Consider the following 60,959-nt stretch of genomic DNA (forward strand, 5'->3'; position numbering starts at 1 on the left):
AAAATTCTTCCAAGAAGGTGGCAGCTTAGCGATTATACCGCCGACCACAAACTTTTCAGGCAACACACAAGGGAATTGTTCTAGTTCCTTAGCTAGTGCCTATATCTCATGTGCTTGTTCAATCACAGAACGGCTATCAACCATCTTGTAATCAAACGATTGTTCCATGAGGTACAACTCGCTACCAGCATCAGAAACCCCAAACTTGGCCTCAAGCGCATCCCATAATTCCTTAGCAGTGGTGCAAATGATATAGTTGTCAACGTACTTTTTATCGAGCGCACTAATCACGGCGCCTCTGAAGAGGTTATCAGCAGCCATGAACATTTTCTCCTCCTCAGGAGTAAACTATTCTGGCTTCCCCTCCGCGGCGTGATAGCAACTCATAGCAGTTAACCACAATATCATTCTCGCGCGCCACCGCTTATAGTTTGAACCATCAAATAGATCCGGTTTTAACACAGCAGCAAAACCACTAACAGAAAAATGTCTAATATCAGGTTTTTGGATTATTAGAAATTTAGACATTTTAATGTTTGATTTAATCCAGAAAATTATGCATAATATTATGGTGGCATATATGTGCACGTGTGCAAGTTTATCACTACTCAGATTAGAGATAAACATTGCAAATACTACTGCAACAATAGCAGACATACTGAAAGTAAAAAACAATCGTTTGAGATTGTACCCAGAGGAGGGACCAGTGCCGAAGGCACCGGCGGCTCCATTCGCACTAGTCGACATAGTGCGTTGCTCGAAGTAGCGGACCACAGTCGGTGTAGGAAGATGTTCGTAGTGCAGTCCCGCGAACGTCCACTAGGAAGAAGACGAAGACGCAGTAGTCGATCTCGATCCGCGCGAACGTCCACCAGGAAGAAGACGAAGTAGTCGATCACGATCCGCCGGACGTCCACCAGGAAGAAGACAACGAACTCGCCGGTGAGCAGAAAGCAACTCGATAGGAGAGGACTGAGTGTGTCTCGCAGGTTTGGAAGGTGTCTCTGCGTATGGAATATATAGGCTGTAAGGTCCAAATGGCTAGAGGGGGGTGAATAGCCTATTTAAAAATTCTACAAACTTCAACTAGACAAGTTGATTAGTAAAACAAAAGACGAAGCTATTCTAGCACTAGCACAACTAAGCTATGCAAGCCACCTACACAAGTCTAGCAAGAAAGCTAAACATTAGTTACAACAAGAAAGCACAACTAGAAGCTTGCTACACTCCTAAACAAGAAAGCTAAGCTAAACAAGCTACACAACTAGCAAGGTATACACAAAGGTAAAGGAGAGGGGAGTGATTGTTATACCGACGTTGTAGAGTAGAAATATATGCAATCAATCACGTGCACAATCACAAGAGAAACCTCGGCAAGAGATGACACAAGATTTTTACCGAGGTTCACTTGCTTCCCGGCAAGCTACTCCTCGTTGTGGCGATACACCCACTTGATGGATCACGAGCTAATTGGCAATCCAAAGCCAAACCCTCTGCGGGTGCCGCACATCCACTCACAAGATGGGGATCCTCCAAGCCACGAGCAATCCACTAGAGTAGCCAATTGTGATCTCCCGCGGGGAAGGCTCAAGAACCCCTCACAAGTCACTTGGTGAGGCTCGAAACAATCTCCAATCACGAGCTCAACACCACCGCTGCTCCAAGCCGTCTAGGGCGTCGGGAAACACCCAAGAGTAACAAGAAATCCGCAGCAAACTCAAGAATCAAGTGCCACTAAGTGCAACTCTCAAAGCAATGCACTTGAATCTCACTCAATCTCACTAGGATTAGCAATCAAGCAAGGAGATGAGTGGAGGGAGTGTTTTCTAGCTCAATGTATGTCTCAAGTAATCAAATGTACAAGAGAGAACCTCCCAAAGTCGGCCACCTTCTATTTATAAGCCCCTCAAAGAAACTAGCCGTTGGCTGTTTTTTCACTGGGCTGAAAACGGGGGCACCGGACGCTACTAAGTGAGCACCGGACGCTCGACTCCCTGCGTCCGGTGCACTGGAGTTGGCCACGTGTCCGTCCTGAATCTCGTGTGTCAGATCCTAACGGTCACCTGCGGATCACCGGACGCTCTGCAGGTCCACACCGGACGCGTCCGGTGCACACCGGACTCATGCGCAGAGAGTTTGTCAAACTCGCGACCTCACCGGACTCGTGCGTAGAGAGGGTTGCAAAAACCCTTCACACCGGACGCTACCAGAGTGCGTCCGGTGCTCAACCCTAACAGAGTCAAGCTCTGACAGCACACCGGACGCTCGGGCCAGCGTCCGGTGCCTCCGCACTGAGCGTCCGGTGAGTGTTTCCAACTGAGAAACACTCCCGCGACTTCTCCAAAATTTCCCACCGGCGCAATAGAAAATATACACTTATTTTTCTCAAAAGCGTCCGGAGAGAGGAACCCAAACCCCTCTCGACCCTAGGAACTCCACCTCCTTTGCAAATGTGCTAACACCAACAAGTGTCCACCACCAAGGTGCATGTGTGTTAGCTTTTCACAAACATTTTCACCAAAGGAGTTAAGTTAGCACTTTACTAGATCCTAATGCATATGCTCAAGACATGGACCTAGTAGCACTTGATTCGAGAGATGACCGTGATTTTCCCTCTTGATAGTCCGCTATCTATCCTAAACCCGGTCAATCACTTCTCTACTCATCTTAAACCGGCAAAAGTAAAACCCTATGTTTATACCTTTGCCTTGATAACTTTGCTCCTTGTCTATCATCATGATCTCTACTTCATCTTCTTCCCTTTGTGATCATGTGGCCACCTTTCCATGTCACCATGCACCTTCATCACTGTGTTGCTATGCCTAACTCAAATCACTTAAACGCAAGGCATTAGCAACTTGGTGTCATTAATTACCAAAACCAAACTTGGGCTTTCATAGGCCCCAGGAGGAAACATCTGGTTAATGCACAACGGTCAGATCCCGTTTTCCTCCCTTTCCTTATTCACCACGCATGTGCCACGTCACGTCTGGTCCTCGTGTGCCACGTCACGCTCGCTCGTCTCGACCTCGACCTCAACAACAAGACAAGACTCGACAAGACCAAGACTCGGCTCGGCGGCGGCGCGCGCGTGTGGCACCCCTTCACCCTCCCTCAACTTCTCCATAGGGGCTAACAAAGACCACTTATTTAAGTTGAGTTAACACATGGTCAATCATCAATATGGTACTAAACCGTTTTTATTATAGCATTAATTATGGGCCCTTGAATAAACCATCAAATATAATTATGGGCTAATGGCCCATTATATTTAACATTCTCTTTGCCGGTCACTACAGTAGACAAGTTCTGGCTCGAGGCGCCTGGTCAAGATTTATTCTAAAATAGGGGTTTGATGCGGTAGCAGACGGTTGTGATTACTTGTTACCTCCTACGAGGTAATAAGTGAAATATAAATTTATTTGAACTATTACCTCCTGTTAGGTAATAGGTGTACCACAGCATTGCCCTCTACAATCAAGTATGACCACACAGCAAGCTAGAATTGTTGCTTTATGATTTGTTCAAAAGTATTATCTTTTTTTACCATGTGGACTCATAGAACAACATAAGAAGGTTTCAATCGCCTAGGTTGCTAGAGATGACCTCTTAGTTACAATTCCCAATTTAAATGTTACAGACGAAGCTCAAATGAGTAGTTGTGTGCGAGACGGTCTTCGTGCAGGACACAACCTATATCCTAGGCCAAACAAGCAAGATGAAAAGGCCACATCAACAGTGAAGACGATCATCCTTCTCTACTATCATTCTGAAACTCCAGTCAATACCACAATACCAGAACAGTTGGACAGAATTGCAGAAAGGACCCAGTAAAGAACAACTTTTGATATAGGGTTTAGAAGTTTACAGATTCTGAAGTAACAATGTGTATAAAAGTTCAGTGGATCAGTGATCAAAACCAAATCATATGGCGTGACAATACGCACGGTAATTTTTCAACACTTACATCTTGCAACTCAAGGAGCGCCTCGGGAGTCCAGCGCTTCACTTGGCCTGCACCACAAATCTTTCGTTCAGGAGAGGGTAAGCGAGTAGTGTAGGCTGCAGTGCACCCACCAGACGGAAAAAGGGAGCAAAGGGAGTGTACAGCTCGGTGGCGTTCTGGAGCACCTACCACAAGACTCGACGATGCAGCTTCTTCCGTTCTTTGGCTTCTGCCTTTGGCGCCTCGTAGCCCCTGGCCGGCTGGCCCTGCTTCTCCCAAGAACACAACCCAGAGTGAACAGCAGATGCAACGAATAGCACCCCTACTTGTTCTTGTTCATGAACACAACCTTGCTGCGTCTCGAACCTATCGCACCAAGAAGTCACAGGAAAGCTTCCAGACACGACCGAATGTGCAAAAACAGCGTGTAATCCACGTTTTGGACAACATTTCTGACCCAATGCTCCAAACTACAGTATTTGCGCTCAGGTTGACAAATTCGACAAGTAAGATCAAGCGGTACATCGGCATTTAGTAGTCAAATGCTTGATATTTCTCGCATCCAACAAGGAATCTCTTATCACTACATCGGTCGGCCAAAGCTTTCGTCTAACAAAAAAATGAGTGTCTTGTACCCTAAAAAATAACTAAGTATATTTTTTTGTTTAAAACATAATTGTATATCTCTTTAATTTTATAAGACCATAGTTTTACGATACTGTGGTTTTTAAAAACTATGATATCCAAACATGTCCTAAATAGTTTGTGATTAATAAAATTCTTTCCGTGCTTTCTAACAAGAAAAAAACTATAAAACACTACCAAACAAGGTCTAAATGTCAGAAAACAACTCAAACAAAACTTAAGCCCTTATCTCACTCCCTCTAATCTACCGTTGCGAATTTCATCCTTATTGATCCAACCTTTGACCTAAATGGTTACGTTAGTGTTATGCTCGACCTTCTAAATCCCTCATTTGTACTTCATAAAGAAAGCAAAATACCAAGTTTGAAACAAGCATTGTCGTATGTTGAAAACAACGATAATAGAGATGTTTATGAACATGAATAGTTGATCTCATAAGCTTAGTGACTATTGCCTCTGTTCTAAATTATAAACCGCTTTAAATTTTTTTGATACATTTATTTAATTAAAAAATTCAAACAGCTTATAATTTGAAACAAAGAGAGTGATTAATTTGCACTTCATCTTTTTTTTTGAGGCTTGCTTTCCAGAGGGTAAAATTATAAAATTGAAATGTTTACGTGCATAATTCATGCATTGACCTGAATGGTTGAATAAAATCTACTCCTTTCATCCCAGAATAGATGACGTTATAGGATGTATGCAGGTAAATTTTTTTTAACTTATACTATATTTATAAAAAAAATACATGCAACATTTATATCTCTAAATAAATTTATTATGATAGTGTATTTAATAATCTACCTAATGATACTAGTTATGTATTATAAATATTAATATTTTTTTATATATAGCTACTTAAAGTTAAGAAAAGCTGACTTCTCGAGAAGCGAGAATGACTTATATTCCTGGAGGAGTAAGTTTGTAAAAAAAGTTGCTTACGTGGCAAATGGCAGGCCCAGGGGCGCACGCTATTGGTTATGTGTGGACTGGGCTGGAAACCACGGGTTGAGAGGAAGGTTTGGGACGAAATCGTTGATGGGCTGGATTGGCTTCGGGTGGACTGGTGGTGTGGGTCGGGTAGAACTGTTTTACTGCGGGCCTTGTATTGTTCATGGCCCATTAACATGTCTATATACAGCCTCTGGTGCTAAACCCTAACGAGCCGCCCATTTGCGCCGCCGCTTGCTCGCCGCAGCTCTTCGCACCGCCGCCCCTTCCCCGTCGCCGCCAGCGGCTGCTCGATCCGATGGCTCCCACGAAGAAGTCGGTATGAACCCCAAGCAACCTCCGCCTGTTCCCTGTTCCTTTCATTCCGAGGTGAATTTTCCTTTGATGGTGATTGGTTCCCCGATGGTTTCGATCTGTGCAGAAGAAGAGCACAGAGAGCATCAACAACAAGCTGCAGCTGGTGATGAAGAGCGGCAAGTACACCCTGGGGTACAAGACCGTCCTCAAGACGCTGCGCAACTCCAAGGGTATCGATCCCATTTCTTCTCTAAGCGTTGCCTTTCCCTTTCCTTTCGATAGATCCGAATGGCTTGTTGGGAAGTATGGATTTCTAGGAGTGTGGGTGTCTGCCTATAGAATTTTATATCTGCCGTGCTGTGAAACGAATTGGCTTATCTATGGTCCTTTTTGCGACCTGTAAAGGTCATGACCACTATGGTTAGTAGCAACTGATAGTTTCTTGCAGCTAAATATGTTAAAGAATGTGCTTTATTTTTGGTCTGTGTAGGAATTAACTTGTAGATGTACACTGTGGCCTTAGAGTTTGGACTAAAGTTTGTATAATGGGACTGAAGTTTGCCTCTTTGGCTTCCTTTTATGCCTGCCTTAGAGATGAATACAGTACCCTAGAACAATGCCAGCTTTCCATGATAGAGTTCTCTTTGATTTCTTCACATCTGGAGGACAACTGGAGGCTGCAACAATGCTGTTTTCACGTTTTTTAAGGGTTATTTCCTTTTGTTAATTGGCTGTTTTGGTCTGTTCTGTTATGTCTGAATGAATAGCGAACGTGGTTCAGTTTGCAAAATATTAGTGAGGTTTTAACTTTAGCATATGCAACTGTTGTATTGTTGCATAGTTTATGAATGGGGCTGGAGTTTGGCTCTTTGGCTTTATTTTTCTGTGCCTTTGAGATGAATGCAGTGCCCAAGAACAAAGCCAACCTCCAGATTAAGTTTCTTGATTTATTCTAAACCTGGAATACAATTGGAGGTTGAAATATTTGCTAACTTAATTCACCAAAATAAGTGGTTCAAGTATAGTTGAGTGATGGGGTCGTCTCAGCATGCAGAATACCGATGAAATGTTTAATGTTGTGTTAATAATATGCAGAATACTGATGAAATGTTTAATGTTGTGTTAATAATAATTAGTATATATTCGCTGTGTCCTGCATCATCATGGTTCCCATTTTTATGGAACTTTCAATGTTGTTGAATCTTTCAGATTTGCTTGCTAATTATAACGTGGCTTCCTTTAATGCTGTGTTAACATTGTGCAAACATTATTGTTTTGACACCTGGGAACACTTGAGAAAAGGTGGTGTTTGCTTTCGAGTACATATGATTTTGAGCTCTTACAGTCTGATGTCTCTGTTCAGGAAAGCTCATCATCATCGCGAACAACTGCCCTCCACTTAGGAAGTCTGAGATTGAGTACTATGCTATGCTGGCCAAAGTTAGCGTGCACCATTTCCATGGAAGTAAGACCACCTTCATCCTTTCAGGATTATCTATTCCAAGTTCTGTTTGTTTTAGTTATTTTTAGCTGCACTTTGGACCACTCATTTAACTGACTAAGGTGGGCATTGTAGATCTGCTATAGTATGTGTTAACCCATTGTTTTGTTGACATTTCAGACAATGTTGATCTTGGCACTGCCTGCGGCAAGTACTATAGGGTGTGCTGCCTCAGTATCATTGACCCAGGTTCGTTTATGTTAAATTGTCATTATTGTCTTCTGCTTGTAGCCGTCACTGAGCAATTGCCTGTAATGTCTGCACCAGGTGACTCGGACATCATCAGCACCACCCCTGGCACCCAGTGAGTGAAGAAGAGCCAGGAGCTTCGCCTGTCACTAGTTTGAGATGAGATGTAGGGCTCAGACTTCCCGCTGCAAGCTCTATGACCATCTCTTTTTTATCTTTTAGTTATATGTAATTTGGCTATCATGTCTGCATCTACCATACTGATAATACCTCGTATGGCTGCTATGTGAGGAGTATCCATGGTTTTGTTTGATGAGATCGTTATATTTATTCCTCTGGCTCATGTTGATGTCGATGAGATATTCAGATCAGATCAGTAGTATATGCGTTGATGAGCTGCTTGGTGATGATGGTTGTCTGGATGCGTTGCTTGCTGAGGTTGGAATGATTCGTTGGTCGCCTCGACTGGTTTTGCATCTGGAGGTGTTTCGTTATGACCTGTTCTCCGTTGGATTGCTGTAACTGCCTCATGATTCGTTGCTTCCTAGCTATGTCTTATTAATACGATTTTACCATTCTCTACTACGTTGTGCGCTAAGTACGCTATGCTACGTTTTCGTACAGTACATACTTGAGTGGTTATGCTACGGTTTCGTACGGTACAAACTTGTAGTTATGCTACGTTTTCGTACAGTACAAACTTAGGAGTAGATCGGCTGACGCTGTATGTGTCATGTGTCTATGAATGGCACGTGCGCACAGCGCACATGCCGTCTGGCCTCTTAGACTATCTTCAACAATCGTCACCCAAAATACAAGACCTATTTGTCCTTTGGGTAGGTCTTTTGGGTAGCGCTACAGGTAAAAGGTTCCATACCTATTTTTAGTCTTCTCCAACAACAAGATCTAAAAGACAACACTCTCTGCAAATAGGTCTCGAGGATAGAGGATACCCAAATTTGGGTTATGCCTGATACCCAAAATGGGTCTTCTGGGTATTCTGTTGGAGGCTATAGGTATTATGTTGGAAACCTATTTTGGGTTTGGGTTCCCATATGGATTTCTTATTGGAGACAGCCTTATATGACTAGCCAATGCCCGTTGCTACGGATGACAAAAATATATTAATCTAATTTGTTGCTCTCATAAAAAAGGTTTTTGAAACAATATTAGCACCAATAATGAAGTTAAAGAAACACAGAATGTATTGATTTGCATCACTGGTATAAATGGAAATGAAATGTTAAATGCACCTGGTTGAAATCCACCAAAAGGATTAGGCTCAAAAGATTTGTCTCGCAAATTACATATAAACTGTACAATTAGCTATTTTTATATATATATATATATATATATAATGCTTTATACATGTGTGGCAAAATTCAATGTGGTAGAGAATCTGAAAAGTGTTGCAATATTTTTTAGGAAGTAAACACCAAAACTAAAAAAATTGGTGTTAGAATTTGATGAGCTGCTCAAGGTTTTGGATTTTTGGTTTTTTTTTTTTGCAAAATACCATACCTAGATTTTCTTACCTAGGATTGACGATGTGGGAAGTCTAGGGATGGGCATGCCCAAGACGTTGTTTAGTCACTCGGGGAGAGGAAGCCATGCAACGCCAGGGGCCCATGTGCCCGTCAATCGAGCGCGCCGGCCGCCCAGGGGCCGCCATGCCCATGGGTTGGCAGCGCCGCCACCAGGAGCCGCCATGGCCATGGGTCTGTCACACCGCTGTCATGGCCACCACAGCCATCAAGGAGGAAGGGGAGGGGGCATTGCCGCCAAAGGTCGTCGTGCGCGCTAGCCTAGCAGCATCATAGCCAAGGGCAGCGTCTTATTAGGGGAGATGGCTCGCCGCTAGTCGGCTGGGGAGGGGCGGTGTGGAGGAGCTGTCAGGAGTAGACCGTAGCAGAAGCCTCTGTTTGTTTTAAGAGGCTTACTGGCTGAGGGAGTTGGGTGGAGAGGCATGGGGAGCCAGAGGAGGTATGTTGAAGACTGTTGACGTCTCCACTTTCATCTTTGTAGGAGTAGAGACTGATGATGATGATGATGCACGAGAAGTCGAGAACAGGGCAAAACCGTCGTGCACGCAGGTGCGCTCTCTCTAAAAGCCTTTTGAGTTTTGACACGCTGTGGACTGGGAAGTGGGAGAAGTTGACCTTTTCGAAAGCTCTAGCAGCCAGCACAGATCCACACCTCCCACGCCACAAATTGCTACGCGGACCTGGTTAGCTCACCTACAAATTCTTCTCTTAATCAATCAACACTCAGGTAGGAGTATATACAACAAAAATAACACACGACTAGTATTTTACATCCGAAAGAAAACATCACGAAAATATAACGCACGAAACCAAAGAACTCCATCCTTGTTAGGTTGGTCTCTCCATAAACCAGCCTCCCAACCGAACCGGACCTGCCACGTAGGCGGGCTCCAACGCATTCCCGCTGCCGCCAGCCAGTCACGTCCCGCCGCGTGGCGCGCGTGCGTGGAATTTTCGTCCTAAAATCCCACCATTACCGCGTCCACGCTAATATCACCTCGCCCTCGCCTCGTAATCAATCTCTCTCTCTCTCCGCCCGCCTGCCTGCAGCCTGCTTACCCCGACCGGGCCCCGACCCCGCCGGCATCTCGCGGAATCGCGGCGGTCAAAGCCCAGCCCCACCTCGCGCCGCGTCGCCGCGGTTTCCGCGGATTAGTGCTCTTGGGAGCTTGGATCAAGGGGGGAACGAGCTAGCCTAGCTGCCTAGGTGCTGCCGTCGTCGGGCGCCCGCCGGCGGCTGAGTAGCGAGAGGAGAGATGGACGCGTTCCTGCAGAGGCTCAAGCGGCTGGATGCGTACCCCAAGGTGAACGAGGACTTCTACAAGCGGACGCTCTCCGGCGGCATCGTCACGCTCGTCGCCGCCGTCGTCATGCTGCTCCTCTTCATCTCCGAGACCAGTAAGTCGATCTCCGGCGGCCGGTCGGCAGTGGCCTGATTTGTTTTTTTTTCGTTTTCGATTTTGCGGCCTGGCTTTGTTGGCCCGGCATGGTTGTGGAATCCGAGGTGCAAGCTTGTCAAAATCAAAATAAAAAAGAAAGAAGAGGCTGAATTCTGAGCCCCTTTGGGGGACTGATTGCTGCTGCTTTCCTGCCTGTGATTATGTGGAGAAAAGAGATGGAATTTCGAGAAGCTACTGTGCGTTCGCATGGTGCCGTCCAGATTAATGCAGCTCTAGTGCTGTTGGCGGTGTGTGGAGGGAGGAGATCCGTGTTTTGGTATGCCGAAATTACCGTTGGGCATGGACGCGAATCCTAATAATGCATAATGCGAACGATTATTTTTACACTCTATTTGGGCGTCAAACTCTGAGCTGCTCGAATATTTCAAAGAAGCTTGGATTTTCAGTTGCTGCGGTTGTCCCAATTTGCGGTGGTGGTGGTGGGGGTAGGGGGGGGGGGGGGGGGTAGGTGGAGGGGACAATACTCTGTTTATCCGGTAGACACCTGGATTTATGTGCTGACGTTTCTGTTTGATCTGCTTGAGTAGCTCTACTTTGCACTTACTATTTGTGTCTCAGTATTCAGTAAACTCTAGTTGAGGGAAAGCTTCTATTTTTAGTCTGCAAGTATGGATTGACACGGTATCACTTTTTCCGGAACCTGATGTGCTAGTACCTGTGTCTCTTGTTTTGCATGTATAGACATTTTGGGTAAAAATTCTTTTTTCTCAAGTATTTCCTTCAGAGTACTGGATAATTTGTAGCCGTCGCTTGTGGCACATGATTCATTTTCCCTGTGGCAAGCTCACGTGTATCCACCTAACATTTGTTCTGAATGAGCTGCAACGTTTAGGCTGAAATGCCTATAGAAATGAGGAATATGTACATTATCCCAAAATAAATACAGTTTACCTTAGCGCGTGTTTGTCCAAAGAAAAATGGGCTAAATAAGGTTGATGCCCAGTGCTACAACAGATGCAGTTTGGAAAGTATTATGCCTTGTAGTTTTCTGTCATTGGCAAATTTTAATGTCGTGTTTTTTAGTGTCCTGTCATGAAATCCATGGCATTTGTCATCTCTCTCTTTTTGCACTTTTTTATTGCTCTTTGAAAAACTTAACCTCGTCTTGTTTATGCCTCTAAAATCTATGATCTACTGATGTTGTTCCTCTTACCAACATGCCATTATTGTCAAGGAAATGCTGTTATATTACATACTGTGCTTAAATAAGTAGAATGAAGCATCTCCTAATGACTTTTCTGTGTACATAATTTTTTCAGGGTCATATTTTTATTCAGCAACAGAGACTAAATTAGTTGTGGACACATCAAGAGGAGAAAGGCTACGAGTAAATGTTAGTACTTTTTTTACCAATTAAACTGTCTATAGGTTGTTTGTTATACTTCTATTCTTTCTGCCTAACAAGTGTCTTTTGTAATGGTAACTCCAATTTACAGTTTGATATTACTTTTCCGAGCATTCCTTGCACCCTCCTCAGCGTTGATACAATGGATATTAGTGGAGAGCAGCATCATGACATTGTACGTTCTGAAGTTATCTTACTTTGTGATACTTTGTTAATTTATTTTTTTGCCTTTTCATATAACGATTCCATTGTTTCCTTTTCCCTGTAGAGGCATGACATCGAGAAGAGAAGATTAGATTCACATGGTAATGTTATTGAAGCAAGAAAAGAAGGCATTGGCGGAGCAAAGGTTAGTGGCCTATGACAGTTGTAGTACACCAGCTCATAAAAAAAAGTGTTCATGTTTTTATGACAGTTGTAGCAACTGTGGTGGATGAAGTATGAGTAGAATTTCCACCCTTTTCTCAAAAGTTGAACAAACCAACAGATACGACTGTCCACATTTTTGGGTTCGCTTGGCTGATAAGCCATGGCTGAAAGTACTTTTCACTAATTTGTTGTGAGAGAAAAATAGGCAGATTCGGCAGATAATCTCAAGTGAACAATATATTACAAACAGAAGGTTGAAATTTTGATAGCCATCTGTGGTTCATTTAAAAAAATAGAAGACTAGGCAGAAGAAACTGATAAGTGATGGATCTTTGTAACCATGCAGTATTATGAGCATACGAGTAAATTCTTAGTTTCTTCTGTCCTTAGCCCATGTATTTTTGCCTAGTTCACTGCTGAATTGTTGCTCCTTAAAGAGCTTCTAGAACTCATGGAGAAAACTACCTAACTGTGACATGACATACAAGAAGCTATAAGTTTAAAGTTGGCATTCGTACATGTTTTTAATGACATGGGTAGTTCATTATTGTTATATTTGAGTCTGGTATAGAAGTGTTTTCCATCCGTGTTATCTTGAAACTGCTCTATGTGACTATGTCAGATCTTTTGTTTTCATGTTTCCTCCAATATGTACCACAACCACAACAAAACCTCGTCAACTGAAGATATGTCTTGGTTGTACCTTTAGCAATTTCACATGCATATCCTTGATAGAAAAAAATGTTCTTTGTATAGATCGAGAGACCATTGCAAAAACATGGAGGAAGGCTTGACAAAGGCGAACAATATTGTGGCACGTGTTATGGTGCCGAGGAGGTATGCACGCTATTTTTTCCTTTTTTGGTTCACTTTGTTTTGTCATTACTTTTTTTTTCAACATTCCTTATCCATGTTATGCGTTGGTTCTCAACATTGGATATTGCTTGGACCTACTTGGAGTTCAGTCGGATGAGCAATGCTGTAATTCTTGCGAAGAAGTCAGGGAGGCATATAAGAAGAAAGGATGGGCTCTGACAAATCCTGACCTAATTGACCAGGTATATCAGCTATTTTACCTGGATTTATTCATCATGAAGGTTTACATTTAGCTTTTCTTTGGGGAAATCTTACTTTTTAACTTATAGTGGACAATTAATCCACTGCTTGAAATCACAATCACTTGGAGGCCCCTAGCCTGTATGCTTGGTTACTTGATCCATCATCTGCCTTGATTAACGGAAATTGCCATCTGCAATGTAGTGACATCTTTTATACTTAGTATTTTTTTATGTCATTTGCCTGACATTAGCTCTGGTTCAGAATGTGCCCTTAGAGTTATATGCTTCATGTGTTGGTTTCTAATTAGCAAGTAACTTTTTCTGGTGAACTTTTTAGAGGTTTCCTGCACACTTTGTTTATTCCTGAGATCCACTGGTGTTTGTTTTTAGTGCGCTAGAGAGGATTTTGTTGAGAGAGTTAAAACTCAGCAAGATGAAGGCTGCAACGTCCATGGCTTTTTAGATGTCAGTAAAGTTGCTGGAAATTTTCACTTTGCCCCAGGCAAAGGATTTTATGAATCAAACATAGATGTGCCTGAGCTGTCAGTACTTGAAGGTGGTTTCAATGTAAGTAGATCATGTTAAGTTTTTTCCCCTTAGATTATTTTGAATGTTCATGTTCAATATTTCTAATATGTTGACCTGTAATTTTACCAGATTACCCACAAAATAAACAAACTGTCCTTTGGGACAGAATTCCCTGGTGTTGTTAATCCACTTGATGGGTAACTATCTATGTTTCGCTCAGTGAACATAAAATGGTGCCAATTGTTTTTCAGGCACTCCAATTAACCTAAATATGTATTTTCTTACTCTAAAACACTTCACCATTTATGAACACAGTGCTCAGTGGATACAGCCAGCTTCAGATGGGACATACCAGTATTTCATAAAAGTGAGTCTTTCTTCATACATGTATGCTACAGTTCTATGGCTTAATGGTGCATAAAGAACTTACCGAGTTTCCTGTCCAGGTTGTCCCTACAATATACACTGATATAAGAGGACACAATATTCATTCGAACCAGGTTCGTGGAACTATTGAAATATGTGCAACGTTTTATATTCCGTCAACATTAATATCTTTCTGTTATTTTCATTTGCAGTTCTCGGTAACGGAACATTTTAGAGATGGAAATATTCTTCCGAAACCCCAACCTGGAGTATTTTTCTTCTATGATTTCTCACCTATAAAGGTAATAATGGAGTATGTGTTTATATTAATTAATTCCCAGTTAATTTTTTTATTAGTGCAGTTATCATTGTTGTAATCCTCTCAGATTGAAAGTTACTCATTTCAGTTCTTGAGGTCAGCGATCCCTATAAAATTGAACTGTCTATTGTTTTGCAGGTGATATTCACAGAAGAAAATAGATCTCTACTCCACTACCTGACAAACCTTTGTGCTATAGTGGGAGGTATGAGCATCAAGTTAGTTTATGTGTAGTTATCATTTGTCAAAAGATTGCTACATCTACTATCTTCACTCTTCTGTTAAGGAAACCTTTTATTAACATTCTTTGACATTCTTTTTGTTAAACCTCAAATGTCTTGCTGAGTGCTCCAGTAATTCTTTGACATTCTTTTTGTTAAACGGCTGACTTTTTGTCGAATTGACTCCCCACGTTCTTTTTCAGTTCTGTATAAACTACTGATGAAACAGTTTAATCTGTGCATTGTTCATACTAAAGCGGAGCTTTTGTGGCAATAGATGTCCGCAATAAGTTGCATTTCTGTAATTTTTTAATAAAAATAAAAATAGCTTCTTCTACGATTTCAATGAGTGCAACTAATAAATTTGATCTGCATGATCCTCAGGTGTGTTCACAGTCTCTGGTATCATTGACTCGTTCATATACCATGGACAGAAGGCGCTCAAGAAGAAAATGGAGTTAGGCAAATACAGATGATCAACTTCAACCTTGTACTGGCCCCATTGTTTCCAAATTTTGTGGCATGTAAGGAGGGTATATGCCAGCTAAATATGACGAGATGCCACTTACGTTGCTGAGGTTGCAAGGCCATCAAACTGATGTTATTGCACGTTAGCTGATCAGATAACCTGTAAAAAGACAATGAGTATAGCCTGGTCTGGGGAAGTCCTTTGATGTTTATCATTGTTGACTGTCGTTGAATGGCCTGAACTGGTGCGGAGGTGGATAGATCATAGATCACAGAATGTTTCTCATGAAAGTTTGTTCAAAGAAACAGCTTCACTCATGGTGTCACTCATCTTTATAACTTTGTTCATTGGTTAGTGCTGCTCTTCAGGAAGAACTAGAACGATTCGATTGATTATATTGCTTTCCACCTAATGGCCTTAGAGGATTCCGTTATCTCGTTTTATTTACAGCTGAGCTATTCAGTGAATATCTCTAAATAATAGTGACTGTTGATTCTACCTCCAATTCATTAGGTCTGTGCTGGTGCAAAGATGTACTCCCTCCATTTTATGTCTGTACACAGTAAAACAATGAGATAGGTTATGATTGATTTCATTGGATTATATAAGCTAAGCTGTTTGGCAACCTATATTATTGGATGTGTTAAAAAGAAATTTTAAAATAAACTTAAATAAGCTGTGGTCCTGGGCACCTTGTGGGATTATCGTAAGCTGGGATGTGGATCATATAATTTGACTTATAAGATCTGGGATGTTAATAAACAACGCTGGCTTGTATAAGCCCGATTATGTGAGCTAGGTGTAAACAACCGTGCCCTAATTAAAGAGGGATTGCCTATACATGCTCCATCAGTTTAAGTACAGAATCAACTCAGGATAAGATGAATAAAATACTACTGATTTTTGATCGGATTTGCTTTGCACAGCTGCTCTCGGATGGAATCATATATATCCATATGAAGAGCCGAGTGGATATGAACAAACAAAAGCAGTTTAGATGGAGGGCGTCGTTTACTTGTCAGAACTGTTTTTTTTATAAAAAAAATAACTGATCTGCACATGAGCGGTGAGCCTGTATTATGCGGGTCAACCGATATCATCCCGTACAGATTTCACTGCAAGTGGCTACGTTTTTAACGTCACAATGCATGCTCAGCATACTCAACCCCAGAAAAGGTTCCTCAGGAGAGTAAAACCAACTTAATCTGCCAAAAATTGGCCTGCAAAATTCTTCACTGCCTTACCAAGTGACATCTCCCAGACTAATGTTCTTAATCTGCCAAAAATTGGCCTGCAAAATTCCTCACTGCCTTACCAAGTGACATCTCCCATACTACTGCAGAATAGAAAGGCAATAGGATACAAACAAATGAGCAATAAGGGTGTATGTGTCTTTTAGGTCAGGGCTTCTGAAATCACCACTTCAGTCCTAAGAAGAGAGAAACCTTTGGAAGCCCTTTCTTGCGGTAGGTTGCCCTGCAAAATGAAATCTGCAAGATGATGCCATCAGGCTAACAAAACCAGTTCCACCTCGTGAGCAGTTTTTTCTGGAAGCTCACAGATTTGCAGGAAGAACATTCTAAAGAAGAGAAGATAGTAACAAACTAGCAACACAACTCCCTTTATGCAAAGGTAACTTTGGAAAAGAAGTAAGCCATATAAAATCATGCATTAGCTGTCCATTTTTATATTTAAAATAAAATCTCTCTTAATCCATACATGTCGACCAGTATTAGCAACAGAATATTGCAACTTGATAAGTTGACGCATGAATGTACGATCCATTTTCTTTTCAAGGAATCTGCACTCCAGACATGCTCTATTGAAATATTTTCAAAACTCTCGACTAGTTTACCTCAAGAAAGTACTCATGCCAGCTAAATTCTGATACTAGTAATGCAGAGAGTAATAGAATTCTTTAGTGGCCAGTTTTATGAGTGACCCTTGGAAAGATCTGAAAGGAAATTATTCATGAAAAGACATTTGTGTAATCTTATTAGAATGGATGAGACATAAGAGACGTGGACACCCTCTAAAAGCACTTCAGTAAGAAATCCCAATCGCGAAATTGTCAATCTGTCTTAATGAACTATATCGTGATCAGAATCACATGCCAATGGTATTAATTAACTAATTTATTGGATCCTCACAATAAAAAAAACTAATTTATTGGGATGAAGTCTTTAACATGTCATTAACATCAAGGATAGAGATCATTGACCGATGATAACTACATTTGGAATCTCAGGTTGTTTTACTAGCAGAGGATAGATGAGATAACCCATATGCTAAGTCAACTACAGGAAAGCAGTCCCATAAAGTCATAACTGTAACCTGCAATCCTTAATCATTAGAAACATTCTACGAAAAGCAGGAATCAAAATCAAGTAGAAACTGTTCTCCAGGAATTGTCAGCATCAGATCAGTCATTATCATTTCACAATCCCAAAATGAATGTCATGTACCTTAAGGCATAGAGCCTGTTCGCTTGCCTGAAAAGCCATGGTTGAACATACTGTTCACTGATTTATTGTGAGAGAATGACCGGCAGATTCGGCACATCTGGCTCTCCTTTTCTAAGGCTACTTTCAACTTTCGCCTATGAAAGTGAAAGATGAGAAAGATGTACACTTGGATATATCAACTTATGTCCAATGGTGCGAGCATCTGAATAACTCCCTGTGCTGACACATTAGATGATCACAAGGCTATTTCACTTGAAAAGAGTCAATAGTAGATGCTTCACAGTTTTCAGTATGCTACAGGGCACAAGGGACCAGAATGGTGAGCTATAGAGAGATTCACTATTACACTAGAGAACTTGATATGATTTTTATATAACCAAATGTCAACACTGTACAAAGAACTAAAACAGGAGACAGCAAGCACCAACTAGAGATGGTGCCTTCTTGGATATTACACAGATGAAAAGCTCAGCTAAATGTGCCATGCATAGCACCAACAAGCTCAATGTCACGTCGAACCCAAGATTCCTAGAAGCCATTCATCTCCAGAAGGTAAGTACGTCTCTTCATCAGTGCCTTCACAGCAGCCTTAAATGGCCCATCAAATGCTCCAAACACAAACCCGTCGGCTTCCTTACGGTTAGGATGGCCTCCATTGCTTCCCTCAGGTGAGGGTTTGATAGCCACCAAAGTAGCGCCTTGCAACGCCATACCACCAGGCAGCTCAAGATATGGAGCATACTTGAGCTTCATGTTGCAGGCTGGGACCTGAGTCCTGTTAGAACACGCTGAGGCAGACAACTGGTTCTCTCTGAACTCCTTCAGCTGCTCTGCCCCCATGCACAATGTGCCTTGGCCATCGGCATCTGTTAGTACCAAGCTCCGAAGTGTGGGATGGTCATTGATGATTGAGCGGAGAAGATAGTGCCTCGTTGATGCCGCAATTAGAGAGCTGATTGTCCAGACAACACGAAGTTTCAGCCCACCATTGGTATAGAAAGACTCTGGCATGCTCCCATTATCCTCCAAAGATGGCTCATGCTCTCCACCAACAGGCTTGCGGTCAACCCGGGTACCCCCGAGGATCACACAATTCTGAAGTGTGCTCCCATACTCTGCCCGCCATTTCAGCAGAACTCCCTCCTCAGTACCCACATCCCCAGAGGGGAGCTCAATCCGAAGATTCCTGACGTGCGTGAAGTTCCTGAGCACCTGTGCTGGCGAGTGCTGCGAGAGCTGCGGGAACAATGGTCTCCCAGTACCGTTAGGGTTGCGCATGCTGTGGAACGGCTTGATGATTGTGAGGAGCATCAGCTTGAGGAAGTGCGAGAAGATGTTCCGAGGCTTGGGCGAGGACAGGTTGAGAGTGTCCTCGGCGTCGCCGTCGACCGCCACGACGCGGTCAATCTTGACATACACATCATGGACAAGGGGAACAAGCCCACAGAGGCGCTTGGACACGGCGTAGCACCGGCCGAGCGATCGCACGTCCTCGACCTTGTTCAGGATCAGCAGGACGAGCGAATCCGGCAGGCAGTCGAAGTGGTCGACCTCGCGCACCGGGTCGGCGTGGATTCGAGCCTTGGGATGCATCTCTCGCACGGCACAAAGGTCCCACCTTTCTGCCACGCAGCAAGACGAAACGCCCCCCAAGATTGCCAGGAAAGGCTGGCTCACCGAAATGGCAGGAACCGCGGGTCAAATCGACGCGATTACCTGAAGAACATCGGCGGTAAGAAAACAGGGTGAGCGCGCAAAGAAAAATGGCAGAAATGGCAAGCGGTTAATTGAACCCACATGCATCAGAAGTGGCACAATAAATCAACAAGGACCTCAAATCAGGAACTCCAACAAGCAAATCCAAGAAGAACGAACGTTGTACCTCAATCACCGCCACCGCAGTCGCGATTCCAACTCAGGTCGGCAAATTGAGCTCGAAGCTCAACAGACCCCCAACCGAAAGCCCGACCTCTCGCCGGAGCACACCCGGATCCGGCGCCGGAGATGACCCTGGGCCGCGAAACCGCTGGCACGCCCCCCTCCGACCGAGCGAGAAACAGCCTGAACCGGGTGGTCCTAGCACAAAAAGGCTGCAAAATTTCACCAAACCGGGCACGGCTCAGCTCCCGCAGGCAGCTGGAACGTCGGAGGGCTTCGAATTGCGAGGCTTTTTGCTGCGAATCCAACGAGGTTAGGGTTTATGGAACGAGCAGTTGAGGATTTCCCCCTTCTCTTTTCAATTCTTTAGAGAGAGAGAGAGGAGGAGGAGGAGGATGAGAGATGCAGAGGAGGTGTTGGATGGAATGCTTTTCGCTTCTCTCTCTCCCACCCCGTCCGACGCGGCTTTTAATACTGGGTCTCAGACGGAGGCGCCTTGGACTGGAGGTGATGACGCCGTTAAGTAACGGCCCCGTGCCGTCCGTCCACGTCAGCGGCAGAAACGTGGCGGAGTTAAATTCTGTAGTCTCTTTCGCCTAATCCACTGCTAGTATGGTGTTTATAGAATCTTATATACTTAAAAAGAATTGTATTGGAGATCAAGAGAGCAATGATCCAGCTTGACGTAGTACTATATCTGTAGCAGGAAAAAATGTGATAAGTTTGGTCTGAATCAACTAGCTTAGCTTTAACAAAATTTATATAAATTTGATTTAAGGGAATGTATCCTGTGCAACCCAGGTTCGTGTGCAACCTATGCAACCACCAATTAAGACCACATGATCTAGATCTAACGTCTAAGGTTTTTTTCACCTAAACCCTCCTATCTAGATACACACGGGTTAGATTTAAACTCACAGGTGGGGGGTGTTTAAGTGAAAAAAAATATCAGTCGTTGGATCTAGATCCTATGGCCTTAATTGGTGGTTGCATAGGTTACACACGAAGCTGGGTTGCATATGATACGTTACCTAATAATTATGGCTTCAAGTCGATATGTGCAATCAAATATATTTTATGACAAATCTGATTACATCTACTTAGTACGATTTGATATCTTCTTATTTGAATCAAGTTAAACTATATGCTTTGAATTAATACGGTATTAGAATTATTGTTTTCAGAATAGTGGTAATAACAATATGTGACAAGTTCAGTTACTTAAAAATACAATTTGAGAGTTAGATGACACCAAGAGACAAGCACATGTTTTACTCAAAAAAGAAAAGAAGAAAAAAATGAGCCTAGTGGTGATTCCATGGTGATCATCTCGACAATCGATGTAACATAACAATTACGTTAAAAACATTCAAAATTAGAAAATTTCATATGCAATTTTGTTTTCTCTGCAGTGCACATGCAGCCGATTTTTTATATGACACGCCGTAAACTCCCCATGCCAAAACCTCAGTGGCTTTGGCCGCTGCTTAGTTCCCGTGTAAGCATTAACAGCCATAATTGTTGTTTTGCTTCTATTGCTTGTCGTATTACTCTATGACGAAGTGTGACATGTAGCAGCCATTTTTTCTGCCATAGCCGCGAGCCGCGCCATTGTTGAACCTAGCTATGGTATGGCGAGCCGTGGCAGGCAACCAACCAAACGGGTTCTAAAAAGCGTTCATTTTGGGGTTGCATGCGCATAGTACTCTCTACTCTATGTGTGATTTCTTCGTATGTAATTCTAATAATATCAAGGGGTATCATGCACCCAAGGGGATTTTGTATATTTGCATGCAATTTTTTCTGGATATAAATGGAATCATTACCGGGCGATGTAATTATGTAAAGAAGATATATACATCTGTCTACTCTCGCATGTTGCCTGTCAAACAATGAGAAAAGTCCCTGTTGTTTGTTTGTGTTCATTGAAATAAAAAAGAAGAAGAAGAAAATGAACCAGATGGTGATTCCATGTTGATGGAAGTCGACCACTGACGTAACATAACAAAAACGTCCTCCCGGGTAGTACTGTAGTAACAATCACACGCGTCGGGGTCAGCTCAGGAATACCGTGACTAGTCAGTCAAGAAGGACAAGGAAACACGAGCAGGCAGGAGGGGGAAGGCCGGAAGGCGACGTGTGCAGTGCGACTGAGGCCTTCTTTAGTTTAAAAAAATTTAAGATTTCTCGTCACATTAAATTTATATATATATAATATTAAATATAAACGAAAATAAAACTATATATATATATAGTATCTAAAACTAAAAAATTTTGCCAACTAAAGAAGGTTCGAGAAAACGTTGCAGGTGCGCGTGGGCGTGGCTGCTGCGTCCCGTGCGGTCTGCCAAGAGCATAATGGCATGTTCAGACGGGAGGCCGACATGGACCTGGACGGTTGCGGCGGCGCGGATGGATGAAGCCAGGGGCCGGGAGGGGACGTACTGTACGACGACCGCGCGGCGCAAGCGACCAAGGACGTCGACGCCGCCGTGGCGTCGTTTTCTACCGGCGATTCCCGGTTTGTGCTTGTGTCATGCTCATGCCGTACCTGTTCGTAAGAAAAATCTACCGAGAGGGCCAAACGGAATAACGGATCCTCTCCCGGCCGGAAGAGCCGCCGCCTGCCTGTTACTGGCACAAAAGAAAAAAAAAAAAGATCTGCGTCCGCTCAAGGAGTGATTAGGCAGGTGATTCTTCTTTCTTTCTTTTTTATACCGCTGAAGGGTGTCGTGTGTCTTCCTCGCTGCCGTCATCATCATCATATCATCATATCATAGGATAAAAAGACCGGACGACAGTGCCGACTTGCTCGGTTCGGTTGGCAGGCCTGGGTGGTGCCGTCGAAGCCGAACGCTACGACTGTGACGAAAAGCGCCACCAGAACAGACAACAGATGCCTGAAAACCTGGAATCCCACGGAGACGGAGCCGCTAGTTTCGAGAATCCTGGAACTCTGCAGTTCCTCCATCATATCCTGGAACTCTGCAGTACCATCGTCGAGAATAACGGAGCGAGATGTGCAAACTGGCGCAAGCTTTTAGGAGTACTCCGCTTGCACTTGCAGCCAGCCGGAGCCGGGCGGCCGAACACACGCCGAGGGAGAAACCATGGAAACCACCTGGCCGATGAGAGCTCGCGGCTGACCGTTTCTGGCGCCGGCCGCCGGGGGCGGGGCACCAGGCAGTGACAACCAGCCTGGCAAACGCACAATGCTGTGCGGCAGCGGCAAAATACGGGGGCTAAGGAATGGAAAACGGCTCCATATCGGCGGACGCTGCGAGGCTGGGACTCTCCTGTGTGCGTGCCATCCGCGATCGCGATCGCGATCCCGCGCGCGTGTCACTCTGTCAGCCATTTCTGGTGAGGTCAGCTCCGTGACTCCGTCATCATCCGTGCCCCATGCTTCCTTGTTCTGTTGCCTGCAGAATTTCTGGTCATGCCGCAAAGGCAAAGGTCAGAATTCAGAGCTGCACCTGCACCTGCAAGAGTGACATGATGGAGGACGGCTCACTGCATTGCACATTCATCGGATCATTCAAGTTCGGTTGGTGCCAAATTTTTTTGCAAAAATAAGAATAATACTATTTTCGTTTGTATTTGACAAATATTATCCAATTATGTACTAACTAGACTCAAAAGATCCATCTCATCAATTCCGACTAAAATGTGCAATTAATTTTTATTTTCGTCTATATTTAATACTTAATACATACGTCTAAAGATTTGATATGACGGAGAATATGAAAAAAATTTCAAAATTTTTTGGAAAGTAAACAAGGCCTTGTGAAAAAATTTCAAGTTTGGTTACTATAGCAGTTTCGTTTGTATTTGATAGTTATTATTTAATTATAGACTAACTAAGATTTGTCTCGTAAATTACATACAAACTATATAATTAGTTATTTTTTAATCTATATTTAATGTTTTATGTATACGTTCAAAGATTCAATATGATGAGGAATATTAAAAAAATTTAGAAAATCTTTCCTTGTTTAGTTGGGTTGGTTTTAATTACTATAGCACTTTTGTTTGTATTTGTCAATTATTATCTAATTATAGACTAACTAAGTTTAAAAGATTTGTCTTTCAAATAACAGACAAACTATATAATTAGTTAAATTTTTTATGTATATTTAATGCTTCGTCAAAAGATTTAAGTTTTGATGGAAAATCTTAAAAATTTTAAGAACTGAATAAGCCCGGGCCCTAGTGCAAACATGGTGGTTGCCATGGCCCAGAGCACCTGCTTTCGTGTCGGGCTTGCAGGCTGTAGCAGGACTGCAGGTGTCAGGACTGGTACCAAGAGATCTGAGGATGGCAGGATTTTAACGGCGCTATGCCGTCATGGACTGCTAGATATTTGTGAATAGTGTGTATGACATCCCGGTCCCACTTCTTTGCCTTGTTTGAAACTATCGTTCTCTAGGCAACACGAGGACGATATGCCTTTCCTGTCATCTTGAGATGCAAACGCTAACAGCAGCAGAAACGCCCGCTGCCCGGTATGGACAACATGTGATTATGAAGATTTTCAGCCATTTTTTTGTTTTACTGAAAAATTATAGCTGTTAAATAACTGAGAGATTTGATAAATATGTTTAAATGAACTGGACCATGGTGAAGTGAGACTAGACATTTTTGAGTGAAAGGCCACACCAGCGCAACGATAACATGATTAACATGAAGCATCCGAGTAAACACGTCTGTGGCACCTGCTGCCACATGATGCCACTGCCCTCAACATGTGTAGTATGTTTTCTTGGACTTGGACCCCCCATCATCAATGCTTCATTCATTGGTTATGCTTCTAATTATCAACCCCATAGGCCATGCCGCCATGTCCATGGGCATGTTTTTTATTAGACCAAGGTAACAACAGCACCAGCTTGTTTGTTTGTCCGAAAAATCATAGCTAAATATATTATTTGTTAATTTGTCGTGAGAGAAAAATATACTAAATGACTGACAGATTCGGCAGATAAACTCAAGTGAACGTACTCATAGTTTTCCAAAGATTCCAATGTTGGCCAGATTTTCCAATATCTAATGTTTGAAGCAACTGCACAATGCAGCAGTAGTCCTTACAACCGGTTGCAATTTAACTGTTCTAGAAGAAGCTTTGTTTGCTTGAGCTTATTAGACGAATCCGCCAGCCATTCAATAGTGTTTTTCTCTCACAACAAATCAACGAATGACCGATTGTGATAATGTTTACCCTGATTCACTCTGGTCACTTAATTGTAACTTGTACTTTTGTGTTCATTAATAAATCTTCAGTCGGTGCTCCTTGCCCCTCCTGCTCTTCTTTTTTTTTAAAAAAAAAAAAACTTTAATCCTAACAAACGAACCGGGGTGCCAGATGCCACTCGATCGGATCATGGATGTACGGCCTTTCAAAAAATTTTTAATCATATCGGATCTTTGAATGCATATACAAGAAACATTAAATATAGACGAAAACACAAACTAATAGCACAATTTGTTTGTAATTTGCGAGATTAATCTTTTGAGCCTAGTTAGTCTATGATTTTTACAATATTTATCAAATAGAAACGAAAGTGTTACAATAGTTAAAACTAAAAATTTTCGCTATCTAGGCCGTACTCGTCTCCAACCTTGTATTACCAGAATACCAGGTGATAGCAATCTCCGAGCCGACGTCATCATCTTCTCTCTAAAACCCAGTTTGGCCAGCTCGGTCTCTGTTTCCCCGTGATCTGCCGATGAGTCCGTCCCTACGAGTAGCTTGGGACCGGCCTAACACAAGGTTTCTTTGTCATGGAGCGCCCACTGGCAGAAGCTATCAAAACTTTATGCTGAAGAACAATCTGATCGCGAAATGACGCAAGTCCCTCAGATTTCTTCTCCGGGCCTGCAGAGACCACAGCAGCACGGCGTTCGGCATCCATCGTACATGAATGTCTGGGGCCTTGTTTAGTTCCAAAAATTTTTGCAAAATCGACACTGTAGCATTTTCGTTTGTATTTGACAAAAATTGTCCAATTATGGACTAACTAGGCTCAAAAGATTCGTCTCGTCAATTTCGACCAAACTGTGCAATTAGTTTTTATTTTCATCTATATTTAATACTCCATGCATGCATCTAAAGATTCGATGTGACGGAGAATCTGAAAAGTTTTGCAAAATTTTTTGGGAACTAAACAAGGCCTGGGTCGTTTTTGGCATTTCTATCCACGCGGCTGCACTGTTCCTCCTTGAACCGTGTGACTTGTGCAGCCAAAGTTTTTGGCATCTACAGCGAGTGCGTGTCGTGCAGCAACTGGCATGCCATGGATCATGGATGGAGTATACTCCTAGCGGCTAGCGCAGAAGCTACTGAAATGCCTACTACCATTTCCTTTGGCGCCATGCTAAATCTCCCCACAAGACAAGGGTTTCCAAGTTCCAACTCCACAGCTCTCAACTGGGAACGGCGAAACCGCGGGTACGTAGCGCAGGTCCACACTGTATTACAAGAAGAAAAAAAAAATACAATAATGTGCAAAGCAGTATGTTTTGTACTGTGCAAATGTACCAAGTGTTCAGCCTTTATAGCATCTGATCCTTTGTACAGTACGCAACTACACGCGAGAATGTACATACAGCAAAACAGTATGTTTTGTACTGTGCAAATGTACCAAGTATACTAGAATACAACCCCCCTGTACGTCAGACGAGTGCAACACAGGCAAAAAGAAACGACGAACACATAAAAGGGCTACAGCAACCTCGTCTGCTCTTCATCATCCACGATCAACAAATCAAAGTTCGTTGCAGTGAAGTCCAAGGGCTCATCTATCCACACATCATCATCAGCAGATGACAGCATTCAGAGTCTCATTGTCCACGAAGCTGCTGATCCCGTCCGAGCACTCGTTTCCAGCACACACAGACACGGCGTCGCCATCGCCGCCGCCGTCCTGCTGCCCTAGCAGGCTCGGCGATGATTCACGCACCCCGCGGATGTAGTTCCGGATGAGGTCGTTGTGCTCCTGATCGCCGACCGAAGAGACCGTGTCGCACTCGGAGACGACGCTCAGCCTTGACACGCTCCGGTCACTGAACTGCCGCTGGAAACTGCTTGTGCTCGCTTCGTCAAGGCTGGATTCCTCTGGGGCAAAGCATGGCTTGAACCTGCTGAGTCCGTGTCTCTGACTCTGAGGCGGCCTGCCGAAGCTGAAGCTCTCGTGCCTTCTGAAGAGCGCGTCTTGATGAAGAACTGGCATTGGATCCTTCTGGGGTTCCAGATTATCGGGTGCAGGGAGGCCACTGTCGTCTGATTGCTCATCAGTAAGGAAATCGAAGGGATCATTGTCTCGTGGATGCAGAATAGGAGGAGCCGAGCCTGGAATTTCTGCATCATCAGCAAAGGGGTTCATCCTTCGTGCTGAAACTGAAATACCGCCCAAGCTGTCAGGATCAAATTGTATGTTTTTCCTTGATTTTCTCTTCACCATCAGTGTCTCCAACCGACGGTTCCTTTCGATTTCGGAGTACCCAAGATCCATGACATTCTTCTCGTTGTCAGCTGTCCACAGAAGTGCAGGCTCAGTTCCAGCATCATCCTTCTTCTCCTCACCATCATCTCTGGCCTTGCTATTGTCAGCCACTTCGCTGTTAACACTTTGTGGTTGAGAATCCAGAGAATATATGTTCAAATGATTGTCTGAATCATCAGTAGTAATGGGATCAGGGCAAGAGCAATCAACACCCAAAGGAGGGCCTGTCTCAGTCTCATCAAGTACTTGAGAATTGTCTGTCATGGAAACATCAGGAGAGTGTCTCTCTGCAGTATCATGGTCAAATCCTGATGAACTGTTATCATGGCTGCCAAATGTATCGAATGGTGAGAATAGAGAATGGTCTAATTGGTTGTCCACAACAGAATTAATAGCCTCGACCTTTATATCAGCAAGCTTCTTCCTCCGGCGCACGGAAAATGCACGACCCCATTTGCATTTACTTGGTGTTCCATCAACAGCCTTATGGTCTGGTGAAATATCTGCCACCTCACCACTCTGTGCATCTGTAGATACTGTCCCTTGATCATCTGGTTTTGCCACCACTTTAACATCCTCACTTGAATGCACGTCATCGAACGAACTGGCATACTCATCCTTGCTAGGAAATGCACCTTTAGACTCTTTTTCTGCATTATACTTCATGTACTCTTCCGTAGCAGCTTCTTGCTTCAGATAAGGAACAGAAGTGTGAAATTTTTCGAGTCTCCCATCCCCTTGACAAACTTGCTTCAGAAGAGGAACATTTTCACCCAGATCAGGATGATTGTTACAGTCCCTTCTGCGAAAACTTGCCTCTGTGCTTATGTTCTTCTTCAATGTAGGACCTGAAAACCTCTGTTGTTCTTCAGCACAAACATCTCTGGACGAGCTCCCAGCTGAAATTTGTCCAGGAGCCTTCCGGTCTTCATGGATCTCCGGAAGGTGTGCGCTCCCATGGCATAGCAGCACGGCAAGGAGAAGGCTGGTGCATATAATCACCGGAGAAGTGGAGAGCAGGAAAGCGAAGAAACCCGGCGTGTACTTGTGCAGCAGATAGAGCAGCAGCACGAGGCTGAATATTGCCCAATGTTCATACGCACATCTCCAGCTCGTTCTGATAGAGCACCTTAGAGTTTTCTTGATGCTGCACCGAGCATCTTGCTTTGCCTCAACCTCAACAACGCCCATGGCCTGTCCTCTCGCGGTTGCCTACACGAACCCAGCGCATGGAAACACAGAAGCAACATTAACTCGCTGAATCGGACAGGCTGAGCAAGAAATGAAGTAAACATTCCTTCTATATCAATACAAGTTCGGCAGATTTCCTGCCGACCGTTTACAAAAAAAAAACGAAATGAAGTGAACAGAACATATTAATTTGCAGCTTTCATGATGCCTAGATAACAGTATGTATCAATGCTTAGCTCTTAGCTGCCAAAGCACAAATAAGAATACAAATCTACATGATCCTTGTGTTTGAGATGCAGTCGGATAGCATAGCGATCGGCCAATCGTACCTTTAGGTAGCCGGGTGATCTGATCGGAGCCCGGGATCTGGAAAAGCGAGAAGCGCCACGCGGCAAGGCGAGCGTCACCGGCGACGGAGCGGAGACCGCCAGAGGCACGTCAGGAAGAAAGAACTGGGCCGCGAAGGCACGAGGAGGGTCGCCGCCTCGGCTGAATCACCGTTCGTTTCGTCGGCCGTTGGTCGAGGGAATACCACCGGGAAGGCCTAGCCTAGCCTAAGGCCGCCGCACACCGCTGGCGCGCCCTTCCAGTGCCGGCGGGGGCGGCAATGGCGATGGCGGGTGGCCGAGCAGAGAGAGAAAGATACGGGAACAGGAGGGCGTCAGGGTCCGGGATACCGAACAGGGAAAGGGAAGCTCAATGAGAGAGCGGCGCGCCGGCAAAAGCGATGGCAATTGGCAACAGGGAGCACGGGCACGGCCGCGGGGGAAGGTGGCAGGCGCGGACCCCGCGCGCCAGGGACCAACCCCCCCTGGCGGTGGCAACGGGCACGTGCGTCCACGCCGCCCGCGGGAGCCGGGAGGGAGGAGATGAGAGGACAGGACAGTGGGGATCGGCGTGGGTGGTGGGGTTGTTTTCCCGCGTGTTTGGTCTGGCCTCCGAGGCATGGCGGTGGCCGGTGGGTGACTGGGTGGGGTGGGTGGGGTTGGGGGATCCGCCGACTTGACCATCAGGGCTTTTTAGTTTCATTTTTTTTGCAAAATAAATACCTTAGTATTTTTATTTGTATATTTAACAAATATTGTCTAATTATAAACTAATTAGATTTAAAAAATTTGTCTCGTAAATTATAAATAAATTATATAATTAGTTATTTTTTATTTATATTTAATGCTCCATATATATACTATAAGATTCGATATGACGAGAAATCTGAAAAATTTTGTAAATTTTTTTAGAAATTAAACAAGACCCTGATGTAGTTACGGCTGGCTGCTTTTTCGGATCAGGAGGAATTCAGTGGTGGGTGGATCCTGGACGGCGCCGAAAAGCTTCTTTCGCCTCTCATCTCTCATCTTTTGGCCGCCGGCTCGCCGCCGGTGTCGTGTGGTGGTGCGGCGGATGATGATGGCCACAGCTAAGATCAGTAGTCGATGCACCGGCTTTAGGAAGGCACATCAAGAGCTTAGACTCAAAAAGTCCGCTTTGTGGTTTGCCGCTCTGATCCAGCTGCAGATTAGTGGTAGTATGGTCACGCAACAAGGCCAGGCTGGAAAGCCATGCCACTCGGAGTGTTTTTTTTTTTTTTTTTTGCATCATGAAGCCCAGTTTCCCGTGTTTCAATACTGTGGCCTTGTGAGAACCGTGCCAGAATCTCTGGACATCGTGTCGATCGGGTCACAGAATTGTGATGTCGACATTGATTCATGGTATTTGCACAATGTCTGGGTTGCCTAGGACAAAACACGTACGTAGGAGAAACCTGAAACACACATTTTGTAGACGATTAGGCGCATGTATCGCCGTATATTAAAGCGAAAAGTAACGGAAGGGGAGGAGAGGGAATTGAACCGAATCTCGGGGCATCACGGTGCGGGGCGCAAGCGAACGGTTGGAAATGCTATGCGGAGTTGGACACTGGGACCGGACGAGCCACGCTCGCAGTCCCTGATCATGTTTCGTTGTTTGATTTGAACACAAATGCCACAAATGTCTCAGAAAATGCCATCCATTCCTTACAGGTCTCAGAACACAAAAATAAGGTCCATGGTCTTGCACACTCTTTCGAACTAAAGATTTGCAAAACACAACTTAGAGGAATAGAAAAAAAAATAGAAATGAAATATCATAACCCTTCAAATCCTACGGGATTTCACAACAAACAAAAATTTAGAGAGATGCATTGAAAGCAATGTAGGAAAAACATAGGGAATAAAATATTGTGTTTAATTTGATCCAAAATTCCTTTAGGTCCTTTTGATCGTGAGAATTTTTCCATTTCTAGTTTTTTTTCTCTGTGAAATTCATGCGCTCCAGAAAAAGTGTAGATGGTTCAATCCATATGAAGTTCAAAAGGATTTGTTCGGAAGCGTTCTTTGTTCTTAAGAACATCATAGTGTTTTTTCCTATAGAAATTGAACCCTTTTTAAGTCCCTATGTTTTTTTGGTCCATTTCAAGGGGGCTAAATAATTTTTTTAAAAAAGAGGTGTGCCGCGCGGGGCTGGGAGGGGGATGTTGAATGGAATAAAAGGTTTTAGTATTTATTATGATTTCTCTAATATTTATGATGCTTTATGAGTATTCTTTCTCTTCCAAATTGTGTATAGCAAAATTTAGACATAGATATATATAAATGTATAGCAAAATTTATGTATCTAGAAAAAATAAAATATTTTATAATTCGGAATGAAGATAGTATATGTTTTTATACTGAACCTATTTGGATAATGTCGATACTCCTTTCTATAAATTTAACCAAACTTAGAAAGTTGATTTTATTTAGATCTAGAATGTCACCTTATACGAATGTTATACCTCGAATGCAAATATCTGGAGCATCCGATTTGAATATTATCAGATCACTGACATTCTGACAATTAGCCAACGAGGCGATGATACCGAACAGTGCGATCAATTTCATACCGCTAATTAGGCCTTGTTTAGCTACACTCAAAAACCGAAAACTTTACAAGATTCCCCATCACATCGAATCTTGCGACATATGTATGGAACATTAAACATAGATAAAAAAGATAACTAATTACACAGTTTACCTGTAAATCACGAGACGAATCTTTTAAGCCTAGTTGCTCTATGATTGGATAATGTTTGTCAAATAAAAACAAAAGTGCTATAGTGTCAAAATCCAAAAAGTTTTTTTTATCTAAACAAGGCCTTAAACGAACCACAACACCGATTAGTTACTCTCTTCTGAACATACTTCTCTGAATCTCTGACCTATACCAGGGTACCACCAATGCTAATGTCTTAACAATGATGCAATATGCGCTACTCGCAACATAAATCAGTAGCCAGAATTAGAACTAAACAATTGCAGCAGCCATTAACTCTTAACAGCAACATCGCTACGTGCCTACGTATACTGGGCAAACGTCGCACAATCAGCACTTCAGCAGGGACAACACGGAGGGAGCGATCACAGTTTCGTCTGGACGATCGAGGTCGAGGCGCACGGGCGGCGGCGGCGGCGGTGGTCGGAGTGCGGTGCTGGGATCAGGTGGGGGGCATGACGTGGTACCGGTCGTTGACGCGGCGCGCGTAGAGGTAGGCGGCGAGCGCGACGTCGATGGCGGCCACGGTGGTGACCGTCGCGGCGAGGACCGCCACGCGCACCTTGCCCCAGAAGGTGGCGCGACGGAGGCGGCGGGCGGTGGTGGCCGTGGGGGTGAGCTCGGCGTTCGCGGCCTCGGCGAGCGCCGTGAGGAGGCGCTTGGAGCGCGGGCTGAGGCCGGTGGCGGCATGCAGCTCGGACATGACGAACTTGATTTGTTCCGGGAGAGATGCGTCGCTGTCGGCGGTGGAGTCGGCGGGCGCGGCGACCTGTGGATTCACAAACAGGAGTTGATAGATTTTTTAAAATTTTCCATTATAATCACTCAAAAAGGACAGAAACAGAGGATTAATCACTCAAAAAGAACAAAAACAGAAGATTAATCACTCAAAAGGGGGTTAATCCCTCATCCCATCGCTTCCAAAATTCCGGTGCCACTCTCAAAACTCGGAGTCTCGAACGTAGAACTGGAGAAGGAACTGAAATTCAAATGCCGACATTCCAAATCCGAACAGAGACCCTCGGATGAGGTCCCGCATTCAAAACTCCACGAACTAGATGACTGCAGATCTGAAAACGGACGCTAGAACTGCATTCCCGTCGGAAACTGGCAAGGCACCAATTAGGACCTGTATCAAAAGGTTTCAGGTCGATTTCCCAAATTTGAAACGCTAAACTCGAGAACAAATTCGTAGAACAGATCAAACGGAAAACCAAAATACGACCCGCATCCAAAATTCGCATGCACACTAACCAACATTCAGAAGCAATTCGAATTGAAACGAGTCAATATCACAACCTCGGTGACACATGAGTCGGTGGAAGCTATCACCGCGTCATCCGGAGCAGCGAAGATGATGGAACTCAAATTCAAATGGTACAAGGACCACGAATATTGCAGTAGCACCGATCAAACGGAAAAATAAATACGACCCGCATCCGAAATTCGTATACAGCACACTAACCAAACATTCAGAGCAATTCGAATTGAAACGAGTCGATATCCCAATTCCCAACCTCGGTGACAGAGGAGTCGGCGGAAGTTATCACCGCGTCATCCGGAGCAGCGAAGATGACGGAGGAGGAGGAGGAGGAGGAGTCGCCGGAGACTTCAGGGTCTGGCAGGTCCAGCGGAAGTGCGAGGCCGTCCTCCAGCACGTCATCCAGCGGCGGCGTGGGGGCTGCGGTAGCAGGGAGGATGGTGTCGCCGTCGTAGTCCAGGCACTTGCGCACCACCTGATCAGCACAGGAAGAGGACGAGGCCGAGTTAGTAGGTGAGATACGGCTGCGAGGGGGTGAGAGAGAAGGTGGGCTATAAGCGTATTGCTCGTTGGGGTTATTACCTTGGTGCTGGAGGCGAGGTCCCGTGGGACGGCGCTGGCGACCGCGAGCTTCGCTGCGGCGGAGCGGGCGCCAGCGGTGGAGGAGCGAAGGGAGGAAGGGCGCGGCGTCTGGAAGCCAGCGGTGGGTTTCGTCATGGCGGAGTGCTTTGGAATTGGGCGGGACTCGACTCTAGCAACCGAGCGTTTGATTTTGACCGGGGCGGTGTGGGGAATTATTTACAGATGGCTGCCTTTATAGATAGAGGGGAAGAGGTTCGGAGATGGATGGAAGCAGGAGTGCAGGACCCACGTATCTGTTTCTCTCTCTTTTTTTTTTTGTATCCACGTCTCTTTTTAACTCTTCTGGGTATTATAATCTGGTAAATCGTCATAAACTTGTGGTAAACAACACATTTTTTATTCTGAAATGCTAAACAACTCTAGCACCTTGCCTTCTTAACTGAGTAACTGACTCGCGCATAAACTCGAATTTTACCAAAGCACTTTTATTGGTTTGCCAAGTTTCGTAAAGCATCAGTTATGTTTTTTTAGAGAATTTACACCGTTGTCAAAATATGGACTATTTCTACCTGACACGTTTTCCCTGTTTCTCCCACCAGATTCCTTGTTATGTTTTTTTAAGAGAATTTACGCCATTGTCAAAATATGGACTATTTTTACCTGATACATTCTCCCTGTTTCTCCCACCAGATTCCTTCATCTTTTCTTGTTTTTTCTTGTGTCTATTTTCTATTGTTTTCACTTGACGTGCTGGCCCATACATACCGTGTAGTGAAAAATTGTACAAAATGGCTACAATCCAGAGTCAAATTAGTTTTGCTCCCTAGTTTGTGAATTCAAGGTATATAAATACTTGTACATTTCAATACAATAGAGGCATAGAGCACAAACTTGTGCAAAGGGAATGCTCGGCTGCACTTCTACTCTAGAGCTAAGGCTACAGCAAGTACTACCGATCATAGCAAAAACTCATAGCCCAGATCTTATCTTAGAAAATTCAAAAGAAAAAAATGTTAACAGATTCGTAGACAATCGGAGCTGCAATCGAACCAAAACAGAACAAAACCTATAAAAAGGGTCCGATATCAACTGGGTTACAAAACGCAGTAATGTGTCTTACTTCTCAGTCACTAGAGCAGAGCATCAATTCACAGCACAACATAGCACAAACTAAATTGAATATGAGTTGTTGAACTTGAATCCAATTATCAAAAAGTGTGACTTATTGGATAATCTAAATTTCAATCAGTTGCTTATCAAGGAGACAGACACAGTGGTCGTAAGGCTTTCGATTGGACCATCTTTTTTTGAATGAGATGATGCAAGAAACCATATGTGTGAGTACATTTCATTTCTCTAGAAAAACCTAATTGCCTATTTCCTGCACATACAAAAAAAACCTAGCGCAGCGAAAGAGGGCAAGAATCACTCCAAAGAATAGGAAGAGAAAAGAAAAACACCTACTTACATCTGTATAACACCTCTACACCATAAGCACTCCAAAACCACGTGGACTGGATCCATCATCTGTACACAAACTCATCAGACTGTATGATCCTAAGAAGTTCTCGCAGGTTACCAAACACGTGCCTTCCACAGCTCTCTGCTCCAACATAGTTCAGAAGCTGCTCCGTATCCTAATCATCCACGTGAAAAATGGAAGTAACAGTCTCAGATTTTGCACATCCAAGACCAGATCAAACAGCATTGCGTCAGAAAAATAGCAGCTATGGTACAGGATTCACTGGGGAATACACACCTTGTGCAACAAATAAATGGCATAGGAGGCACTAGTGGAGTCGTCTTCTTGGGATTCCAGGAAAAGGGGGTACTCTGTTAGTTGTGATTTGGTGTTCCTGGTACTTGCTAAACCAGCCGATGCTGTATCAGCTGAAGGCAAGCGATCACTCACATAAGATCGGGATCCTCCAAAGCGCAAGGGATATCGGAGGGGAACATCAAGATAGCAAGCTATGAGCAAGACTGCCTACAAACAAATAAATAAGCAAGAAGTGATTCTGAGTTTCTAACCCTTGTGATCGCATTAAGTATCACGAATAGGCAGAAACAATTGTACTCCTATCATTGTTTATGCTTTATGGATACTTAATGCTGTGATTTGCAACAGCCCAAAACTTTAGACTACAATACTCAAGTTGTAACATTGCAAATTAATATATGAAAACTGAATTATCTTAAATTGATCTTTTCTACAATCAGTGATATATTTTATAGCATATTCTGCTTCTAAAGCAATATAAGGTTTGATAGTGAAAATTATTGTTTTATATTTTATCCTTTCAGCATGAGCATGACAACCAAGGGCCCCTTTGGATTGCAGGATTTTTTTTCCTCCTGTGAAATTAAACTGATTCCTGTGAAATTCTTACATGATTCCTATGAAATTCCTGCATTCCAAATGTAGCCTAAGTAGGGATGTTTATACTGCACAGAAGAAATACCTCATAGGAAAAACTTACATGTGCTGCGTATCCCAGAACAGCTGCGGACCTCTGAAGCTCCTTGTTCCTGTAACTTTTCTGCTTCATTTTATGCTTCATAATGTCCCAGCCAAAGAATGTCCAGCCACATGCTTGTGGAGATTTGATAATGGTGGGTAAATGTGTTCCGTTTCCACCTGAAAACGTTCCATTTTCCTCTGGAAGTGTTCCATGCTCCCCTGAAATTGTTCTGCCATCTCATAAAATGGTTTGAAAAGGCGATTTAGGAATCATTACCCCTCATTCTAAATTTCTCTTGTAGTATGCACCATGAAGACGTTTAACATAGATCCTTAAACAGGAATGTCACAAGCAAAATTGTATAAGAACTGAGATGCAATTTTGAATGAGGAGCTCTTTGGAATGCATAACACAGGAATTAAGGTTGGTTGCTAATTTCAATCCTGATTCCTACATGAATTTATAATTCAAGAAAAATTCCAACAAAACAATTGGATACAACATGAGAATTTAAGGAGAGAGAGATAGAAACAGAAGTTCGACCTCACATTAATTTTCTCCAAAATTCTATGGACTGAGCCATTGCATAGGAAATTTATGTTTTGTAGGATTTTAGGATGTCCAATCATTTGTTCCGAAGGGACACATAGGAAAAAAGTTCTTATAGGACTCATATTCGACAAAATTCCTCCACCCAGCAGGAGCTGTTCAGTTATCCCAATCTTTGGGGTGCAGAGAGCCATGCCTCCAATTAGAATAGCATATCAGACACTGAACTAGATTACCAACAAAGGCATGGATGCCAAGGTGGTCAGAGCAGAAAATCAGAGATGAGGTATTCGTCATGGACTAGAAATGTAAACACTTCCATTCTTCAATTGGCATGAATAATATATCGATTAACACTATCCACAAGGAAATATATTGCATTATTGCTCACTTCAAAAGCTAATAACAGACTGAGGCTACTGAATAAAGTTGGTAATACAGCTTATCATGTGTCAGAAGGCGAAGAAACTATTTGGTTATAATATTTTTTTTTAATCTCTCAAAGAGGCATGCACACTAAAATCATGCATGTACCATAAAAGATAAAACATTGTTCTTGAAGAGAGGCATGGCAGTAATGGATTCTCACCATTAGTATCATCACAAGGGTTTTCTGCATGCCTTGGAAGATCATGGAAGACTTTCACAGGATACAAACCAGCAACATGGCTAACCATGCACTGCTGCCTCGTCCTAAGCAGCCTCTGCAGATCCTTAAGTCTGAATTTGTCTCCCGACAATGCCTCCTTGGCTTCCTGCAATCAGCAGACGCTTTAATGGATAAAATGCAGCTACCCACGATGGCTCAATCCAATCTCGCAGCATTTTGCGTCGCGCAGACGCATTGCTCATATTACCTGCACTCGCTGGTGCGCGGTGGTGAGGGCCCTCGACAGCGGCAGCACCCGCTCGATCTGCTCCTGCAGCAGCTCCTTCCCCCGCTCCACCCCATCGAGCGCCCGACTCCTGCCGATGACGGCCGCCTCCAAACGCGCTTGCTGGAGGTCCACCCTCTGCCTCAGCTCGTCCAGTTCCTCCGCCTGGCGCAGTGCCTCCCTCCTCACCTACCCGAGCGCCAAACCACATGAACAATAATAAATAAATCGAACCACGTCGTGGCAGAAGCAGGGGCGATTGGCTCAAGCCATTTGCGGGCGCGGCACGGACGCACCTGGAGCGCGGCCTCGATGCGGCGGGCCAGGATCGCCCGTTCCTCGGCCGCGGCCGCCAGCTCCGCGGCCTTACCGCGCAGCTCCCGCCACGCGACCGCCGCCGCCGCCTCCTCCTCGTCCTCCGCCACCACCGCGGCACCCGGACCGGGCGCGCGCGGGTTCCCCACCCGAACCGCCGGACTCATCGCGGCCCTACTGTCGCAGCGGATGATGACGCGTGGCGGAGGAGGGGAAGAGAACAGGCGGCGGCGGCGGCGGCGGCCATGGCCGGTGACGGCTGCGTCCGTCGAGACCGAGGCTCGCCCAGCGCCAACTCAGAAAGCGGAACGGAAACAGTAGTCGGAAAAGCGAAAATCGGTGGTGGCGTCACGGCGCGTTGCGGTCTTGCGGAGGGCGCAAGCGAGTGGTTGGAGAACGTGACTGCGATGCGATGCCGATGCGTGGGACGTGGGTTTGCCGGCCGGTTCGAGAGTTTGTCTCGGCGACGCAACGCGACGCGGACGCGGGGGAACGGGACGGGACGGCGCCTAGGGGCGCAGAGGGCCGGCCGCGGACGAGCTGGCCAGGCCCAGTCCAGGCCGCGGGTCCGGCCGGGGCCGGGGCCGGGGCGGGACTCGTGTACGCACGCGCGGGGACCGCGGGTCTCGCAGTTATGACCATATGATGTGCCGGACAGTGTTCTGCCAGAATGCTTCTCGTGGCTGGCTGGGGACGATGCACGCTCGTCGGCAACCATGAATCCATGATGATGCTGCATGCCAGATGGCCAGGTGATGTGAGAGGGACGCGCGTGCCCGGCTGCGTCGACGTCGACGCCGACGACAACGCTGCCGGAGATGCGGATTTCCCCCCTCGTACATTCGGATATCGCTTTCAGCTAAATCTACACGGGCAACCGCTTGACCGTCACAGGAGAAGCCGCGGCGGTACTGGGACACAGTCACACAGCCAAACCGGAGAAGCATCAGAAGGCAGAAGCTGTCTGGCTCCCACGAGGTCACCAGCTGCACCTCTCGCATCAGATTCCATTCGCTGGCGCCCACAATGAAACCTGGTTCCGAATTGTATTGTATCAACTGCATCCTTACTCAGCATACACCTGAACATTTCTAAACACAGGCCACAATGCACCACACGAAACGGGCAAGGGAAGCAGAAAATTTCGAGTCCAAAGCAACATGATCCTAAACCAGGTTAATTTACATGACCAGATCCAAGGAGTCACAACTAACAACCAGGTGTCCAGCGCAAACAGGGCTGATAACAAGTCTACAAATGGCAGTGCAATTGGTGGACAAGATTAACAGAAGCAATACATCTATCCACGCCCCCATAAACATCTGAGCAAATGGTGGGAAAACCACCACCATGCAGTGCAGGGGACAGAAATTCTACAGTTCGGCGACTTACTGTCTTCACAGTACACATGGCAATTGGCATCATCTATTATATCATCCGGAGACTAAATTTGCTCTCATAGAAAGGATCTGTAAAAGAAATAATAATACACCAGAGTAAGATGTCAGACAGATTTCACCCACCAACAAATTGTACAAGTTAAAACTTGAACATAGTAGTGTAATGCTGCGCAAAGAACAGACAACATGTGCAGCAATTTCCACTGAAATAGTTTAAAACATCACTCCCCCTACATGCCCATCTCCAAAATTAACTTATTCAATACAAACATAAAAGCAAAAATGGTGCTCAGGGAAGATAAATGCTTGATTCTGTGCCAAAAGACATCATTTCATGAATGACAGCTATAATGAGTCAGAAAACTACTTTAGGGAGCAACATGTTGTATACAATCAGCATTTGCGGTGTACCATGCAGGGTGGCTTTGTTTCAGGAACAAAATACACATGGAAACTTCCAAACTTGTTCTTCTCAGCTTACTCAACATGAAACCTACAGAAATATTCTGACATACTCTCTCCAACCCAAAATAAGTGCACTTCAAGCTACAGTGCTTGGTCGATCCATTTTTTAACATTTATGATATACTCCCTCCATTCCAAATTATAAGACGTTTTGGCTTTTCTAGATTCATAGTTTTTGCTTCGGCACCTAGATATACATTATGTCTAGATACATAGTAAAAACTATGTTCTATAAATGTCAAAATGTCTTATAATTTGGGACAGAGGCAGTATCAAATAAGTATCATCAGATTCATCATCGAGTACATTTTCATACTTTACCTATTTGAAATCATGATTTTTGATACTACTATCTGTACCTATTTGAAATCAGAATGGTTGATACTACTGTCTATATATTTAGTCAAATTTAAATAGTTTGGCTTTAACCAAATCTAAAGTTGCACCCTTTTCAGATAGATTATGATAAATCAAAAGGGTGAAGATACATGCAAATATTTATTTTTTAAAAAAAATTCATGCTTTTGTTTCTTCTAACATGCTTTGAGTTTCATGCTGATTTTTTTAATAAAGAAAAGAGGTGCTACAAGCCTACAACACTCCATAAACTACAAAATGATATATTTATTTCTAAACATTTCCATGTCATGATTAAACAGTATAAAGGCAGATTCCACTTTATATCTTGCTCATTTAGTTCATAAAAAGGAATAAACACATGTGATAAAAAAAAATAAACCAATCTGGAAAAGAACCTACCTAGCAGAAAGTTATTTGCATGATTAACCACAGAGAGCAAGTCTTCAAACCCATCAAAATAATCCCCGGCAGTTTTGTGATCCACACATGCAGTTCTTCGTTCTACGAGAACCTGGACCACTAGATTCAGCTCCAGCAACACCATAGTCATAAGTCAGTTCTGTCATTGGTGGAATATGTTTCAGCGCAAAGAACATTATATGTGGGTGTCCATCATCTCCATGATCATATTGAACTGGTTGCCAGAAGACATTGGGTGAGCAACTGTGGTTCATGAAACGAGAGACATTTCCCATGTTTTTTGCACTTATCTTGATAGGCAGTGGCTCAAATTCATCAGACGATACATATGTGCTTTCTTCACCTATCATTTCAGGTCCACAATTCCATTTTAAAGTTTTCTCACCAGGGCATACAGTTTGAAAAATGTAATCATCTTCGCAATCATTCAAATTAACTCTGAGCTCATCAATGACCTCACCAGCATACTCACATATAAATGAACCAGCACGAACAGGTTCCCAGCAGCGAAGACCCCAGCCTCGATTGGTAGTCCTGAAGACCTCAAAATGTAGCCTGGACCCTTTTTGGGTCACTTTGTTCCGGCAATTTATAGAACAGTTGCAAGATTCACCACATTCATAGATAATCGGTTTGCGGCATGACAACAATCCTAATGAACTGTAGGGTAAATCACCTCCATTATGCTGTCCACAAGCACAACTGGCATCACCAGGCAGGCAAACACTCTGGCATCCACAGCCCTGCAACTTTTTCATAGAACTGAGAGGCCTCGAGTATTTGACCTGATTAGTATAGGTGAATTCTCCAGGTCCTTTCTCATGGTCTACGTCATTGACAACACAAACTGGCAAAGCTTCAGCCTTAGATGACAGATCAGCTAGTAGAACCCTGCCTCTGGTAGCAGGATTATCTATCCATCTCTGAGTCATCTTCCATAATGCAGCTCCATCACGCTGTCCAGGTTCCCGCAGCAGCTTGTATTTGAAGCAATTGATACCAGACCTTGTTTTCTCCTTCCAGGACTCATGAATCTTGTAGAGGCCATCATATATGTAAATTTTCCCAGTTAGGCAAAATGGATCCTTGAAGCCACGTACAACCCTTATCACATTCTTCCTATGCAAACTCCTCTCAAGAGCTAGGTTACCCCTCTCAAGCTTCTGGTCATGCCTCTCCTCAGTATTCCTACTATTTCCCCCTTGACCACTGTACACCAGCACATCTGTGTCATCATCCTCATTCTCATAACCTCCTGCAGAGACGATACATATGGCTACAGATTCCTCATCATTTCCAAATTTAGTAGTCATGTAATCAATGCCTCCCATACTAGGTGCATGCAATCCAAGGACACACAGCTCCATCCTGAAATAGAAAATATCCCCTATTTCAACTCCAGGGACAGTTCCTACTCTCTTGCCCGTATTCGCCCTGATGTTACTGGCCATCATGATGGCACCAGCCTTCAGGTCAGCACGTCTGCTAGCGTCCTGTGTTTCATCCATCTGCAGATGTCTTCGCCGGAGTGCCTCAAAGGCCATGTGAACAGATTCCACAATCTCCCTGGGATCGGATGAAGATGACAGAAAGGCAAGCTCTTTGCCAGCAACAAAATTCTTGTATGTGGGCTTAGGGCGCTTTACCTTACCATTTGGGCCATTACGACCAGAACCAAGAGGACGGCCTCTCTTACGCTTGGTTACCAAAGTTTGGTTACCCGAGTAAAGCTCATCATCACCAAGTGATATGCCTGTCCTTGTCTTGTATGCAGAGATAGGAGTGGCATCAATGGCCCCATTAGCACTGGTGCCTGTGTAAGAAACACCATTTGCAGTGGCACTGAAAGTAGTGAACGATCCAAAGGCGGGAAGGTTCCCTGCACCAAACCCTGCTGGAAATTGACCAACTGGAGTGACACAGACCAATGGTGGTGTACTTGATTGATTAACATTGACTCCCATGGGGGCAGGGAACATTGGAGCTAAAGACCTTAATGGCTTGGCATCCAGGAGCACCTGATTAGGATCAGGTACGAAATTCGAGGCCCTGTACATCTTAAATGTATAGAAAATTCCTGCCAAAGAATGCAAAATCTTAGTGAACATAAGACAACGAAAATCCTTGATGGAGTAAGCAAAGACTCCTCAACAGGTTGGCGTAAACAAAATTAACCCTTGAGCTGCATCCCAGGGAAAAAATGTGTGCTACTGTCATCAGCACATGAGCTTCAAGCACTATTTTACAGTCCAGCATCCTTTGTCAACCTACTACTTTGCATAGTTTCTCAGTGCATGATGTGTTGGCAAAGTATACTTTTAAACCAAAAATTTGCCAAATTAAAAAACTTGAAAATTCCAATATAATTGTTGGATTTTTTTAGAGCTCCTTACTACAATCGTTGTTTTCTATCATAAGTCAATAGACTGTTAATTGATTATCACAAACTCTATGTAATACAAAACTATTAGCCATTATGATCACATAACCCATAACCATGCCAAAACCAGACACATACAAGCAAACCTCATGCCCTTGTAGCCTTGCACTATTCAATACGAATACTCCTGATTCCTACCATCACGCCAACCAAACCAACAAAACCAATAAGTGGGAGCAGCAATGGGAAGTTCCCAATATAGAACTATTAGTGAATTCAATGTGGTTATGGTCTTATGGACTGTGGTCTCCCACTGGAAGGCATGTTCATTGTTTGGTTCCAAACCGTTCAACCCACCAAATCAACTTGGACCAAACCGCAATACAGGTTTCAAATGGGATGGATTAACCCGTCCAGAAAACCATTGAACCCATCAACATCACACGCTACACCATGGGCGCTCATGGTCCATCGGCTGCACGGTGCTGCTCATCAATAAAGCCATGTGGCGAGACCTCACCGCCTTCCAGATCAGCATCCTTCTAGCACTGCAGCACCGCGGCCTTGACATATTTGGCTTCAATGAGAAGGCTAACGGCACCATGATCTTCAACGTTTCCGTGCTCTTGGAGGTGTTCAATGAGTTCAACGAACGGGAGATCAAGCAGAGGAACGTCTTCGCCGGCATGCTCTGGAACAAGATGTTCCCCGGCAACATTGCCGTGTTGAGGTGTGAAAAGGTGTGCCAGCGCTTGGCGGCGAGGAAGGTCCTGAACACGGCCCTCAGCCACATCTTCTGGTCAAGCACCGAGGGCTCGCAGCACGTGGGCCACAACGGCGTTCACGGAGGCCGCGGCGGTGAGGGAGAGCATGCCATGGAATGGAAGAGAAGGGTTTTGGGTGCTCGGTTTCAGATCAGATCCGAATACAAAATAGCTAGGGTTTGGGTGCTCGGTTTCGCACAGCAGGAACGGAAGAGAAGGGGTGCGCGTACCTCCTGGGTGCTCGTTGCCGGCGAAGGTCACGAAGATGGGGAAGCCGGCAGGTAGGGCGGCGGCGGCCGCCCAGTCGTCGCCACCGGACAGGCACGCACAAGACAAAGGGGGAGAAAGAGAGAGGAATGCGGGGGGCACTTGGTCGAGCTTCTGGTCTTCTGGAGAACAAAAAATGGCCGCAGGGTCAAGGTTCCGGTCCGGGGCCACTGCTCTTTTTTTATTATTATTATTACGTCACTGCTCATTTATTAGACCTGAAAAATACGATCTCTGTCAAAAAAAAACGACCATTCCCAGCCACGATATTTGTGTATAGGACCACATAATTGATGTATAAATATCTTTATTTTTTCATAAAATTCAGCTAACAAATACTAGTCTACAAAAGTGCTCCACTATATATTGATTAAAAAAAATCGCTTGTCTACTCGTACCATCGTCTTGTTTCTCTTCTTTGACGCTTCTCTTGCTTGATCTACGCCGTTCAAATAGGGTTACTGGGGGAGGACAAGTCCAACAGTACTAAAAGAGTTATGTTCTATTATTAAGTAAAGAGAAAAGATAAGATAACTACTTGTGAAAAGCTAAACTCGTATCTATATATAATATACAATACATATAGGTTTTCTATTTTCTATACCTAATATATTGTTTTTATTTTTCAAAAAAACTATACTCCCTCTATACTATAAATAAAATTTTTTAGGGGTTTGGAATCTTTGCACAAATAAAACCAGGAGTTAAGGGGCATTCGTGTTTCTTGTGCGCGCACGCCGAGGGAAAATTCACAAAACTTGGGCTTCATCCAAAAACTAAAAACTTTTCAAGATTTTCCGTCATATCGAATATTGTGACACATGCATTCAGCATTAAATATAAATGAAAATAAAAACTAATTGTACAGTTTGTCTGTAAATCATGAGACGGATTTTTTAAGACTAGTTACTCCATAATTGGACAATATTTGTCAAATAAAAACGAAAGTGATATAGTGTCGAAATTCAAAAAAAAAGATCTAAACTTGATCTCTCGCCTTGGGCTTGGATGCACTAACCACTCCAGCTGTCAACTTTTGTTGCATGTATCATACCTACAACCCTATTTGATATGGAAAAAAGAAAAAATGCACCCTAATGAGAGTCTGTTTGGTTTGCCTCCTCATAAAGTTTAGTTAGCCCATGTTTGGTTTGGATGACTTAAAAAGGCCTTTTAGTCCATTTTAGTTAGGATGTTTAGGTGAAAAGTGACTAAAAGGTGAGGTTTAGTCTCATTTAGCAACAATTTGTTGACTAGTGGATTAAAGGTCATTTAGTCACATATAGTCATTGTGTTTGGGTGAAAAGTTACTAAATAGGACTAGATTTAGGTGACTAATGAGGGGTGAACTAAACAGGCCCCTTAATCACACTTGGTATGCTAAATTCTGTCTACAACAATCTTAATTATTAGTATGGAGGGAGTATAGCTAGCAAGTTGATCTCTGCTGCTGAGGATGCTCAGATGATGTCTAAAGTATTTTTTTCTAGCCTCTCCCCACGAAAAAGCACTCTCTTTGTACCACATGTTCACAATTACAGCACAGGTTGACAAGGGGACCTCTAGGCCAGGAGAGCAACGAGTTCACAACACAGGATGACGAGGCACCAGCCTTAAGAATTGCCTGAAGTCCGTAACAAAATCAAAGGTGATTTGGGCTCTTTCTCTCTGACGTGGACGGTGGACTGGACGATAGTCCCACCATTACCTTCTGGTGCTGACTGTTTGATTCGTCACACACAGCTCTCCACCTCAAAAGCTTCGTGATGTAGAAGGAACAAGGGTTAGCACAGGAGCCACAGTCCACACAGCTAGTCAGCTACAGAGAAGGGAGACTCGAAACTTGCACCGTAGATTATGCTATGGAATTGTACCTGTAGCATGAAAGTTAAGGTCAGCTTTCAACCAAGGGTGTTTGGTTGGAGTTATTAAAGTTTAACAGATATGGTAACTCTTTCGTTTTATTTAGTAATTAGTGTCTAATTATACATTAATTAGACTCAAAAGATCCTTTTTGCAAATTAATTTCTAGCTATGTTTTTAGTTTTATAAATAGTGTATATTAATACTTTATATATGTATTTAAATATTTGATATGGCGGAATTAAAAACCAAACAAGGCCTAAAGTTCTCTCTGGAATCGGAATCTTTTGAGAGGACTGCCACTAGTGCCAGCCAACTTGAGAGACGACAAATCTACATCACAAGAATCTGTGCCAAAAAAAAACAACTCTTGAGTGCGAGCACTATCATTGTAGAATGTATTGCCAACATGTAGGAGATTTCAGTGGATTCAAAAAATAAATAGCCTGTTAGTCAGCTATTTAATAATATTTTTTTCACAATAAATCAGTGAGTACTACCTTCAGCCATGACTTATCAGCTAAGTGAATAAGTTCGAAAATATCTCGACCAAAATCTTCGTTAACATGGATACGAAGTATTATAAACTAGCAATGTAGAGTGTTCTATGGGCAAATATGTAGTCATTTCTATTCCCTGGAAGAGGGGAAAACACTGTAACCATCAACTAATAAGAACAACTGGCATATTTACCCCAAGTCAAACTTTTTTCTCAACCGTGCCTTGAGGCACGTTTTTCATTAAGAAGAATCAGAGTTGTAAACAACAATGGTAATTGGAAGTTACCGCCGAGGGAGAAACGAACAAGTGAAGTAAAGCAACTGAAACAGAAAAGAAAAGGAGAAGCAAACCGCTAACACAGCCATCAAAAGCACAAAGCTCTAACAACGTCCTTAGGCGACGGAAACCAGACAAGCCCGACTGCAGCGCCTCCTCCCTACTCGCGGCGATGCACTGAGTTCGGCCATTTTTTTCCTTCCACAGCATCGACCCCACCAGCAGTACCAGAGAATCAAAACCGCGGCGATACTGCTTGCCCACCTGCTTCCTAGCGACAAAGCAGCCAGCCCAAAGACTCGAAGCAAGTCGATCAAGGGAGAAAACGAAACTACTAGCATCTTTGCAGCAAGTCATCACAGAACTGACAAGCTTTCAGTTCGTTCCTTTGCATCAAGTCTTTACTGGACTGAAAAGCACATCTAATGGCAAAAGATTCAAGACATACACCTTTGAAACATGAACAACGCCTTCCCTGCAGTTTAGCTCAGACAGCTTCAGTTTTTTCTATCTCCTTTTAAGCCAATGTCCCCAGCATTCATATTGATCAGAACCACTTGAATAACACAGGCAATTAGCTAGTGCTAATGATTCAATCATTATGCACATTCAGTCAGTGTCATCAATTTCCATCTCTTCCTATCTCCATTAAATGGTTTTCTATGCGAATTCAGTCTTTTTTAAAAAGTTGTTCATCCATTTAAAAAACAGCATGAGGGCGACTGACTTGGCCAGAAAGAGGTTAAACTCGACCATAATTCTTGGGCATGGATGACATGGAGTTTTTTCATAGTATATGATTTAGAGTCATAAGTTTTGATATTATTTTTCTATAAATTTAGGGAGTGCTTGTATCCAAATGCTAAAATTAGCACATCTTGCGATGATGGGCTAAACATGAGCAGATGAGCTAATTATGGTCTAATACGAGCCAGTGAACTTTGGCCACCAATTATTCTCCAATAACTTTTATTACCCATAAATTAATTAACCATGTTTAGTCCTTTTATTTGGCACCCAAAACCCAGGACTAGTGAGCCGAACACTCCATGAGTCAAAGTTGAAAATTATGTTGAGAATCTAGACCTTGAATTATGTTCCTTCATAGATGGAGGACCTCAATGCCATTTGAGCAGTTGACTATAGGGTCTGTTTGGTTCGCAACCTAGCAAGTAAGTTCCTGACCGTTAGACACTTAACATTGATAGCATATTGCTACCTGACCAAGCAACTTTTCTTAGGTGCTGAACCAAAGAGGCCGAAAATAACTTTTCTTAGCATTTCACAGAGATATTTATCTTGCGATTCTACAAATATATATACAAGAAAAAGAGCCTTCTCAATGCAGCAGCTGTCTTCGAGACTTTATCATTGGACACGGCTAAAGGAATGCTCACGGCCTCCCGGTGCTGCTGTCAAACAAGGCAAAGGGAGTAAAAAAGGATGCTTTTTTTCCCCTCATTTTCAGAGCATGAAGACCCCGGTTGTCCAGCAGCGCCAACGATAAACACAACAAACCCAAAAACGCACACCACGTGCTGATAATAGACACAGACAACTTTAAAGTTTACCACAGTTTTGGTACCATCCATTTTCACAGCTGAAATTTGAGATTTTAAACACAGCCATTAATGTGACTAGCGATCGACCATATTTTGCTCGGTGTTAGTAACAACGAATCCAATGTACATGGTAACAGGGATATATGATGTCATTGGTATCAAAATAAAGAGCCATACGGACTACTGCCAAAAAGATGCAAGAAGCAATTCTATACAAGTGCATAACACACTATACGATTTCCAACCAAAGAAATATAAATATTTTCCACTCATACGATGATGGTCAAGATATTATTCCATGAATATAGAAAATTCCTCGTTATCTGTCTATCCCTTTCTCTGATTTCCGCCGTAAATCCTTCTGCTCTCTCCAATTCTACAATACAATGACAATGTGACACATACATAACGTCACAGGACGGCCGACGCTGCGTGCACAGGCGTTCCGGTGCGAGTTCTTGTACACGACGGCGCCGGCAAAGTGTGCCGGCGGAGTCACTCTCACCGCTTCACAGGAATCCGTCTCTGCGGTCTTGCTCCTCGGCTTCTCTGTTCGCCGTCTGCACAGCCTTGAACCACAGAAACGCCTGAAAAAAAAAAATCACGGACACTCTGCAGTCAGCCACAGAGCAGGCGCTGCAATGGGGAGGCATGCACAGCACGGCGCATATCTGGGATACGTACGGAGGTCGGGATGCCGGTGAAGACGAAGAAGCCCAGGATCGGCGCGTACAGGGCGCTGTCGGAGCCGACGATCCCGAACACCGGCCGCTGGTTGGTGTACTCGAAGATGGAGCCGATCTGTGGACCATGCAGATTCGTTTCCGTCAGTAAAGACTGATTTTCTGCCGGCAGCGAAAAAGGAGAGTGGGGTTTTCCAGCAAGCGCACGCACCGCGGCGATGGCGGTGATCGCGGACGCGAGCAGGTAGGCGTAGAACGGGACCTGCCCGGCCTCCTCCGGTCCCCGCGCGGCCCCGCCCTCGCGCGCCCAGGGCGGCGGCTCCTCCGCGCCGGGCTTGGCCCACGCGGGAACCTTCTCCTCCGCCTCGCCCGGCGGCGGCTTCGGCTTCTGTTTGCCCGACGACGCGGCCAAGGCCGTCCGCAGCCTCCGGCGCGGCGGCGACGGCCTGCCGCCGAGTAGGAGCGAACGGGCGAGACGGGCCTGGTGAGGCCTCACGTTCGGATTCGGACCGCCCCTGCTGCTCCCTGAGGAGGTGGAGACGGCCAGCGCTGTGGCCGCCATTGGAGACGAGCGCGGCGACGAGCTCCTCCCTTCCGCTCCGCGGGCGCTCTCGAGACTGAGAGGTGGTCCGAGTCCGACCGCTGGCGGTCTGGTGGCGGATGGGAAAGTGGATAGGAGGCGGTCGGTGGGCACGGCGCGCGCGGCCGTGAGTGGCTAGGACGCGGACGACGTGGCGTGTGGCGGCTGCCAGGCTGGCATTGAGGACGTAGGTCAGAATGGGATCGAGAATGGTATCTGCGGCCTGTCCAGCCCAGCCAGCCCACCTGAAAATGTCTGATGACAGGCTTTGGTGGCCCAGGCCCATATCCAGAGCAGCCATCAGCCACGGAGTTCCTGAACGAAAACGCCGGCGCCGGCGCTCTGGGTGACGACGATGGGTGGTCTACGGCGAACGGAGTTGGTCTTGATGAAAGCTGTGATCGGAGATATCTTACAGAACTGGTGATGTTTAACTTCAAGAAAGCGGTAGCAACTAGCCACTGCATCTGGTAGGACGCGTACATGATCGATCAAGAGCAGATCAAGTTGGCATCCTCCTCCGGCCCCCCAAATGAATGGCTCGTGGCCACCGGCGGCCGGCGGCCGGGCGAAGGATTTACCGACCACGGGATCACTTCTTGTCCCTGAGCAGCACCTTGACGTATTGCTTGTACTCGACGCGGCCCTCGCCTTGCGGGTCGGCCTCGCGGAGCATCGCGTCGGCCTCCTGCTCCGTGAGCCGGTCGCCGTGGCTCACCATCACCTGCCGCAGCTGCTCCGCGGGGATGGACCCGGTGCGGGCGTCGTCGAACACGTCGAAGCACTCCGCGAGGCGCTCCTCCGACTGCCTCGCGCCCATCTTGCGCGCCGCCAAGGCCAGGAACGCCGCGAGGTCGATGGTGGCGCCGGCGCCGGCGCCCGCGTCCTCCAGGAAGCGCCGCGCCTCCGCCTCGTCCACGTTCTGGCCCAGGGACCGCAGCGCCGTCACGAGGTCGCCTGCGGCGATCCGACCTGCATGCATGCCCACCGCCACCAGGAGCAACAAAGAAGGACGTCTCAGTTGAGGTTCGGTGGATCGGAGTACGATGGATGGGATGGGATGGTGACTTGCCGTCCTCGTCGGCGTCGAACAGGTCGAAGATCTCCTTGCACTCGTCGACCTGCGCCGGCGTCAGCTTCTCCGCCATGTTGCTCGATCACCCGAGCTACTCTACTCTACTCTCTCTCCACCTCCAACCTCAGCCGCTTCCTCTTGCTGTGGATGGATGCTACGACGAGTTTTCTCTGATTCTGACTCGATTTCGACAGGTCAGAAGAGTGAACAGCAAATTCCGATCTGGCACTGGCAATGGCAGAACATCTTTTCCTTGGTCATCAGAAAATAACGAAACAATGACCTATCATCGGTGCACCGCACTTAATCAATCTAGTGGCGGCACCCCAGTTATCTCAAAAGCGACGTCTCATCCACCTCTGGAGCGATCCAATGTGGGTGCAGTGCAAAGACAGGCCATGCTGCCGCCATGATCCTCACCTAACCATCGCAATTAGCAATAATCAATCTAGATCCAGCAGCTGGCAATTGTAGTATTAAAAGGAATCCACTAGGACTACAGAAGCCGGAAAAAGCACAGGTAATGATAGGCAGTATTAGAAGCAGAAGACAGGAGCTGAATCAAAAGCTTAACTCTTATTCTCCCCTGTCATCTGCGAAGGCCAACTTGGTTCAACAGCCAGCTTGGCAGGCTGTCACCATACCTAATTGGCTTTTCCTGCTCATGATTCGTTCATGAATAATTAGTAGAGACAGCGCCCCTCCTCGGGCCTTCCAAAAAAAACGACTCACCCGTGAACTCACCGCCGCCGCGGAGCCCTTTTCAGTTGAAGGCTTGGAGGAACTCAGGGAAGATATCGTCGAAGGCAAGTTCCGACCCCGTACATGTGAAGAAAGGTGTCACCGGCTGAGCAAGGAGGAGGAGGAGCTGTCTGCGGTGGACCCTCGAAAGTCCATGTGCGTAAGCATAAAGCTGCTGTTGTTGGATGCATCGGCCATGCTGTGTGTGTGTGTGTGTGGTGTTTTTCGTCGGCTTCATGGCCTGGGCGATCATGGTTTCAGACACCTGGTGGGATCCGTTGCCGGCTCTTTTCATCATGTCGACGATCTTGGTTTTGAAGCTCTGGCTGACGACTGTGCATTCAGGGACATGACACGGAGGAGGGTACATTCACTCACTCAGAAAGCAGCGACGACAGCGATCTTAGTACCAAACTACTAGTGGCATCTTCTAATAATAAATTATAATAAAAAAAGCTAAAAACATCTCCAACAATTTAGCAAATAACTTTGACATCCATACTATTTTTAGTAAAACGAGAAAAAACCCTCTTCAACAATTTACATCTCAATTCTTCATACTTTTCTAACTTGACATATCTCTCTGTCTAACACGCAAATATACGTGTGGCTTTATGTTTGACATCGGTCTTTCTCCTCATGCTTAGCGGAGCTCTTCATTCGCTTAGTGGGGTTCCGACTTTCGTTAGCGGGGTTTTGAGGTTTTGGAAACAAAAAATTACCAAACTGTTAAAGATCTTTTTTTTCTCTCCATATTATTTTGGGAGTTGGTAAATAATAAGATTTGAAAACAAATTTTATCAAACCGTTAGAGATGCTTGATCTCCACCTGAATTATTGCTACTTTAAGTGTTTGGCTAGTTGGGAGCGATTTTCTTCGGAGAAGCTAGAGCTCTTCTAAACGACACCCACGCCTTATAGTGTGGTGCCCCGCTCAGATAGTGTTGGACAATTGGACTGGTAGTATGTACCGCGTCTTTCGATACGTTTCTTTTACACGCGCGTGTAGTTACTCTCATCTTTGTATCTCTAGATTTAAGGTGTATATGACCGGACGAAATGCATATAGACAAAGTATATGATCATACTAGACCATCTAGAGTGATATGTATGTTAAGTATGCATACATACATAGAGTATATGGTTATACTTATTGTATATAATATAGTAGTGGCATTTTAGTAATATATTTAAAATATAATTTTTTTTGAAAAAATTCGCGTGGTAAGATCTAGAGTATCTTAATATGAGTATATAAACATACTCAAACTGATAAACAAGTATGAATACATACACAATGTAGTTTATTGAAGATAAGAGTAACTACACGTACGTGTACAAAGGAATTTCCATATATATATATATATATATATATATATATATATATATATATATATGTTTGTCCTAAATTATAAGTCGTTTTGGTTTCTAGATTCATAGCATTTGATATATATCTAGATATAATATATACTTAAATGCATAGATGCATAGCAAAAGCTATCTAGAAAAAGTCAGTACTGTACTATATATAGTTGATCGGCGCTTGACGGGTGTGAATTTCATTTTGAACGGTTTATATATGTCTTGAGTGTAACTTAAAACCAAATTTTGTCAAATCATATACTACTAGCAAAAGTGCTCGTACGTTGCAACGGGTGAAAAGATATAGCGTCATCCCCGAACGCTTATGGTAGGAGGACATGTTGGTATGGCTATTATCCTCGTCTCTCCTACTTCGAACCAATCAATCGAATATGCCTTCAACACATCTATGTCCTTCCTAATATGACTCAAAACCAATGCCGATATGTATCCGTACGTCTAGGATGTAGGTGAAAGGTCCTAATATGGCTAGAGGGGGGGGTGAATAGCCTATTTAAAAATTCTACAAACTCACTAGAGTAAGAGGTTAGTAAAAAACAAAGCGAAGCTTTTTGCTCTAGCTCTAATGGGGTGTTTGCAAGCCACCTATCCAACAATTCTAGTTGATATAATCACTAGGCACACAAGAGCTATGTCACTACTTACACTAGAAGCTACAAAAAGTTTCTATACAAGTAAGTAAGCTACTCTAGTTTGCGGAAATGTAAAAGAGATGGTTTGAACTTTATACCGCCGCGTAGAGGGGATGAACCAATCAATAATATGAAGTCCAATCACCGGGAGAAATCCAATGAACAATCACAATAGAGACACACAATTTTTCTTCCGAGGTTCACGTGCTTGCCGGCACGCTACGTCCCCATTGTGTCGACCAACACTTGGTGGTTCGGTGGCTAAGAGGTGTAGCACGAACCTCGTCCTCACTAGGACACCACAAGAACCAACCCACAAGTGAGGTAACTCAATGACACATGCAATCCACTAGAGTTACCTTTCGGCTCTCCGCCGGGGAAGGTACAAGACCCCTCACAATCACCGGGAGATAGCCACGAACAATCACCAACTCATGCCAATCCTCCTCCGCTGCTCCAAGCCGTCTAGGTGGCGGCAACCACCAAGAGTAACAAGAAAACCGCAGCTAGAACGATCCCCAAGTGCCAATAGATGCAATCACTCAAGCAAATGCACTTGGAATCACTCTCAATCTCACAAAGATGTTTAAACTATAAAGGAGATGAGTGGGAGGTGTTTGCTTAGGCTCACAAGGATGTCAAGTATGTTAGAATGCCAAGAGAGAGAGCCCCAAGCCGGCCAAACACATATTTATAGCCCCTCAAACAAATAGAGCCGTTGGCTCTTTCACTAGGCGAAATACGGGGTCACCGGACGCTCTTAAAGGGGCACCGAACGCTCAACACCTGCGTCCGGTGCTCCAACGTCAGCCGCGTGTCAGAGTCTAACGGTAACCTGCAGTGCACCGGACGCTGAGCAAGTTAGCACCGGACTCATGCGCAGAGAGTTCCGCAAACCTGCGGGTCACCGGACGCTAAGCACCGGTAGCGTCCGGTGCTCACCGGACCCATGCGCAGAGAGGGTCGCAAAACGCCCGCACACCGGACGCTAACCACCGGACGCTCAAGCCAGCGTCCGGTGCCTATCGTCCGGTGCCTTACCCTAGCTGGGACAGACACTGTCTGCACCGGACGCTCAGACTCAGCGTCCGGTGCTCCAGAAGCTAGCGTCCGGTGAGTGAGAAACACTCCCGCGACTTCTCCAAATTTTCCCACCGGCGCAATAGAAAATATGCATTTCATTTTCTCAAAAGCGCCGAATCCGAGAGGAACCCATCCTCTCTCTACCCTTCAAACTCCACCTCCTTCTCAAAGTGTGCCAACACCACAACGTGTAAACCAACATGTGCACGTGTGTTAGCATTTTCACAAACATTTTCTTTGAAGGAGTTAAGTTAGCTCACTAGGTTCTAAATGCATGCACATGAGCAATGACACCTAGTGGCACTTGATAACCGCTTAGCCAAAGAATTCCCCTCTTTATAGTACGGCTATCTATCCTAAATGTGATCACACCCTCTATGGTGTCTTGATCACCAAAACCAAAACCCTAAGCAATACCTTTGCCTTGATCTCAATAGGGTTTTGTTTTTCTCTTTCTTCTTTTCCAAGTTGAGCACTTGATCACCTTGTGGTCATCACCATGATCATCTCTTGCTCCAACACTTGGCATGTACCAACCTCATTTAGTCTACACACACTTAGTATAGAGGTTAGTACTAGGGTTTCATCAATTATCCAAAACCAAACTAGGGCTTTCAATCTCTCCCTTTTTGGTAATTGATGACAACCCTTTTTACAAAGATTTTCAATAAAATTTTCTTGGATTCATGTTGCTTGCCCAAGCATTTTACCATGTGCAAAGGTTATGGACAAGTTTCATAAACCCAAATTGGTTGCAATTGCTCCCCCTACATATGTGCTAAGAGTTTGGATTGAAAGCTTGCACATATGCTTGAATAGGAAATATAGGAGTCAATTTCTACCAAATGATGCTAAGGTGTAAAGAATGGATCTTTGAAGCATGATACCAATCGGAGTTGTCAATATACACCATCCTTAGCACCATTAGTAACTAGACATTCACAAAACTAGAACACCCCGTGAGATCAACATTATAAGCAAGGTTCTAGTACTACTTGTGAAACAACTAAAAGTCTAGTTACACTACCTATGCATGCTAGTTCTTCATTTCATCAATCAAACCTACAACTAGCATACACCACACAAGCAAGGCATCGGAGAGAAAGCTTCTAAAGCTAATGCAAATGCAAGCAAACATATGTGATGCACATACAAATGCAACATACAAGTTTATGAGCTTGCTCCCCCTACTTGTGTTCTTCAAAATTTTAATTGATCCTCTTCTTTTATCATGTTACTCCCCTATCTTAAATCTTTGGGAACTTTGGGAAATTTTCTCCCCCTTTGTCATCAATGACCACAAAAGGTGAGCTCAAATTTTAGATAGGTTAGTGTGAAACCATATGAAGTGAGATCATTTTCCCAAATTGGTCCAATCTAGATTACTTGCCTAAGATATTTAACTCGGTTTGATCCAAGGACAAGCTTCTTCACACCTCCAAATAAGGGTTATCTTGTACCATGTTGAGTTAAACACTTATAGCTCATATTCTAGATCAAACACTAGGATTGCAAGCCCATAAACATGTCATATGCTACCACTAGATCAAGTCAAGCATAGAAGCAATAGTGGTACCATACAAATTCATTTGATTTTCATGAATGAGCCTAAGACATGTAAGGAATGACTAGATGCACTAAGCAAGTCCTTAGCATAGGATGGATGACATGTCAAACAATTTTACCTTGCTTTGCTCGAAGGAGAGGCATGTCATATAAGTGGGGGCGCATCAACACATATTTGAGAAGTCAAGTATGTTCAATTCATTCCTTAGCTTGCAAAACCTCTTCTCATCAAGTGGCTTGGTGAATATATCGGCAAGTTGATCATCAGTGCCTATACTCTCAATGCAAATGTCCCCTTTTTGTTGGTGATCTCTTATGAAATGATGGCGGACATCTATGTGCTTTGTTCTTGAGTGTTGAACCGGATTGTTAGTGAGCTTCACGGCACTTTCATTGTCACATAGCAAGGGCACTTGTTTGAAATTGATTCCAAAGTCCTTCAATGTTGCCTTCATCCATAGGATTTGTGCACGACAACTACCGGCCGCAATGTACTCCGCTTCGGCGGTTGATAGTGCAACACTATTTTGCTTCTTGGATAACCATGAGACAAGTGATCTTCCCAATAGTTGACATGTGCCTGATGTGCTTCTTCTTTCAACTTTGCATCCCGCATAGTCCGAATCGGAATATCCAATAAGTTCAAACTTTGCACCTTTGGGATACCACAAACCAACATTTTGTGTATGCTTCAAGTACCTCAATATTCTCTTTGTTGCTTTCAAATGACTTTCTCTTGGTGAGGCTTGGAATCTTGCACACATGCATACACTAAACATGACATCCGGTCTTGATGCGGTCACATAGAGTAGGCTTCCAATCATAGACCGATATAACTTTTGATCCACCATATTTCCACTTGTATCATTATCTAGGCTTCCATTTGTTCCCATTGGTGTGCTAATTGATTTTGCATCATCCATACCAAACTTCTTGAGCATGTCTTTTATGTACTTGCCTTGACTCACAAATGTGCCATTCTTCAATTGCTTGATTTGAAGACCAAGGAAGTAGCTAAGCTCTCCAATCATTGACATCTCAAACTCATTAGCCATCATGTTGCCAAACTCCTCACAAAATTCTTGGTTGGTTGATCCAAATATGATATCATCAACATATATTTGCAACACAAACAAGTCCTTGCCAATCTTCTTGGTGAAGAGAGTGGTGTCAACCTTGCCCATCTTGAAACCTTTAGAGAGTAAGAAATCTCTCAATCTCTCATACCATGCTCTAGGTGCTTGCTTCAAACCATACAATGCCTTTCTTAGCTTGTAAACATGGTTGGGTTTCTTGTCATCTTCAAAACCGGGAGGTTGCTCAACATAAACTTCTTCATTGATATAGCCATTGAGAAAAGCACTCTTGACATCCATTTGGTATAGCTTGATATTATGAGCACAAGCATAGGCCAACAAGATCCTAATTGCTTCCAATCTTGCAACCGGGGCATATGTTTCACCAAAGTCAAGACCTTCAACTTGAGTATAGCCTTGTGCTACCAATCTTGCTTTGTTTCTTACAACTATCCCATCTTGATCTTGTTTGTTGCGAAAGACCCATCTAGTGCCAATGACATTATGATCACTAGGTCTCTCAACTAATTCCCATACTTGATTTCTCTTGAAATTGTTGAGCTCTTCATGCATAGCATTAACCCAATCAACATCTCTCAATGCTTCATCAACCTTCTTTGGCTCAATGTGAGACACAAAGGAGAAATGCTCACAAAATGATGCTAATCTTGATCTAGTTTGCACTCCTCTATGAATGTCACCTATGATATGATCCAATGGATGATCTCTTGCAATATTTATTGGTTGGAGTATTTGCACTTGATTGCTTGCACTTGGTTGATCATGAGATGATGTACTAGCTTGTTGATCATGAGAACCACTAGCTTGCACATTAGAGGTAGGAAGCACTTGATCTTTGTCATCTTCAACATCAATCACCTCTCTAGGCCTTAAATCACCAACATCCATATTCTTCATTGCATCGGCCAATTGAGTGCCTCTCACATCATCTAGATTCTCATCTTCCTCTTGAGAGCCATTTGTTTCATCAAACTCAACATCATGCACCTCTTCAAGAGTACCACTAGCCAAATTCCACACTCTATAAGCTTTGCTAGTAGTGGAGTAACCAAGCAAGAAGCCTTCATCACATTTCTTTTCAAATTTACTCAATCTAGTGCCTTTCTTCAATATGTAGCATTTGCAACCAAAAACCCGAAAGTATGCAATGTTGGGCTTTCTTCCATTTAAGAGCTCATATGGTGTCTTCTCCATCATTGGGTGACAATAGAGTCGGTTGCTATAGTAGCAAGCCGTGTTAATTGCTTCGGCCCAAAAGGAATGACTCACATTGTACTCACTCAACATTGATCTTGCCATGTCAATCAAGGTTCTATTCTTCCTCTCAACAAGACCATTTGATTGTGGAGTGTACTTGGCCGAGAATTGATGCCTAATGCCAAATTCATCACAAAGCTCATCAACTCTTGTATTCTTGAATTCACTTCCATTGTCACTTCTCACTTTCTTGATGGTTGCTTCAAACTCATTGTGTATTCTCTTGACAAATGATTTGAAGGTTGCAAAGGCATCACTCTTGTCACTAAGAAAGAATACCCATGTATATCTTGTGAAATCATCCACTATCACAAATCCATATTTGTTTCCACCAATGCTTGTGTATGTGGTTGGTCCAAATAAGTCCATGTGCAACAACTCAAATGCCTTGCATGTACTCATGATGCTCTTCTTTGGATGAGTGTTGCCAACTTGTTTTCCGGCTTGACATGCACTACAAAGCTTGTCTTTCTCAAATGTGACATCTTTCAAGCCTCTAACAAGATCATGCTTGACTAACTTGTTCAATTGTTTCATACCAACATGACCAAGCCTTCTATGCCATAACCAACCCATGCTAGATTTAGTGAGTAAGCATGTTGATAATTGAGCTTCACTAGCATTGAAATCAACCAAGTATAGATTCTCATATCTAAACCCTTTGAATATCAAGTTGGAGCCATCTACACTTCTGATCTCCACATCATCAACTCCAAATATGCATTTGAAACCAAGATCACAAAGTTGAGCTACGGATAGTAAGTTGAAGTTCAAGCTCTCTACTAGTAGCACATTGGAAATGCTCAAGTCATTGGATATAGCAATTTTACCGAGCCCTTTGACCTTGCCTTTGCCATTGTCACCAAATGTGATACTATCAACACCATTGTCATCATTTGGATTGATTGATTTGAACATTCTTGAATCACCGGTCATGTGTTGTGTGCACCCACTATCAAGCACCCAATGCCTTCCTCCGGCTTTATAGTTTACCTACAAAACAAATCAATGTTTCTTAGGTACCCATACTTGTTTGGGTCCTTAGAGGTTAGTGACTAAGCTTTTTGGTACCCAAATGGCCTTCTTCTTTGGACCCACAATTGGTGTACCAACAAACTTAGCATGCACACCCTTCTCACCCTTGGTAAGCACATAACAAGAATCAAAAGGAGTGTAAGATACATTAGCAATTTTCTTGTTATTGTTCATTTTATTGCAATTAAGCTCTAGGTGCCCAACTTGCTTGCATTTGTTGCAATACCGACCATTGCTCTTCACAAAGCTAGGTTTGTGAGTTGCGAAGGCTTTCTTGCCCTTCTTGGGGGTATAGCCTAATCCCTCTTTATTGAGAGAAAACCTTTGGCTACCCAAGCATTTTAGCAAGCGGGCCTCACCACCATAGGCCTTGCCTAGGGCGTGAGTGAGCTCATCCACCTCTCTCTTGAGAGTCTCATTCTCAACCTTTAGTGAAGCATCACAAGTGACACTAACACTAGAAGTGGAGGTAGAGTTGGTGGTGGTGGATGAAGACCTACAAGAAGAGTTAGTGGCAACAACAATATGTGGGTTGGGTGATTCCTTAATTAAGTCACATGTTGTGCCCACATCACATGATATAACAACCTTTTCCTTGTTCTTCTAACAACAAGGAGTGAGCTTTCTCAAGCTTGGTGTGAGCCTTGCCAAGCTTCTCATGGGCTTCCACTAGCCTCTCATGATTAGCATTGAGCTCATCAAAGGATTGCTCAAGAGCTTTTAACTTCTTGGCCAATTCTTTGCACTTCTTGTTTTTAGATTGAATGAGAGAATCGGCTTGTTCTAACATGTCCATGAGTTGTTCATTAGTGAATTCATTTTCATCATCACTATCACTATCATGTTCATTTTCACTTTCACTTTCACTCTCATCATATTGTACCTTGTGGCCCTTGGCCATGAAGCATGAAGGAGTGTCGAAGAGTGATGGCTTGTTGTTGATAGCAATGCTAGCAAGTGCCTTTTTCTTGGATGCTTTGTCATCATCACTTGAATCATCGTCCGAAGAGGCATCACTATCCCATGTCACAACATAGGATCCACCCTTCTTCTTCTTTTTGAAAACCATCTTCTTCTCTTTCTTTTCTTTCTTCTCCTTCTTGTTCTTCTTGTCATGCTCATCATTGTCACTATTGTAAGGACAATCCGCCACAATATGATCAGGGCTCTTGCACTTATAGCATAGCCTCACATGCTCTTTGTTCTTGGAGTTGTCCCTTCTCTTTCTTGTATGGTAGCCCTTCTTCTTCATCATCTTGCCAAACTTGCGGACAAAGAGTGCTAGTGCTTCATCATCACTATCATCATTGGAGCACTCCTCATCACTTGATTCTTCTTTCTTGGCCTTGCCCTTGTTTTTGCTCTTGGATGAAGAGCTAGCTTTGAATGCTACACTCTTCTTCTTCTTGTCATCATCATCCTTCTTCATGACCTCATCATCATCATTGTCATTGTATTGATCTTCGGTCATGACATCTCCAAGTACCTCATTGGGAGATACACCGGTCAATCCTCCTCTAAAGATGATTGTTCTCAATGTCTTGAACCTCTTGGGCAAGCACATCAAGAACTTGTGAATGAAATCCTCATCCTTCACTTTCTCACCAAGGCCCTTGAGATCATTGATGATGACTTGGAGCCTATAGAACATCTCCGGTATAGACTCATCATCCTTCATCTTGAAGTTGGATAGCTTGTCCTTGAGCATATACAATTTGGCACTTTTTACCGTTGTAGTGCCCTCATATGTTTCTTCTAGTCTTGTCCACACTTCACTTGCCTTCTCAAGATCTTTGACTTGTTCAAACACCTTTGAATCAATGCCATTATAAATTGTGTTGAGAGCCATGGTGTTACATTGCTTGTTTGCTCTCTCATTGTCGGTGGGGTTGGCGGGGTCAAGGATCACAAAGTCATTCTCCGTGACTTCCCACACTCTATCATTGATTGATCCAAGGTACATCTTCATTTTTCTCTTCCAATAGTCAAAGGAACTTGTGCCATCGAAGAACGGTGGTTTGCCCCCAACATGGTTGAACACTATTTGAGCCATAATTTGAGCACCGAGGTTGTTAAGCCTTCACAAACGGTGACCAAGGCTCTGATACCACTTGAAAGGTCCTAATATGGCTAGAGGGGGGTGAATAGCCTATTTAAAAATTCTACAAACTCACTAGAGCAAGAGGTTAGTAAATAACAAAGCGAAGCT

At 44.1% G+C, this 60,959-nt stretch overlaps 9 protein-coding genes across 13 annotated transcripts; 2 read left to right on the forward strand and 7 right to left on the reverse strand.

Moving 5' to 3' along the window:
• On the forward strand, positions 5,726–7,921 carry LOC8077032 (60S ribosomal protein L30). Its single transcript, XM_002439946.2, has 5 exons — positions 5,726–5,861; positions 5,964–6,069; positions 7,203–7,304; positions 7,461–7,529; positions 7,608–7,921. Exons 1-5 carry the CDS (start codon positions 5,841–5,843, stop codon positions 7,646–7,648), a joined length of 339 nt encoding a protein of 112 aa, XP_002439991.1. The 5' UTR covers positions 5,726–5,840; the 3' UTR covers positions 7,649–7,921.
• Positions 10,076–15,641, forward strand: LOC8077033 (endoplasmic reticulum-Golgi intermediate compartment protein 3). The gene is made up of 13 exons (XM_002439947.2): positions 10,076–10,471; positions 11,793–11,866; positions 11,970–12,053; positions 12,147–12,227; positions 13,004–13,084; positions 13,213–13,305; positions 13,696–13,872; positions 13,963–14,030; positions 14,149–14,200; positions 14,280–14,333; positions 14,412–14,501; positions 14,657–14,723; positions 15,124–15,641. The coding sequence occupies exons 1-13, from the start codon at positions 10,330–10,332 to the stop codon at positions 15,213–15,215; spliced, it is 1,155 nt and encodes a 384-aa protein (XP_002439992.1). The 5' UTR covers positions 10,076–10,329; the 3' UTR covers positions 15,216–15,641.
• On the reverse strand, positions 18,014–20,004 carry LOC8077034 (F-box protein At4g18380). Its single transcript, XM_002441246.2, has 2 exons — positions 19,556–20,004; positions 18,014–19,389 (listed from the first exon to the last, which is right to left on the reverse strand). The coding sequence occupies exon 2, from the start codon at positions 19,264–19,266 to the stop codon at positions 18,202–18,204; it is 1,065 nt and encodes a 354-aa protein (XP_002441291.1). The 5' UTR covers positions 19,267–19,389; positions 19,556–20,004; the 3' UTR covers positions 18,014–18,201.
• Positions 26,067–29,099, reverse strand: LOC8064163. Its single transcript, XM_002441247.2, has 2 exons — positions 28,574–29,099; positions 26,067–28,265 (listed from the first exon to the last, which is right to left on the reverse strand). The coding sequence occupies exon 2, from the start codon at positions 28,242–28,244 to the stop codon at positions 26,367–26,369; it is 1,878 nt and encodes a 625-aa protein (XP_002441292.1). The 5' UTR covers positions 28,245–28,265; positions 28,574–29,099; the 3' UTR covers positions 26,067–26,366.
• Positions 31,387–34,197, reverse strand: LOC8064164. Its single transcript, XM_002441248.2, has 3 exons — positions 33,160–34,197; positions 32,834–33,052; positions 31,387–32,085 (listed from the first exon to the last, which is right to left on the reverse strand). The coding sequence occupies exons 1-3, from the start codon at positions 33,292–33,294 to the stop codon at positions 31,759–31,761; spliced, it is 681 nt and encodes a 226-aa protein (XP_002441293.1). The 5' UTR covers positions 33,295–34,197; the 3' UTR covers positions 31,387–31,758.
• Positions 34,385–37,725, reverse strand: LOC8064165 (UV radiation resistance-associated gene protein). Of its 2 annotated transcripts, none has more exons than XM_002441249.2 (6): positions 37,342–37,725; positions 37,028–37,234; positions 36,760–36,925; positions 35,640–35,839; positions 34,919–35,146; positions 34,385–34,796 (listed from the first exon to the last, which is right to left on the reverse strand). In XM_002441249.2, the coding sequence occupies exons 1-6, from the start codon at positions 37,525–37,527 to the stop codon at positions 34,683–34,685; spliced, it is 1,101 nt and encodes a 366-aa protein (XP_002441294.2). In that variant the 5' UTR covers positions 37,528–37,725; the 3' UTR covers positions 34,385–34,682. The 2 variants fall into 2 exon arrangements, with proteins under 2 accessions (XP_002441294.2, XP_021304093.1); XM_021448418.1 differs by having other exon boundaries at positions 35,640–35,857.
• On the reverse strand, positions 38,497–43,561 carry LOC8064166 (histone-lysine N-methyltransferase, H3 lysine-9 specific SUVH1). Its single transcript, XM_002441250.2, has 3 exons — positions 43,380–43,561; positions 39,985–42,082; positions 38,497–38,829 (listed from the first exon to the last, which is right to left on the reverse strand). Exon 2 carries the CDS (start codon positions 42,060–42,062, stop codon positions 40,038–40,040), a length of 2,025 nt encoding a protein of 674 aa, XP_002441295.1. The 5' UTR covers positions 42,063–42,082; positions 43,380–43,561; the 3' UTR covers positions 38,497–38,829; positions 39,985–40,037.
• LOC8077035 lies at positions 47,826–49,115 on the reverse strand. The gene is made up of 3 exons (XM_002441251.2): positions 48,513–49,115; positions 48,303–48,419; positions 47,826–48,205 (listed from the first exon to the last, which is right to left on the reverse strand). The coding sequence occupies exons 1-3, from the start codon at positions 48,861–48,863 to the stop codon at positions 48,128–48,130; spliced, it is 546 nt and encodes a 181-aa protein (XP_002441296.1). The 5' UTR covers positions 48,864–49,115; the 3' UTR covers positions 47,826–48,127.
• On the reverse strand, positions 49,261–51,041 carry LOC8064168 (probable calcium-binding protein CML9). Of its 4 annotated transcripts, XM_021446754.1 has the most exons (4): positions 50,701–51,041; positions 50,531–50,614; positions 49,954–50,376; positions 49,261–49,853 (listed from the first exon to the last, which is right to left on the reverse strand). In XM_021446754.1, exons 3-4 carry the CDS (start codon positions 50,027–50,029, stop codon positions 49,474–49,476), a joined length of 456 nt encoding a protein of 151 aa, XP_021302429.1. In that variant the 5' UTR covers positions 50,030–50,376; positions 50,531–50,614; positions 50,701–51,041; the 3' UTR covers positions 49,261–49,473. The 4 variants fall into 4 exon arrangements, with proteins under 4 accessions (XP_021302429.1, XP_021302428.1, XP_021302427.1 ...); XM_021446753.1 differs by having other exon boundaries at positions 49,954–50,614; XM_021446752.1 differs by having other exon boundaries at positions 49,954–50,614; positions 50,689–51,041.

Source organism: Sorghum bicolor, chromosome 9, assembly GCF_000003195.3.
Source record: "Sorghum bicolor cultivar BTx623 chromosome 9, Sorghum_bicolor_NCBIv3, whole genome shotgun sequence".
In the NCBI taxonomy this organism is placed as follows: Eukaryota; Viridiplantae; Streptophyta; class Magnoliopsida; order Poales; family Poaceae; genus Sorghum; species Sorghum bicolor.

Bases quoted from the DNA above. Each gene is read 5' to 3' on its own strand.
- LOC8064165 (XM_021448418.1), bottom strand. From the start codon at position 37,527: ATGAGTCCGGCGGTTCGGGTGGGGAACCCGCGCGCGCCCGGTCCGGGT. The intron at 35,858-36,759 runs GTGAGAATCCAT...CCATTTTATGAG, and splicing joins CCCTTGTGATGATACTAATG to ATGGCAGAACAATTTCAGGG. The intron at 34,797-34,918 runs GTGTGTATTCCC...GTGGATGATTAG, and splicing joins CCATTTATTTGTTGCACAAG to GATACGGAGCAGCTTCTGAA.
- LOC8064163 (XM_002441247.2), bottom strand. From the start codon at position 28,244: ATGGGCGTTGTTGAGGTTGAGGCAAAGCAAGATGCTCGGTGCAGCATC.
- LOC8064164 (XM_002441248.2), bottom strand. From the start codon at position 33,294: ATGACGAAACCCACCGCTGGCTTCCAGACGCCGCGCCCTTCCTCCCTT. The intron at 33,053-33,159 runs GTAATAACCCCA...TGTGCTGATCAG, and splicing joins ACCTCGCCTCCAGCACCAAG to GTGGTGCGCAAGTGCCTGGA. The intron at 32,086-32,833 runs GTTGGGAATTGG...GTGAATCCACAG, and splicing joins CCGACTCCTCTGTCACCGAG to GTCGCCGCGCCCGCCGACTC.
- LOC8077033 (XM_002439947.2), top strand. From the start codon at position 10,330: ATGGACGCGTTCCTGCAGAGGCTCAAGCGGCTGGATGCGTACCCCAAG. The intron at 14,201-14,279 runs GTGAGTCTTTCT...TTTCCTGTCCAG, and splicing joins CATACCAGTATTTCATAAAA to GTTGTCCCTACAATATACAC. The intron at 14,724-15,123 runs GTATGAGCATCA...CATGATCCTCAG, and splicing joins CCTTTGTGCTATAGTGGGAG to GTGTGTTCACAGTCTCTGGT.
- LOC8077032 (XM_002439946.2), top strand. From the start codon at position 5,841: ATGGCTCCCACGAAGAAGTCG. The intron at 7,305-7,460 runs GTAAGACCACCT...TTGACATTTCAG, and splicing joins CGTGCACCATTTCCATGGAA to ACAATGTTGATCTTGGCACT. The intron at 7,530-7,607 runs GTTCGTTTATGT...TGTCTGCACCAG, and splicing joins CCTCAGTATCATTGACCCAG to GTGACTCGGACATCATCAGC.
- LOC8077034 (XM_002441246.2), bottom strand. From the start codon at position 19,266: ATGCATCCCAAGGCTCGAATCCACGCCGACCCGGTGCGCGAGGTCGAC.
- LOC8077035 (XM_002441251.2), bottom strand. From the start codon at position 48,863: ATGGCGGCCACAGCGCTGGCCGTCTCCACCTCCTCAGGGAGCAGCAGG. The intron at 48,420-48,512 runs GTGCGTGCGCTT...CATGGTCCACAG, and splicing joins CGATCACCGCCATCGCCGCG to ATCGGCTCCATCTTCGAGTA. The intron at 48,206-48,302 runs GTACGTATCCCA...TTTTTTTTTCAG, and splicing joins TCACCGGCATCCCGACCTCC to GCGTTTCTGTGGTTCAAGGC.
- LOC8064166 (XM_002441250.2), bottom strand. From the start codon at position 42,062: ATGTACAGGGCCTCGAATTTCGTACCTGATCCTAATCAGGTGCTCCTG.
- LOC8064168 (XM_021446754.1), bottom strand. From the start codon at position 50,029: ATGGCGGAGAAGCTGACGCCGGCGCAGGTCGACGAGTGCAAGGAGATC. The intron at 49,854-49,953 runs GCAAGTCACCAT...GCATGCATGCAG, and splicing joins GTTCGACGCCGACGAGGACG to GTCGGATCGCCGCAGGCGAC.